Source organism: Nycticebus coucang, chromosome 8 (genome assembly GCF_027406575.1).
Source record: "Nycticebus coucang isolate mNycCou1 chromosome 8, mNycCou1.pri, whole genome shotgun sequence".
Lineage (NCBI taxonomy): Eukaryota > Metazoa > Chordata > Mammalia > Primates > Lorisidae > Nycticebus > Nycticebus coucang.
Genome location: NC_069787.1, coordinates 84,579,421 through 84,638,114, shown reverse-complemented (window position 1 = coordinate 84,638,114; position 58,694 = coordinate 84,579,421). Strand labels below are relative to the sequence as shown.

The 58,694-nt window shown below is 43.5% G+C and overlaps 2 protein-coding genes and 2 non-coding genes across 6 annotated transcripts; all 4 read right to left on the bottom strand.

Annotated features, from left to right (window-relative positions):
- Positions 1-32,569: 32,569 nt before the first annotated feature.
- Positions 32,570-37,876, bottom strand: RPSA (ribosomal protein SA). Of its 2 annotated transcripts, none has more exons than XM_053600344.1 (7): positions 37,827-37,876; positions 36,798-36,963; positions 36,206-36,324; positions 34,100-34,345; positions 33,282-33,410; positions 33,012-33,177; positions 32,570-32,725 (listed from the first exon to the last, which is right to left on the bottom strand). In XM_053600344.1, exons 2-7 carry the CDS (start codon positions 36,928-36,930, stop codon positions 32,631-32,633), a joined length of 888 nt encoding a protein of 295 aa, XP_053456319.1. In that variant the 5' UTR covers positions 36,931-36,963; positions 37,827-37,876; the 3' UTR covers positions 32,570-32,630. The 2 variants fall into 2 exon arrangements, with proteins under 2 accessions (XP_053456319.1, XP_053456320.1); XM_053600345.1 differs by having other exon boundaries at positions 37,515-37,836.
- LOC128592990 (small nucleolar RNA SNORA62/SNORA6 family) lies at positions 33,895-34,044 on the bottom strand. The gene has a single exon (XR_008382183.1). It is a non-coding gene; the product is annotated as a small nucleolar RNA SNORA62/SNORA6 family (small nucleolar RNA).
- LOC128592992 (small nucleolar RNA SNORA62/SNORA6 family) lies at positions 36,396-36,547 on the bottom strand. The gene has a single exon (XR_008382186.1). It is a non-coding gene; the product is annotated as a small nucleolar RNA SNORA62/SNORA6 family (small nucleolar RNA).
- A 4,979-nt stretch (positions 37,877-42,855) lies between the features above and the next one.
- SLC25A38 (solute carrier family 25 member 38) lies at positions 42,856-53,351 on the bottom strand. 2 transcript variants are annotated; one of them, XM_053600366.1, is made up of 7 exons: positions 52,901-53,351; positions 49,080-49,201; positions 48,499-48,583; positions 47,339-47,518; positions 46,910-47,078; positions 44,997-45,163; positions 42,856-44,144 (listed from the first exon to the last, which is right to left on the bottom strand). In XM_053600366.1, exons 1-7 carry the CDS (start codon positions 52,967-52,969, stop codon positions 44,022-44,024), a joined length of 915 nt encoding a protein of 304 aa, XP_053456341.1. In that variant the 5' UTR covers positions 52,970-53,351; the 3' UTR covers positions 42,856-44,021. The 2 variants fall into 2 exon arrangements, with proteins under 2 accessions (XP_053456341.1, XP_053456342.1); XM_053600367.1 differs by lacking the exon at positions 44,997-45,163 and having other exon boundaries at positions 44,056-44,144.
- Positions 53,352-58,694: the final 5,343 nt, after the last annotated feature.

Sequence of the window (58,694 nt, the reverse complement as noted above, 5' to 3'; positions counted from 1 at the left end):
TAATTAAGGGACTGGGTTTTATCCAATTTGCTGTGTTAAAACTCACTCTGTAGGAGCCATACCTCTGCTATTAAACTTCCTGGGCCCAGGCCATGTATTGTATCCCATGTAATACTGCAATCAAAGAAGGAAAGTATGGATTTGGGCAGCAATGTGCAAAGATTTTAGCAAAAGACGAGACCCAGAATAAGCATGTGCCCATGAGATGTCAGCATACTGCAGTAGAAGAACCCTAGTTCTAATTACGGTGACAGTTATTCAGACACAGTGAAGCAGGACCCCCACCATTAATGGAAATAATCTTTGAAAAAAGAAAAGCATCTTTGTTTCAATTCCATCCTTACCAAGCAGCCAAGCATCTTTCATCTTGTGATCTGGTAGTTTGTTAAGAAAGTTCCTTGACAAAATCACCGTCCCAAGTAATCTGTGGCTATTGTGAGTTAATATATTGAAATTAATTATCAGGCTCTGCTTTTAAGAAATGCTTATAATATAGCCAGGCATTGTGGTGGGCGCCTTTAGTCCAAGCTACGTGGGAGACTGAGGCAGTAGAATCGCTTAAGCCCAAGAGTTTGAGGTTGGTGTGAGCTGTGACGCCACAGCACTCTACCCAGGGCAACATAGTGAGACTCGTCTCAAAAAAAAAAGAAAAAAAAGAAATGCTTATGACATAGCCTGGACACAAGTTCTCTATAAATAAAAGCTTCCTTCTCTAATGTGTGCATATTGCCCCTTGATAAAGTAAAATCTTATTTCTGATCCTGTTGATCTGAAGGCTGCAAAGGTAGACAGCACCTGTGGCTGAGAATGGCCTGTTTTTAATATCATCTATTTTTATCCCGAGGTGCTATTAACTCTCTCTCTTTTGTTTGAAGTCTCACAGCTCAGCTGGTGTCCTGATCGGAGGAAGATCTATACCCTGTCCTGCAGTGTGGGAGAGCCAAGGCCTTGCTCGTGAGCTGACATGGCTCCTCAGCACCCTACCTTGTTGACTCCACTGAATACAACATGAATCCTGCAAGATTTCCTTTTGGTACAAAGAATCTCTGACAATTAAAATTGCCCAAGAGTACCATGCCTGGTGAGGACAGTGACTAGTGAATTTTCACTCAAGGCAGATTTGGGCAAGTCCTAAAGAATTCTCCATTGAGTCTCACATGCATAATTACTCATAAAGAGTTTTGTGAAAGAAAAATGTTAAATCATTCCTCATAGAGAATTTACATTTAATTATTTCACCAGACAATAACTTAACCATGACTTTAAGGGAGGTAAAAGCTGGATGCATGATAAACACACAGTGATGATTAATTTTATGTGTCATTTGGCTGGGCCACAGGATGCCTGACAGTTGCTTAAACATTACTTCTGGGCGTATCTGTGAGAGTGTTTCCAGAAGAGTCAGCATTTGAATCAGTAGACTGGGAAAAGCAGAGGGCACTGATAGCATCAGCCAACATTCAGGTACTGAATAAAACAGTAAAGCAGAAAAAAGTTGGATCTGCACTCCATTTGCCTGGCTGCTTAAGCTGGGATGTGGATCTTCTCCCTGATTTTCTGCCCCTGATTTTCCTGCTTTTCAGGTCTCCAGACCCAGCATGGAATCTACCTTAACAGTTCTCCAGTTCTCAGGCCTTTAAACTATACCACCAGCTTTCCTGGGTCTTCAGCTTATAGAGGGCAGATTGTGGGGCTTCTCAATCTCTATAATCACATGAGCTATTAACTTAAAATTAATCTCTTCCTATAGGTAGAGCTAGATAGATGATAGATAGAGAGATAGATAGATGATAGTCAGACCGACAGCCTGTTAATTCTGTTTCTCTAGAGAACTCTGACTAACACAGACACTTTGAAATAATTTAGCAATAATGAGTTTCATACAACACTTGAAGTAAAGAACAATGTCTTTCCACTTAAGAGATACCAGAATATAACCAATCCTTGGTCAAACTAGTACCTTAAACGTTTGTCATAAGCAGCCATTATTCTTAAGGAAGATTCTCAATTCATTCCTAGTAAAATACTGGTGCTGAATGTATCCCTCTTGCAGTGTCTGTTGCGTGATGTCATTCTGTGATGTTGTCCTTTCTCACACAGTGCTATCTGTACTTTCACAGCAACCGTGGCAAATGGAGTAATGATCCAGCTTCAGAGTTGTATTAGAAGTGTCAGAAATGTTGGGAAAGTTAAAAAAGGTTCTATTTCCACATAAGTACCTTCAAGCCACATCTTCTGACTCTCTCTTTGGTGTTCTTTACTCACAGTTTCCTCCACCTGAGCAAACAAGCTGTGATGAGGACCAGAGGAGAGCTCACGTCATGCAGCACTTTAGTCTGTAAAACCGTGGCTCCCACACTCTGCCAAGAAGCCACAGCAAGCTCCCAGGGCTGCTATGGAATATTTAAATTTCAAAAAAATTCTCTGCCCAACACCTGATGAACCACTGGTTTGAGATAGTTCACCATTTTAACAGCATATTATGCTATACATTTCTCAAGACTACTCAGATCTTAAAGTTAATGATTATGAAAACAATAGGAGCTGATACACTTACTCAGAGAAACTGCTGACATCTTTGTTCTCTTCCTCAGCTTACCCTCTGGGCTAAAGAGCAAATAGCCTTCGACAAAAGCTGAGTGGAAGTGACACTCGGGGCCACTGTCAGAACCCCACAAATGAGCAGTGGTCCCCTGTGTTCCCACCTTTGAAAATTCTACTCTGTGTATCTTGTCTCTTTGTCTCTTGGTGTTATTTCTAACTTTATATTTCTTCAATCAGTTGCAGCCAGATCCACAGGTCTTAACAGACCCTGCCCCCAGGACAGGACCCCAGCAATAAATGTTTATTAAGTTATTTAGCCTTAACTACTTCGTAAAAGGAATTATTTTTATTTTTTTGGTATGGCCATGAAGAATTATAAAAACTTCAGAATCAAGACTGTTTAAGAATCTCTGGTATATATCTTATAAAAATGACAGTAGTGTTCCATGACAACAATAAATCTTCACTTTTAACAGAAAGTTATGTGCTGTCTGTGGAACTCCTGAAGCAACTCTAAAGAGCCCTATGTTTTCTCAGACAATTGTCTGAGTGAATTTTTCTAACCCTTGATCCATACACACTAATTTCACCCAATGCATGACAGCAAGAAGGCGGGACAGAACATTTAAAAAGGCAATCAAGATACTTCACCAAAAAATAATAATAAGATAAATAAAAATAAAAAACACCTCACCAAAGAAGATAATGAAGGTGGCAAATCAGCACATTAAAAGATGTTCAACATTTTTAATCATCATGGAAATGAAAAATATAGGATAATGAGATAGCACTACAAACCTGTAAATGGCTTTGTGAAAACTCTGGATACCAAGTGAGGCTGTAGAGCAACCACAGCTCTCAAATGTTGCTGGTGGGCTCCAAAATGGGTATGGACACTTTGGAAAACAGTGTAGCAGTTTCATAAGAAGTTAGACATATACTTCCTATATAAACAAGCAATCCCACTCCTGCACTAACATGAAGAAATGAACTTAACTAATACATGAATATTCATAATGACTTCATCTGTAATTAAACGGAATGTCCTTCAACTGATGTATACATCAACTAAGTCTGGTACATTCATACAGTGGAATACTACAGGGTGTCCCCAAAGTCTCTATACATGGGGAAAATGGGAAATTATAGCTAAACATATCCTTATTTACAAAATATGTATTACAAAATTTTACAAAATATTCTTTACATATTGACCATCTTTTTCTACACCCAAAAGAAGTCTCTCCCACTATGCTAAACACATTCCAAAGTATCTGTTGTTATGTGAGTTTATTAACTTTCCTACGTATACAGACTTCTGGAACTCCCTATACTCTCAAGTAAAAGGGAGCAAACTATTGGTATGTGCAACAACTTGGATGAATCTCAAATGCATTATGTTAACCAAAAGAAGCCAGACATAAAATGCTGCATACTGTATGATTCCATTTTTTATGACATTCTGGTGGGGGTTTTTGGTTTGTTTTTGTTTTTTTAGATAGGATCTCACTCTATTATCCAGGCTAGAGTGCCATGGTGTCATCCTAGCTCACAGCAACCTCAAATTCCTGGGCTCAGAAGATCCTCCTGCCTCAGCCTCCTAAGTAGCTGGGACTACAGGTGCCTGGCACAACACTTGGCTAATTTTTCTAACTTTTGTAGAGACAGGGTCTCATTCTTCCTTAGGCTGGTCTCTAACTCCTGACCTCAAGCAATCCTCACACGTTAGCCTCCCAAAGTGCTCCTACTACAGGCAGCATGCCCAGCCATTGTTTTCAACATTCTGGAAGAAGCAAAACTCAACTGGTGGAGAAAGATCAATAGTTGCCAGGAACAGGGATAGGTGGAGGTTGGGGATGGCTATGAAAGAACACAGGAGCTCTGGGTGATGGAGCTACTGTGTGTCTTGGTGATGGTGATGGTGGGGACCTGCATATGTTTGACAAAACTCATAGAACTAAACAACAGTAAATTTTACTGTACACCTCATACAAATCATATCTCAACAATTTTTAATAAAAAGATCAATTCTAAAATAGAAAAGAAGGGAGAGAAAAAGGAATGTGAAGCAGGCAAGACAAATAGAAAAATGAGCAAAATATATTGTCTTAGTCCAGGGCATCCAGCCTTTTTTCTTTTTGCCACATATTGGAAGAATAAGAGTTGTCTTGGGCCACACATTAAATATACAAACACTAAGGAGCTGATTAGCACCAAAAAAAGTCTGTGGATATCTTTTGTGATATCCAACACCACAGATAAAAAAAAAATGTCTTCACAAAATCAACATGTGGCTCCCAGGACACTGGTTGGACACCCCAGGTCCATTCAGGTTTCCATAACAAAGTACCACAAAGTGGGTGGCTTCCAAACAACAGAAATTTATTTCTCACTGTTTTGGAGGCTGAAAGTCTGAGGTCAGGATGCCACCGTGGCCCCAGGTGAGCAGCCCTCTTACAGCTTACAGACTGCTGACTTCTCCTTGCATCCTTAAAAAAGAGGAAAAAAGAGGGCAAGACAGCCCCTGGGTCCCTTTTATAAGGGCATTAATCCCATTCATGAGGGCTCCACCTTTATGACCTAATCACCCCCCAAAAGTCCTCACCTCCTAATAGTATCACATTGAGGGAGGGGTCAGGATTTCAACATATGAATTTGGAAGAGTGAGGGTGCAAACATTCAGTCCATTGCATATATCAACAATTACAGTACCTATAAATGGATTAAATATAGCAATTAAGGCAAAAATTTCAGATTAGATAATAAAGTAAACTTGTTGATATGCTGCTTCTCCCACTGTTCTTTACTGACCCTTCAGCTTCTTGGAGAGAGGAAGTAGGGATGTGAGAACCTCAGTACAGGACTGCTAGAATTTGCAGGGCCACACCTTCTTATGTCACCACCTTCCCAGAAAATCTGGTGCCAGTCCATCCTCCATTCTCAGCAGCAGCTACCCTCCTCAGCCAGGAGTTGCACAGTGCTGTCACAGTCACAGCCACTAGCACACAGGGGTCTCAAAGGAGACCTCTCCTAGGTTCATACCACTGTCTACGTCAGGACCCCCACAGGGTCATTCTCACTGCCTCAGGCAGCCAGGGTACCTCCTGTGGTCACTGCTGCCCTGCCTCCTTCCAACTCCCTCTGCCAACTTGACCTTGGGCTCACTTCCCAGAATCTGAAAAATGGAGATGCTAATAAGTACTAGTTATTCTTAACCAATTATTCTGAGTCAACTTGTTATTTACAAGGTTAAATAACCTTGTATAAAGAACTTGATACTGTGTATTTTGCACAGTGATTGCCCAATAAACATGAATTTTCCTGCCTCTCCTTTTTTTGATGCCACATTATAAGTTGTGTATTATTTTATGTTTTATAAATATTGGCGGCGCCTGTAGCTCAGTCGGTAAGGCGCTGGCCCCATATACCGAGGGTGGCGGGTTCAAACCTGGCCCCGGCTAAACTGCAATCAAAAAATATATATATATAGCTGGGCGTTGTGGCGGGCGCCTGTAGTCCCAGCTACTTGGGAGGCTGAGGCAAGAGAATCACTTAAGCCCAGGAGTTGGAGGTTGCTGTGAGCCGCGTGACGCCACGGCACTCTACCGAGGGCCATAAAGTGAGACTCTGTCTCTAAAAAAAAAAAAAAAATATATATATATATATATATATAAGGACACTGGTGGGTGAGAAAGGATCCGATACGTGTGACTTTCTACTTCTCACACTGCTGAATCTCACATTGTCCTGGGCTTCAAAATTAACATAGCAGCCCAGGCATGGTGGCTCAGGCCTGTAATCCTAGCACTCTGGAAGGCTAAGGTGGGTGGATTGCCCTGAGCTCACAGGTTCCAGACCAGCCTGAGCCAGAGCGAGACCTCTTCTCTAAAAATAGCACGACATTGTGGCAGGTACTTGTAGTCTCAGCTACTCGGGAGGCTGAGGCAAGAGAATCACTTAAGCCCAAGAGTTTGAGGTTGCTGTGAACTATAATGCCATCGCACTCTACCAAGGGTTAAAAAGTGAAACTCTGTCCAAAAAAAAAAAAATTAACATAGCAGATTCTCTTCAGAAAAGGTCTCTGAAAGCAGGAAAATGTGCATGGTCTTACAATATAAGACAGAGAATGTACATACAAGAATAATTTTTTCCTTTTCAACGTGAAAACTTTAGACAAGTTATCACTTAAAGCACATAACAGTATTCTGGTCAACAACAAACTGAATATATGACAATGGTCCCATAAAATTATAACGGAGCAGAAAAATTCCTTTTGCCTAGTTCCTAGTGACATTGTGGCTATGTAAGGTTATAGTACAGTTACTCAGGAGTTTATGGTGATACTGGTGTAAACAAACCTACTATGCTGTCAGTCCTATAGAGTATAGCACATACAATTATGCAGAGTGCATAATACTTGATAATGATGACAAATAATTATGTTACTGGTTTATGCAATTACTATACCATACTTTTTATCATTATTTTAATGTATTCCATTTACCTACAAAAAGAATTAACTGTAAAGCAGCCTCAGGTTAGTCCTTCAGGAAGTATTCCAGAAGCTATTGTCATAAAAGATGACAGCTCCATGCATGTTATTGCCGCTGAAGACATTCTAGTAGAACAAGATGTGGAGGTGGAAGACAGTGATGTTGATGATCCTAACCCTGTGTGAGCCTAGGCTAATGTGTGTGTTTGTGTCTTAGTTTTTAACAAACATTTTAAAAAGTAAAAAATAAAAATAAAAAAACTAAAGGGTGGCACCCGAGGCTCAAAGAGTAGGGTGCCAGCCCCATGTGCCGGAAGTGGTGGGATCAAGCCCAGCCCTGGCCAAAAGCTGCAAAAAAGAAAAAAAGAAATAAACTAAAATGAAAAAAGCTCATAGAATAAAGATATAAAGAAAGAAAATATTTTTGTGTAAGCTATACAGTGTGTTTGTTTTGAGCTAAGTGGTCTTACGAAAGAGTCAAAAAGTTAAAAAAAAATTAAAAGTTTATAAAGTTACAGTAAGCTAAGGTTAGCTTATCCTTAGAGAAAGAAAAAACAATTTACAAACTTGGTGTAGTCTGTTTATAAAATCTACAGTAGGGCGCAGTAATGCCTTAGGCCTTCACATTCCCTCCCACCACTCACACACTGCATCACCCAGAGCAACTTCCAGTCCTATAAGCCATTAACGGTAAGTGCTATACCCAGGTGTGGCTTTTTTTTTTTTTAATCTTTTATGCCATGTCTTTACTATATCTTTTCTACATTTAGTCACATAAATGCTTACCATTGTGTTACAACTGCCTGTCATATTCAGTCCAGGATATGTTGTACAGGTTTGTAGCCTAGGAGCCGTAACAGGCTACAGCATGTGGCCAAGGCGTGTAGTAGGCTGTACCATCGCCTTATGTAAGTGCGCCATCGTGTTCACACAACCACAGAGTCACCTAACCCCCCATTTCTTAGAAGAGATTCCCATCATTACCAGTGATTCATGATTGCATGTTCTTCATGTATAGTATCTCATCTGCTCCCCACAACCAATGAAAATGAAAAATATTTTCATTATGTCTATTTTACAGATGTTGAAACTGAAACAAAAAGATCATAGGCAACTTTCCCAAAGTCACAAAATACGCAGAAACGCGATCTTGATTCAGAAGTCTGAACCCATCTGTCTCGTATTCACTGCACTATATTGCCCCCTTGTGGCCATAAGGAGTCAGTAGGAACAGCTGAAAGAAATCTCTACCTCAGAGGTGGTGCCACGTAGAGAAAAGAGTACTACTTCTGGGAAATGGGATTTTCCTAGATTTCAGCCCTCCTGTCTCATGGTAACTGGAAACTAAGTGAGATATTAATCAAAGCAACTCCACAAAGGGCGGCAAGCAGCTGTAACTGGGTGACAAGCTTGACAGAGGTGAGCAAAACATCCCAATGGCCTAGGACAGGCGCAGTTTACGTCTGTTTTCCCTGGGTCCTTTTCTGGTTTATCATTTCTTCAAGATTTTCCATTTTGTGACAAAGTATTGTTCTTAACCAGTGATTTAATATAATCCAGGATGGGTCTGGTAGCCATGACCACATGGGCCATGATCCCATCTCCTTGTGCAGTGAAAAGAGCTCTCACTTGGACATACTCCATGGAAGATGATCAGCAGCGCTCTGCAATGCCTCCCTTTTAAGGACAGCATTCAGAACCTTATTAAAAGTACAGAGTATGCTGGGACTTGAGGACCCAGGGATAGTCAATTCCTGTTTGTCTGAGATAATGATAAAAGCAAGCCCAACTGCTGTCCCTGCTAGCAACTTGAGTATGGACAGATGCACAGTAACAAGTACCTTTTGTCATGTGGAATGCAAAGAGCTGGACTGTCAGGTGGTGAGGTAGGTGGAAAATTCGGGAAAGTGCAAGTAAAGAGAAGGAAGCTGAGAGATACCATAGAGAATGCAAAGAGTAGTCTGATTACTTTTGCTACACTGGTTTTATCATCTTTCTTTACAATGTAAATCTACAATGTCTACAGTGGTTTATTCAACTATTTGGTAATGATTTTGCATTTTGCAATAAAGCTTTTGATAGCAATGAGCTCAAATAACAATCAAGGTTGAATTGAAAATATAGTATTGAATCTCAGTTTCTCTAGAAAATTGGTGATGAACTTGGAACTTACACAGAATGCGTGTAAGCATTTATATTCCATATAGGAGCTGTGGTGATTCACTGATTCCCACCCCCTCCCCCCAAAAGATAGAAATCTGCTGAGAAATCCACTTTAAAAATAAGAAGGTATTTTAAGAAGACGGGGCCCAAAGATGGCAGTTCAACTTATGTAGCTAAGAACATGGCATTTACAGATCACTCTGTGAGTGTGAATTTTTGTTCAGATCAAATAATTGTTCTTTTAAATTTTAAAAATGCTCATTTTTTCAATGTTTGGTGATAATTGTCAAATTTTAGAAATGTTTGAGCCTTTGAAAAACGACTTTGTAGGGCGGTGCCTGTGGCTCAAGGGGGTAGGGCACCGGCCCCATATGCCAGAGGTGACAGGCTCAAATCCAGCCTCAGCCAAAAACTGCAAAAAAAAAAGAATTCTTAACCTTTGTGTATGGACTCTTTGGCAGTCTGGTGCAGTCCTTGGGGCCTCTTCTCAAATTGTTTATAAATGCACAGAATAAAACACAAGAATTACAAAGGAAACCAATTATACTGAAATACAATTATCAGAATTATTGTAATAAATTGAAGTAATGTAACAGAGCTTGAGGCTCTGTTTCAAAAAAAAAAAAAAAATTGTGAGTCTCACTCTGTTGCCCTTGGTAGAGTGCTATGGCGTCACAGCTCACAGCAACCTCCAGCTTTTGGGCTTAGGTGATTCTCTTGCCTCAACCTTCTGAGTAGCTGGGACTACAGGTGCCTGCCACAATGCCAGGCTATTTTTTTCTTGCAGTTTGGCTGGGGCTGGGTTTGAACCGCCACCCTTGGCATACGGGGCCAACACCCTAGTCACTGAACCACAGGCGCCACCCTAAAAATATTAATTGTTAAGAGGTTGTTCTTAAAGGTATCTAGGGGCAGTTCCAGGCTAAATAACTCATCATTTAATGCAGAATCAAGTTGGAAAGCTAAAAAAATTCACATGATTATATTGTGATCAGAAGAGACATTTAACATTAGAGAATGTAGATTTTGTTTGTTTGTTTGAGACAACATCTTGCTCTGTCGCCCAGGCTAGGGTGCAGTGGTACCATCTTAGCTCACTGCAACCTCCAACTCCTGGCTCAAGCGATCCTCCTGCCTCATCCTCCATAATAACTGCCCACCACGCCCAGCTAATTTTTTATTTTTTGTAGATATGGTGTCTCACTATTGCCAAGTCTGATTTCAAGTTCTTGGCCTCCCACCTTGGCCTCCTAGGGTGCTAGGATTTGCAGGTATAAGCCACTGTGCCTAGCCGAAAAACCTGTTTTTTTGGTCTATGGTTCTATCAATGACCCATTCATCATTTTATCACCCAGCACAATGTGGAATCCACGTGAGAAATCCCTGCCTCAATGTGGCAAATCATGTTTACACACTTAAAATGGGGTTTGGGGTTGGTTTCTCCTCTTCTGTATGTGGCCCTTATTGCTTTGTTCAGCCTTCTGTTACCCAGTGCAGTAAACTCCCCATTACCCAGAACTCAAGCAATTGGCATGCAAACCAGCCAAAAAAAAAAAACCAGAGTTTAAATTTGGTGTGCTGTGCCATCAGTAAGTTTACACTTGGTGCATCGCCCCTACAGTTCCCATGTGTTCTCTGGAACCATTTTAAGTGTTAACTTGTGTTACATGAAGTTAAAAAATTATGGTAGGGAAGCTAAAAAGTGTATTGACAGCCATTTAACTAAAAGTGTACCATATATTGCATTTACAAAGCTGTTCTATAAGACAGTTAAACTGTGTTCCAGTAAGTAGTTTGTCTTAATTTCCTTTTAATTCATATATTTCAATATTGAAGTCAATTCAGAGCTATGGTATGGTATGGGGTCAGTACTGCTGTATCATGCCGACACCGCGTGCAGGAAACAGACGGTACACAGGTTGAAAGCACAAGCTTGCAAGAGGCGAGGCTCCCCAGAGGTACAGGAGAGCCGACCCACCTAGTAGCCTCTGTCATGGCTTCAGGAACATTTCGAACTACCTCTGCAGCAGCTATTTATTGAACTGTTATCCCACAGGTGTGGGGAGGTCCCCATCTCTTTTCCCCGGGCTCTACTCCCACACTTAGGCACCACAAATGTTCAAGGTCCAACACCTGCTTACCAACAAGCCACCCAGCTTATCTCGTTAGACCACTGGATTGCTTGGGGGCTTGTCTCCAGACTGCAAAACAGCTCCATACCGGCCAGGAGTCGCTCCCAGTGTTTCCCTCAAGAACCCGTGACTGTTCTTATAAGCATTGTACTCAGTCTACTACAGTATGGTATGATATAGTTAGGTCATTTTTTTTTTTTTTTTTTTGAGACAGAGTCTCACTATGCCGCCCTTGGTAGAGTGCTGTGGCTTCACAGCTCACAGCAACTCCAACTCTTGGGCTGAAGCCATTCTATTGCCTCAGCCTCCCAAGTAGCTGGGACTACAGGCGCCTGCCACAATGCCTGGCTATGTGTGTGTGTGTGTGTGTGTGTGTGTGTGTGTGTGTGTGTGTTATTGCAGTTGTCATTGTTGTTTGGCAGGCCTGGGCTGTGCTCAAACCCACCAGCTTTGGTGTATATGGCCAGCACCCTGAGCCACAGGCATGGAGCCGGGGGTTCTGAAGTTTTTTTTTAGTTTTTGGCCAGGACTGGGTTTGAACCCCATCCCTGATATCTATATGTGTATATATTTGTGTGTGTGTGTGTGTGAGATAGAGTTGCTGGAACTACCATAATCCCTGACTGATTTTTCTACTTTTAGTAGAGACAGTGTCATGTTCTTGCTTAGGGTGGTCTCAAACTCCTCAGCTCAAAGAATCCTCCTCTGCCTACCAGAATGCTGGAATTACAGGCGTGAGCCACTGCATCTGGCCCTATCTCAGATTTTAAATAAAAACATTTATGCTCCGTTTTGTGACTTTCAGAATATTATTTAGGATTCTGTACACAGCTGAAAGAATACATTCTGCTTTGTTTTTTGAGCTGGAGGATACCAGAACTCAAGGGGTACTTGAAGCTTCAGGAATAAAATGATGCATTTTCATGCAGGCTCAGTTTTACTCAATATACTATAGAGTAAATCTCACATTTTAAAACAAAAACTAGAGTTTGGGGCCTGGGTGGGGGGGGTTGTTTGTTTTTTGAGACAGAGTCTCATTTTGTCGCCCTCGGTAGAGTGCCGTGGCGTCGTAGCTCACAGCAACCTCCAGCTCTCGGGCTTAAGTGATTCTCTTGCCTCAGCCTCTCAAGTAACTGGGACTACAGGGGTCCACCCCAACGCGTGGCTAATTTTTTTTTTTTTTTTTTGGTTGCAGTTGTCACTGCTATTTTAGCTGGCCATGGCCAGGTTTGAACCCGCCACCCGCTGCCCCTAGAGTTTTTAAAGAAATTCCATTCTTCTTATTTGGGTTGCTGAATTAATGAATAAGATAAAATAAAACCACAGTCAATTGTACTGAGGGATATCTTTAATAGTCAATTCATATTAATGTGTTTTCAGAAGAAGAAACTGCCTTGGTTATAAAGTCCATAATCCAGCATGCAAAACCCAGGGGAAAATTCTAAGTGTCTTTAGTCATGCTAGAAGTGAAGTCTTTGTTATGTTGACCAAAATAAATAATTACAAAATCCAACAGTCTAGAAAGTTGTAGGCTGTCCAAAATACATCTACCTGCATTTAATAGGCATAAAGAGTTACCCATATGATCTATGATGCAGTTAGTTCCAGCTTTCAAGCATGTCAGCATGAATTTCTCATTCTACTTGCTGTGCACATGGCTGATTGGTGTAAATTTGCAATTACCCAAAACACATATCAACACACAGAAGAATGTCTCCATCATACAGGGTTCAGAAAGGGTGTATGGAATATGGGTAAACCATGAGTTGAATGTTACATACAGTCTTCAAAGCTGAGCATTCAACCCCTCCTCCATTTCTTTCCTACAAAATGTGTTGCAAATTATATTGCATTTCCTTATAAATATTTTATGTATTTGAGGCTTTTTCTTGACTTGCTTAGTGTTTTCTGTTTTTTGTTTTTTGTTTTTTTTTTTTTGAGACAGAGTCTCACTTTATCGCCCTTAGAGTGCTATGGCATCATAGCTCACAGCAACCTTAAACTCTTGGGCTCAAGCAATTCTCTTGCCTCAGCCTCCCAAGTAGCTGGGACTACAGGTGCCCACCACAATGCCCAGCTATTTTTAGAGATGTGGTCTTACTCTGGCTCAGGTTGGTCTCAAACCTGTGACGTCAGGCAATCCACCCACCTCGGCCTCCCAGAGTGCTGGGATGACAGGCATGTCACTGTGCCCAGCCTGCTTAGTGTTCTGATTACCTTTCAATTCAAGCCAGTCAGGATATTGCGGAATAAGACAGATGTTTTCTGTAATATTTGTTTTTCTAGAACTTTGAAGATTGGAAATCTCTTTAAGTATTCAGTGCTTAGATATGCTCAGCTGGCTTGTGGTTTAAAGATTTAGATGTTTTAATTCACTCTTTGTATAGCAAGTATAACTTATTGATTATAGTATCTGTCCTTGCAATTCAGTCAGTCATTGCTTTCTAGGAATGTTAGAAAAAACTGTGGCCCAACAGTGCTCTTTATCTCTGGAAAATGATGATGTCTTGGCCTGGATTTGTGCTTTAATTCAGACACTAATTCAGACACTAATTCAAATTAGTTTGCGTGCTCTGAGAATATACTAACTTGACTATAAAGAAAATGTTCTGGATATTGAAAGAGTAAGCCAGGAGCAACCTAGGATTTAAATTTTTTCCACAATATTGCCCAAAATGAACAATTTAAGCATATTATAATTACTAATGAACTGACAGCACATGTAAACAGCTGTGATTATGATTTTTTTCTGAAAATCTTTAAAGCAAATATCTACTGCTTTTTTCTTTTCCTTTTTTTTTTTCTTTCTTTCTTTCTTTTTTTTTTTTTTATTGAAACAGACTCTCACTCTGCTGCCCTGGCTTGAGTGCCACAGCATCATCATAGCTCACAGCAACCTCAAGCTCCTGGGCTTAAGCAATCTTCCTGCCTCAATTTTTCTATTTATAGTGGAGACAGGGTCTTGCTTTTGCTCAGGCTGGTCTCAAACTCATGAGTTGAAGCAATCCACCCACGTAGGCCTCCCAGAGTGCTAAGATTACAGGCCTGAGCCACCACACCCAGCCTGAAATCTATTTTTGAATAATAAAAAAAATAGATTGTTCTCTCCCACTCCCCAAAGAAAATTGTGGTAGCTGCTAATGCAAAAACAACAAAATGCTGCAGAGAAAAAGAGGAAAGGGGCTTGGTGCTTGCCACATACACCGAGGCTGGTGGGTTCGAACCCACCCGGGCTTGCTAAACAATAATGACAACTACAACAAAAAAAATAGCTGGGCATTGTGGCGAGTGCCTATAGTCCCAGCTACTTGGGAGGCTGAAGCAAGAAAATCACTTAAGCCCAAGAGTTTGAGGTTGCTGTGAGCTGTGACACCACCACACTCTACACGGGGCTACAGCTTGAGACTCTATCTCAAAAAAAGGAAAAGTAAAGAAAAGAAAAGAGCAGGACCTCCTAGAGAGGAAACAGAGGAAAATGATGACATTGTCTATTGGTTTCATGGAGAGTTTAGTACTGAGCAAAGGTGGTTTATTATCTGAAATTACTGAATTCTGGCCAGTATTCCCCAGGAATGTGAATAAAAATTGGCTCTTTGTGGATTCCCAGTGCATAGGTTTTGGGTAAATAAACAATTGCATCAATATTTATTGTATTCTTATATAATTCACAAGCTACTGGTCAGACATGGTAGAGTGTGCCTATAGTCCCAGCTACTTGGGAGACCAAGCTGGCAAAGACCAAAGAGAGGTCTGGCCTTTCCCCTAAGCTCTTAGCATGTCCTGCCTAATTAAGAGTGTCATTGTTGGGCAGCGCCTGTGGCTCAAGGAGTAGGGTGCCAGTCCCATATGCCGGAGGTGGTGGGTTCTAAACCCAGACCTGGCCAAAAAACACAAAAAAAAAAAAAAAAGAGTGTCATTGTTTATTTGGGGACCTTGAGCCACACCAGATAGTCTCCCATTAATTTATGATAAGGTCTTTATACCAGGCAGAGTTTGCTCTTTGTCAGGCCTGCCACATGGGCAGTCAACTGTGTTTACTGCTCAGGCCCCAGTAAAATCCCAAGGTAAGCTTCTCTGTTTGGCCATATTCCTACATATTGACTTTTGAGTTTGAATGGGTCGGTGCTATTTTAAGGTACCACACAGTGGGGGAAGCAGTACCAGCACAGAGCTCCGTGACAAGCAGCACTTTCCACATGACACGTGGACCCTGCCTAAGCCCCCCAGAGCAGTAGAGAAGGGGAGAGGTGAAAGGGACAGAAAGGCAGTGCTGGGTCAGTGGGATGTGCCAGTGACGTTTCTGTGTCTCACCTGTGTCCCCTGAGTGGCAAGGCTTGGGGGAAGGACACCAGCCTGAGACAAGAAAAACATTGAAGACACAAATAGTTTACTTTCCAAAACAGTGGGGTAAAGAGGCTTATGGCTTTTTATTTATTTATTTTTTTTTTGTAGAGACAGAGTTTCACTTTATTGCCCTCAGTAGAGGGCGGTGGCGTCACACAGCTCACAGCAACCTCCAACTCCTGGGCTTAGGCGATTCTCCTGCCTCAGCCTCCCGAGTAGCTGGGACTACAGGCGCCCGCCACAATGGCGGGCTATTTTTTTGTTGCAGTTTGGCCGGGGCTGGGTTTGAACCCGCCACCCTCGGTATATGGGGCCGGAGCTCTACCGACTGAGCCACAGGCGCCGCCCGAGCCTTATGCCTTTTTCCTTATCATATGGTTGGTCTTTAAAGAATGATTTTACTGGACGGTCCCTGTGGCTCAAAGGGGTAGAACGCTGGTCCCATATGCCGGAGGTGGCTGGTTCAAACCCAGCCCTGGCCAAAAACTGCAAAAAAAAGAATGATTTTACTTTCAGTTGTGTCACTTTCAATTAAATCAGTTACCTGACACTTGCTTTTGTTCTTTCTTTAATCATAAATCTCAAATTACCTTTAATACCACCCCAGCCCCAGGGCTTTCAAGCCTTCCCCATAGTAGCTGCCACTGGGACGTGTCTTCCCGATCTTACAGTACATGACATTATGTGTGTGTTCCTTAATACAGGCCAAGGGCACCTGGGGTGCGCCTTGAGGGCCGTTAGAAGGAGGCCGGGGGCCCTTGGGAGAGGCCGGGAACCGTTGGGAGACCACGAGTGCACACTGGGCGGGTCCCAGGGACAACCAGGACCAGAAAGTGGGGTCCAAAGAGTGGGTGCTCTTGCAACCCTCACCACTGGCGCCCTGCAACCTGCAGACTTGGCTCCCATCAGGCGCCCCAGAGGTGAGCAGCCTCTTGCCTTTCTGCGTATTCAGCTGTTAGTGGCAGAAGCCTGAGCTGATGGGGGAAAACCCAGGCCTCCGGTCGCAGCCCCGCCCCTCGGTCCTTCTGCGGGCAGCGTGGCGAGGACGCAACTCCGTCTGCCCCCACTGCGCGGAGCAGGTCTGGTCCTCGGAAGAAGAGTCCAGCCTGCACAGGGCTCATAAGCTCGTCTCCAAGTCCCGGGCCGTGACTGCTCAAACCCAGGAGGCCGCCACCAGGGGACCGCGACGTCCGCGGAAGGAGCGCCGGATGGACTGGACTCTGTCGCCTGTCTTACTGTGGCTGTTTCCGGACCTGTTTGAGCACAGGCTCCAGTTTTAGAGATCTTGGAGGACGGGAGCAGGGAAACATTCGATCTCTGAACAGTGCTTTCTCCACTCATCACTCCAGGGGAGCTGGAGGCCAGGTGACCTTTGTCCACCTTCTTCCTGAAGTTGAAGCCTGGATCACCTGTCTCATCCAGCGTCAGGAAATCCCCTTTTATTTTATGGTTGCCTTTTGTCTCCTCGTGCCTCCATGGGGGCAGATTGCTGCCCCTGGATTTGTTCATGCCTTCCTGTATCCGCACTCTTGGGTGAACCCTCCTATCCTGATGCTGAGCTTGGACAGGTGCCTTGCTTGGTCAATGGGACAGTAGTAAAGGTGATGCAAGACGAAAACTGAAGATTGTGTGCTGCTTCTGGAAATTAGGCACCAAACCCCGATTATCTTGATGGGTGACACCCCAGGACCCCTAAAGACCCTGCTGAGAGAGAAGCCATCCAGGCTCATCCAGCTCCCGGCAGACCTGCCACCTGACCCCCCAGACACGTGAGTAAACTCAGCCCAGATTAGCTGAGTCTGGTAGAATCGTGGGCTAAATAAGTTCTGTTGATTTGATGTAGATTGCTACTCAGCAGCATATAACTTACATGCTACTCAAAACATTAGATCTGGGCGGCGCCTGTGGCTCAGTCGGTAGGGCGCCGCCCCATATACCAGCCCCGGCCAAACTGCAACCAAAAAATAGCCGGGCGTTGTGGCGGGCGCCTGTAGTCCCAGCTGCTCGGGAGGCTGAGGCAAGAGAATCGCTTGAGCCCAGGAGTTGGAGATTGCTGTGAGCTGTGTGAGGCCACGGCACTCTACTGAGGGCCATAAAGTGAGACTCTGTCTCTACAAAAAAAAAAAAAAAACACATTAGATCAAAGCTCTTCTTCCTCCCCCCCTTACACCCCTAACTCTCAGTCCTTACCCAGTTACACCAAGACTTGAGGATGCTCAGTAAGGTTTCTAAGCAAGTATATTTTCCATATGAACCCCCTGCATCAGAATTGCCTGGAGAACCTTTTGGAAATAGCCAATAATCTTTGAGAGTGCAGTATGAGAATATTTAATGTGACGGGTACCTCTGTCCACAGGACACTTTTGAACAGTTTTCCTTCCTCAGCCACAGTTATTACAGCGTCCCTACCTGCCCCAATCCCTTAGTGTCACCTAGACATTGTCCTAAAAATATAACCTTGGGGGTTTGGAGGACACCACCACCAGCAGCACTGATGCCCGTTGCGAAGTCCCACTTCCCCATCCCCTCTCCTCCTCAGGTCAGTGCTCTGCTTCAAGCCACTGACAGCCTGAACCTTCTCTTGGGTTTATCCTCATGACCCAAGCATTTCTGAGGCCTGAAAATGGTGCTGGAGGAAAAATTGAGGTGAGGTCTTGGAAATAGTCTTCCCACATTTGACTTTGTATTCAGGCCTTAACTAAAGGGAAATCAATTTTATAGCAATTCCTCCTCTACAGTACTCCTGAGCTCACTTTTCTAAGGAAAAACGGCTCAAGATTCATGTCCTAAAGCAGTGGTTCTCAACCTGTGGGTTGCGACCCACAGGAACTATATTAAAGGGCCATGGCATTAGGAAGGTTGAGAACTACTGTCCTAAAGGGAATAAAATCAGCACCCTATATTTGCAATCTCCCTCCTCCACTAGAGCCTCCCACCACTGCTTTACTTGACATGGACTCTTCCAAGTACTGGTTAAGAGTTAGTATTCAAAAGTCCTTGCCAGCTGCCCAGCTCAGTTCTAACCCCACAGGCTCTGTGCTTATTATGGCTGGAACTCTGAGGACCAAGGGCTGACCTTGATGACTTGGAACAAAGAGATTATGTGAGCCTGAGATGTCCCAAAACATGGATTTTCTCTATGTCAGGCTCAGATCAGTCAGTCTTGTCCACTTTCACCAAGAGCTTTTCTGCCAACACCTTGACAAATGCTGTTGGGCTGTGCCTCTAACCACTAAGATTTAGCCAACAATGAATTAGTACAAGGCAGCTTCTTAAACCATACACTGAAATACACAAGTTACAGGGCGGTGCCTGTGGCTCAGTTGGTAAGGCACTGGCCCCATATACGGAGGATGGCGGGTTCAAACCCGGCCCCGGCTGAACTGCAACCAAAAAAAAAAATAGCTGGGCGTTGTGGCGGGCGCCTGTAGTCCCAGCTACTCGGGAGGCTGAGGCAAGAGAATCGCTTAAGCCCAGGAGTTGGAGGTTGCTGTGAGCTGTGTGACGCCATGGCACTCTACCAAGGGCCATAAAGTAAGACTCTGTCTCTACAAAAAAAAAAAAAAGAAATACACAAGTTACATACAAAAAAGCATAAAAGTAAGCATAGATAAATTATGAAGACCTGATTGTGCTGGTGTGTTGTGGAAGACCAGGGACCACCCTTAAATTGTCCATGGATGGCCCAACGAATGTGTCTGAATGAAAGGAGAAGCCTCCTTCAAGTAGTTCCAAGTTCCTTTTTCCTTTGAATATCCAGTGTCCTCCAAAGCCACTTTGTTTTACTAAAGTCCTCGATCTTACTTGGGCCTTCAGATTTCAAGGCGTTTGAAGGCTCTCTGCTCAGTAATTTTTATAGAATCATCATTTAAGACACCTTTTTTTTAAGTGAAATGTAAACTCTGAGAGTGGTATTACTGTTTCTTGAGAAGGAATAGAAGAAAGGAAGGAAAATGTATGCCTGCCACATGCTGCATGCACCTGTGGTTGGTCATTAAGATGTCATTTGTTCTTGAACAAGATCATACACATTACCATCTTGTGTATGTGTGGGGATGTATAAGAAGTATATGTGGTTTTTGTCTGAGATGATTGCCATTGAGTGCCAGTGAGGTTGTAGATGATTTTCATTAAATTGCCTCAAACTTCTAGAAGCCAGAAGACCAATGGATTTTCTTCAGGTTTTAGCTATCCTGCTTGGGATGGACTGAGGGATATCCTCAAGCATAAAAGCTGCAAAAATATAAGAAACTTTCCTAAGTGGCTTTCTTCTTAGGAGTCAACTCGCCTCTAGAAACCACCTGCCTTTGTTTTCTCCCCACTGTTTTCCAGCCATAGTTTTTTACATTTTCTCCAGAGTTTTCAGTGGTTATCCATAGGAGGCTGTGTCTGATAGGAGCTGCTTGCCCATTGCAAAAACAGTTCCACTCTGTTAGCAAAGTTTTAGGAAATATGGGTAGGTAAAGTTTTGTGACTGACTCCAAATCAAAGACTGTACTTGCACAAAAACATTGCCCTTGAAGTGGTCAATTTGGGAAGTTATATGTGAATTCTAGGAATGCTGCCATTGCTCAAAACATGTTTGGGACCCCTTGCTGGAAATTTCCCTTGGAGCCAGCTCAGCAATTATATAAGAATTTGGCCTCATTCCTACAGAATTTCCATTTTCCACCTCAAATGGTATTAATGCAGTATGGGTGACCCTCTAGTCACCTACGCATGACAAATGCCTTTCCAATTGTCTTCTCTCCAAGTTACAGAGTAAGTTCCTGAAGTTTTCTAGTTCTCTGTCAGATCCCATATTCCTGGATTAATGCAGGGCATATGGTGGGTTTTATTTTTTTTCTTATTTTTATTTTTTTTGGTAGAGACACAGTCTCACTTTATGGCCCTCGGTAGAGTGCCGTGGCCTCACACAGCTCACAGCAACCTCCAACTCCTGGGCTTAAGCGATTCTCTTGTCTCAGCCTTCCGAGTAGCTGGGACTACAGGCGCCCGCCACAACGCCTGGCTATTTTTTTTTTTTTTTTTTTGGGTTGCAGTTTTGGCTGGGGCTAGGCTTGAACCCGCCACCCTCGGCATATGGGGCCGGCGCCTTACCGACTGAGCCACAGGCGCCGCCCCCATATGGTGGGTTTTAGCAAATATTGTTGAATAGTAAAAATACATGATGCAATGGTTTACCTTATTTTTTTCTTTATTTTTGGAGTAAACATGGCAAGCAGTGGCTTTTTATTTGATTATTCTATGCATAGATAATTGCTGGCCAAAGGGAGCAACTTTCCAGTTTGTGGAGTAATGAATGCTTTCTGGCAGGTCAAACCTTGCAGCCTTTTTGTAAATACCATATCAAAGCAGGTTAACAATTGCTCTTTACCACACTGACTTGCAAATAAATACTGAAAAGCAATTTTTAGTGACCAGATTAGCAAAGGTTAATGATTATAATGAATAATGAAAAACTGAAACTGCAGCTCATTGTTAGTTGCTACTAAAAATGCGAGTTAGGAAAATTTAATGTTTTCACATTTTAACATCTTAAAATGTTCTCTGCCATTTGATTGAGTTAACCACAAGAATGGTAGAAACTTTACAGTAAAAATTGTGTAGAATATTAAAAATAGGGGCCAGGCATGGTGGCTCACTGGTAGCTCATCCTAACACTCTGGAAGGCCAAGGCCAGTGGATTGCTCGAGCTGAGGATTTCAAGACCAGCCTGAACAAGAGTGAGACCCCATCCCTACTAAAAAGAGAAAAACTGATGAGTGGAGGGAGGGTAATTGGTAGGACCACACCTACGGTGCATCTTACAAGGGTACATGTGAAACTTACTAAACGTAGAATGGAAATGTCTTAACACAATAACTAAGAAAATGCCAGGAAGGCTATGTTAACCAGTATGATGAAAATATTTCAAATTGTATATAAAACCAGTGCATGGTGTCCCATGATTGCATTAATGTACACAACTATGAATTAATAAAAAATAATAATACAAAAATTGAAAAACTGAGATAAGAGGATCTCTTGAGTCCAAGAGTTTAAGGTTGCTATGAACGATGATGATACTGCTGCACTCTACCTAGGGCAACAGAGTGAGACTGTCTCAAAAAAAAAATTGAGAATAGAGAAATACATGAACTATGAACTATTCTGACTCCACTTAATAGCTTATTACCTTGCTAATGTATACACCAGAGAAATACTGATTGTAAGCAATAAGAAGAAAAGGCAGTTGGCTATATATTGTGCATGTAGTTTCTCTTTCCTGATTACACTGCCTGATAAGTTCATTGCCACAATACAAAGTACTGGTAATAGTGGGCATCCATGTCTTGTTTCTGACTTTAGTGAAAATGCTTCTGGAATTTATCCATTGTATCAGGTATCTATTGCTCAGTAACACACTCTCTTGAAGCTAAGTTGATTAAAACAACAGTAATTTTTTTTGTTCTTGTTCACAGATATATACCTTTTGACCAAAATGATTTGTATCTGTTCCCGTGGTATCGGCTAAGATGGCTCCTACTGGGCTGGGATAATCTACTTTCAATATAGATCACTCACTTGGCTGGCAAGTTAGTGCTATCTGTTGGCTGAGAATTCAGCTGGTCTAGGGCTGGGTACTAGAGACTTGGTTCTTGTCCATGTGGGCCTCTCCTTGGCTACTTGGCTTCCTCATTAAATGATTGCTGAATTCCAAAAGCAAATGTCCCAAGTGACCCAGACAAAAAGGGATGATATTTTTATGCTCTTAGAAATCACATAGCATTATTTCCGTTGTACCTTATTATTTGAGGGCGTTGCAAAGTTCCACCCAGGTGATGAGCAAGAGCACATACATGCCACCCATGGAGTAGTGGCAGTGTTATAAGATGAATGGTGACATGAGAGACATTTATGTTCTAAAGTTGATATTTTAACTTTTCTCACTAACAAAGACCTCAAAACAACTTCTCTTACATATAATCTGTATGCTGTTTGTATATTTTTGATTAATGTTTTTATCCAAAATAGATTAGGTGTTTAGGGCTTAGATATGATACAGTATAATGTTTGCCACCAAGGAATACATCTCTAAAGAACAAAGCTTACCTTTCCTGTTTTTGAACTTTTTACAAATGGAATCAGCTATTAGGAGTAATTTTTTGTTGTGCTTCTTTTGCCCAAAGTTGTGTAAGATTTGTATGTGTCACTATGTGTAGCTGTGCTTTCTGTTCATTTTCATTGTCGCCTGGCACTTTATGATAACAGTTTATCAACTATACTGTGGAAGACAGACCTGGCCCTTTCTAGGTTTGTCAATTAGCATTTTTGTCCAGATATCCTAGTGCAAATGTGCATGAGTTTCTTTGGTGTATACCCTCAAGACTAATAACACAGATGCTTATGTTACTAAATAATGACAAACTGTACCAATATACACTCCTACCAACTAGTTTTGAGAGGGGATACCCAGAGCAAGTAAGGTCTAAGAGGACAGAGGTCTTCTCAAGGAAGCCCCAAGGATATACCTGCAAGATCCTCCCCGTGGTGACTCAGCTCTTGGGAATTTGTAAACTTTATTTCCTGGGACCTGGAGGCTGATGCTTGCTTCCGCTTTTGTGAAAGCCTGAGGTTCCCTAAAAGCCAGAGCCTGGTTCTTCAGCTTGATTCAAACTGACCAATGAGAAAGGTACCCATGGGCTGGAACTTTTTGACTGGGGATAAAAAGGAGAAGATTGAGCCATTTGGGACAGTCTTTTGAATTCTTCTGTACTGAGCCCCCACTCTGAGGGCTGAAATAAAGTCTTTTCTCTTCTTTTTTTTAATTTTTTTTTTTTTTTTTTTTGGTTTTTGGCCAGGGCTGGGTTTGAACCTGCCACCTCTGGCATATGGGACCGGCACCCTACTCCTTGAGCCACAGGCGCTGCCCATTCTCATCTAATCAAGGTGTTTGGGTGTTCTTTTCTCTCTCCATTAGGCTTTGTCTTCCTGAAACAGTCTGATAATTCCTGTTCCAAACCCTTGTTACCTTTCGATTTTGCCAGGTTTTTTCTTGTTTATGGCAAGATTGCAGTGTAAAACAACACCTTTAATCCTACCTTAATCTCACTTTACTGCTGCAGTCCCCAATCCTTGGGTCACTGACTTGTTATGAGCTGGGCACGGAGCTCACCTCTGCGCCAGGGCTTTCCACCCCTAACCCCTGTCACTGCAAAAATTGTCTTCTATGAAATTTATGAACTGGGCCATACAGCAGGAGGTGAGTGGATGTGGGGAAATTAGAGATTGGGAACCCTGAGTCCCCTAAGAGAAAAACATCCAAGAGCAAAGTAGAGCTTAGGAGTTTAACTGAGCAAAAACCAGCAGCTTAGCTTTAGTGTTTCAATTGGTTTTTAATAAAGATAGCTTTGCTGACTAATAACAAGTCTGTGCAGTTCTTGCAGATAACAGGTTTGAGGAAGGAAATAACCATTGCAACTTTCCTGCTTGAAGGTTAAATGGCCCAGGTACATAGGAATTCAAACGGCCATTGCAGGAGCGACATGGCAAGGTCTGAGGAGTAATTGATCGAGCCTGGGAGCTGGCAGCTCTCCCTGTAAAGGGATAAGGCTCCTTTTGCCAATATGGGCATTGGGATCACCTGGTTTGCCCCACAGGGGAACAAGGGGACTGCCATCCCCTTTGGACCCTGATGAGCAAGGCCAACCAAGCAGATGTGGGCACATCCTATTTGCTTTAATTTTCTGTTCCTTGTTTCTCAAAAATGCACAGTCTTGGCAGCACCCGTAGCCCAGTGAGTAGGGTGCTGGCCACATACACTGAGGCTGGAGGGTTTGAACCCTGCCTGGGCCAGCTAAAAGAACAATGACAACTGCAACAACAACAACAAAAAGAAATAGCCAGAAAAAAAAAAAATGAAGAAGAAGAAGAAATAGCTGAGCGTTGCATTGTGGCGGGTGCCTGTACCTGTAGTCCCAGTTACTTGGGAGGCTGAGGCAAAAGAATTGCTTAAGCCCAAGAGTTTGAGGTTGCTGTGAGCTATGACACCAAGACACTCTACCCAGGGTGACAGGTTGAGATTTTGTCTCAAAAAAAAAAAAAAAAAAGAAGAAGAACGCAGACGCTAATTACAGTTAACTATCAATTAAGGAAGAGGAGATAATGGAAGAAAGTACTGTATTCATACAATTGCTAATGCAGCCCACAGGCTGATCTTTGCTCAGTTCTCAGTTGCTCATAGACCTCTCACCTAAAATTGTCATTGAGCGAACTCAATAAAAGCTGAGTGGTCAGAGTAGACAGGGTCTACATTGTGTCTCACCATAGTTAATGAAGGACGCCTTTCAATGAAGAATGTCTTTTCCACGGATGGTGGAACTGGCCCCTACTGCCAAAAAGGTTGTGGACTACTGCCTTACTGCATGCTACCTTTTAAAAATGCAGAAGTGTTTCCTCCTCAGAGAGTCTGCCCTCTCAGATACAATAGCTTAAGGTTGTTGTACAGAAGTGTTCGGCTCCATGTATGGCAGACCAGAGACACAAAGTGTTTGAACCCAAGTCTAGGTTATTTCATTTCTGCTTACAGGCTGGCTAAATCCAGCTAGAGTTCTTGTCTCTAAGCTAGACTGTGCTTAAAGCAACCAAGAAAGAGTCATGCCATCATTCTAGGTCTTTCCTAGCATTTCCCGAATGTGACAGATTTGGTCAAATTTTGGTCAGCCATCCAAAGTACTGCAGAGGCAAAGTAATGCAGGCCAAACCTTTTTCCACCATGTACCATGAGGCAGCAGCTTTTTAGCCCATGCCCAGGTACGAATCAGGTGCTCTGTTACAGTGGAAGAAGGGAAGGTGCACATTGGTGTACACCTGCAATCCTGCCCACAGCTCCTTTCTGCCTTCATTTTCTTTATTCCTTATTATTTTTTAGGGTTGTTTTCTGTTTGTTTGAAGAGTCTTTATAGTGTCCAAATTCTTGAGCAATAAAGCTGGGTTGACGATTCATTTTTCTCTAGTTGTCACTGTTAATGGGGTATAGTCAGGTGTCCTTTTCCTACTTGGCTGCTTTCAAGAACGCTTTTGTTTTTGGTGTTTCTGTGATTCTTCCACAATGTAAATAAGAATGGATTTTTTTTTATGATCCTACTTAGTACACATTAGGAGGTACATTTGTGGGTTCATGAGAATTTCAGAAAATTCTCAGTTATATTTATTTCAGACCAGCTTTCCCCATTCTCTCTTTAAAACTCCAATTAGGTTGTTTGAGTCTCTAATTTTATCATCTATATCTTCTCTTTTTAATTTTCTAACCTCCTAGCTCTGTTCCCCTTCTAAGCAATTTCTTCATATATTTTTCCAGTTCATGAATCCTCACTTTTTAACCAGCTCATTGAGTTTTAAATCATAATGATTGAAGGTGGTGCCTGTGGCTCAAAGGAGTAGGGCACCGGCCCCATATGCTGGAGGTGGTGGGTTCAAATCCAGCCCTGGCCAAAAACTATAAATTGTGATGATTATATTATTTACTTCTAAATTGCAAAAGCATAGAGTATTAATAGAGATTGTTTTAAAAGGCAATTTATTTAACAGAATTTTATCTATATGAAATGATATATAATATATACCAATGCCAAAAAATAATCCTTTGTAAAGGATTTTGAGGTGTAGGGATAACAGCAAAACCTGTCTTTTCCCCCTTTTGTTAGTTTGCTGAAAGATCAACTCACAAATACGGTAGATTAATAAGAGAAAGGTTTATTTCCATATACCATGTGCATGGGAGGAATTACAAGAATGATTACCCAAAGCCTCAGTGATGGTTAGAGACTTTTAAAGATGCCTTTTAGAAAGGGGCAGGGGAGCGGCGCCTGTGGCTCAGTGGGTAGGGCGCCGGCCCCATATATTGAGGGTGGCAGGTTCAAACTCAGCCCCGGCCAAACTGCAACAATAAAAATAGCTGGGCGTTGTGGTGGGTAGCTACTCGGGAGGCAAGAGAATCGCCTAAGCCCAGGAGTTAGAGGTTGCCATGAGCTGTGTGTCACCACGGCACTCTACCGTGGGCAATAAAGTGAAACTCAGTCTCTATCAAAAAAAAAAAAAAAAGAAAAGAAAGGAGGGGGGAAGAGGGTAGAAAGTATATGTGCAGCAAGTGGTTGCTGGGGGGGATGTGTGTAGATGGGTGGAAACAGATTGATTTGTAGATTAACCTGAAAGACAGTTTTGCTTCAAATGACCTTAGGGCCAGGTCTATTAATATGCAATATGAAAGTCAGCAGCCCCGGGCGGCGCCTGTGGCTCAGTGAGTAGGGCGCCGGCCCCATATGCCGAGGGTGGAAGAGTTAGAGGTTGCTGTGAGCCGTGTGATGCCACGGCACTCTGCCTGAGGGCGGTACAGTGAGACTCTGTCTCTACAAAAAAAAAAAAGGAAAGTCAGCAGCCCTTTCTGATTCTAAATCAGAGTTACTCAGGTTTTATAGAGAGGCCAATGCTTTCTTTTCTTTTCTTTTTTTTTTTTTGCAGTTTTTGGCTGGGGCCAGGTTTGAACCCTCCACCTCCTGTATGGGGCCGGTATTCTACTCCTTTGAGCCACAGGCGCCATCCAGCCAATGCTTTCTGATCATGAATGGTCTTTAATTCAAAATATTCTTCATACCAAGGAATCATATTTTAGGATGAAATTTCCTTTGCTCCTTCAGAGGCAAATATCAAACTAGCCCATTCCCATTCATTTCTTCAGGCTTTCAAGCCTATGCAGGATCCTTTTATGGCCTCAAGGGTTGGAGGACTACTTTCCCTTGCTGAAATCTGTAACTTTGTTTGTAAATCATAGATGGAAGACACCCCTTGGAGTGTGAGGGGTTATTGAATGTAAGGAAATGCAGAGGTCAATAGTTGAGGAGGTAATGAAGGGGATATGATGATGGACACTTCTTTGCACCAGTGTGAACTGAGCTAGCCACCCATGGAGAGGAGAGTGTTTCTTGGGACATTTATCTTTCAGTGAGAGTGCAGCAGGACAGGATGCGGGTATAGCTTTTCCCTTGTCCTCATCTCGTTTACAAAATTTCCATAGGGAACAAGACAGAAAACTTTGGTGAGTTTTCCATGGGTAATGAAGTGGAGATGTGCACCACTCACACATGGACTCCAAGAGACCTCATGGCTTCTGGGACAGGCCCCAAATCTTCATGAGAACGGAATCTCTTGATGAGACTCTCCACCAGATGAGGCTGGGAGACTTCTCTCTGGAGGGGTTTCTTAGCTGTTGGATTCTTTCCACTTGTCTCCTGTTTCTATAACCTGATACCTGTGATTCTTACTTTAGACAAAAACTTTCCTTGTTGCCATTGCTTTCACTTCTGTTCTCACAGAAAATAGTTATGTATTAGTTATCTGCCTTTACAATAGAAATGTAACTGCCCAAAGTCACAGGTTTGATCTTCACTCACTGCTCTAGCCCCATTGCTTAGAATAAAGCCTGGTCCAGAATACATACTTAATAAATATTTATTGAATGTTGAGTTCTTATTATTTTACTTGAGATTATTTGCAAAAGTAGCATTAGGTAGAGGCTATTCCTAAGTGAAGCCTGCTGAATTCAGCATCTTTGTCTCTACAAAAAAAAAAAGATGCTGAATTTTTTTTTTTTTGCAGAGACAGAGTCTCACTTTATGGCCCTCAGTAGAGTGCCGTGGCCTCACACAGCTCACAGCAACCTCCAACTCCTGGGCTTAAGCGATTCTCTTGCCTCAGCCTCCCAAGTAGCTGGGACTACAGGCGCCCGCCACAACGCCCGGCTATTTTTTGGTTGCAGTTTGGCCGGGGGCGGGCTTGAACCCACCACCCTCGGCATATGGGGCCGGCGCCTTACCGACTGAGCACGCCGCCCTGAATTCAGCATCTTTAGAAGTGGAACTGATCAGGTGGCATCTGTGGCTCAGTGGGTAGGGTGCCGGCCCCATATACTGAGAGTGGTGGTCCCGGCCCTGGCCAAATTGCAACAAAAAAAATAGCCAGGCATTGGGTTCAAACCCAGCCCTGGCCAAACTGCAACAAAAAAATAGCCAGGCGTTGTGGGGGGCGCCTGTAGTCCCAGCTACTTGGGAGGCTGAGGCAAGAGAATTGCCTAAGCCCAGGACACCACAGCACTCTGTCCTATTAAAGGAATAGAATGTTTTGCATGTAGTTTTGAATTAGGTTTTCATGGAGTTTAGCAAACTCATCTCTGCTTTGTAGAAAAGGTCTAGATTGCTCAGGCTGGGTCCAAAACCAACCTACCAAGACAGTGATGTTTAGTACCGGGTATGGCATCTATTATTTAGAGAATGGAGGGGCGGCGCCTGTGGCTCAAAGGAGTAGGGCACCAGCCCCATATCCCGGAGGCGGTAGGTTCAAACCCAGCCCTGGCCAAAAAAAAAAAGAAAGAAAATGGATTGTTCCTAGCACTCTGGGAGGCTAAGGTGGGTGGATTGCATGAGCTCACAAGTTTGAGACCAGCCTGAGCCAGAGTGAGACCCCATCTCTAAAAACGGCCAAGTGTTGGGTTGGGCGCCTGTAGTACCAGCTACTTGGGAGGCTGAGGCAAGAGAATTGCTTGAGCCCAAGTTTGCGGTTGCTGTGAGTTGTGACATCCTGGCACTCTACCAACAGTGACAAAGTGAGATTCTGTCTCGAAAAAAAAAAAAAAAGAAAGAAAGAAAATGGATTGAGCTACTACAGTAGGATCTCTAATAATAGTCTCTTTAACGGGTACAATTTAAAATGTCTCAATTACCTAGGAATAAATTTACCAAAAGATGTGCAAAACTTCTGTAGGAAAAATTATAAAATTTTATCCAAGGACATAAAAATGAGAAAATAGACATGTTCATAGATTGAAAAACTCAATATTGTAAATAAGTCTGTATTGCTCTAAATTATAGGATCAATGCAATTCCCATTTTATTGTGGTACTGGACAAACCCACTGGAATTGGCTACAAAAGGTATGACAATGTGAATAGTTAAGTAAAAGCGAAGACTGTCTTGGAGGAAAGGAGTAAGATGGGAGGATTGCCCTACCCCACACAGCAGAGTATAGAGTTCCAGTAAATAGGAGATGTGGCACTGGCCCAGGCCCAGGAGAAAAATACAAAGGCCAGGATCAAACTCTGCATGCATGGGCTCAGGACTTTTGAAAGGCAGCAGTTCTGAACAGTGAAGAAAAGACAAAGTGCTAAGGACTGTGGCTGTGTTTCAAAGGATTTTATGTGATTGTGAAACCATTTGACAATCTGGTGAAGTCAGACTCTAAAACCAACAGAAGGGAAAACTTGCACAGGGATTTATCAAAAATGTTCAAAGTGACTATGTTGGTAATAGTGAAAAACTAGAACCCCGATAACCACTGCAGTATACTGATGTGAATGACCCCAAAGGAGATAGCAACAAAGGATGAAAAGCATGGAGATGCTGGGCTATGGCCCAGACCAGACTGTCCCACCAATTTTAAGACCACACCCAAACTGACCTCAGGGAGATCAGTACATTCTCCAAAACACTGTGTGAGCCTGCAGCTTTGAACAAGGAGGGAATTAAACACAAGTTTGGAACAAGAGGGTGCCTCAAATACCCATGGAAGCCTCAGGCTTGCAAAATGGAATTTGCTTCTCCAATTCTAATTAAAGTCCGTCAGATTTACTCATAACTTTTTCTATTCACTCAGGAAATACCTATCTTGACCAGTGTCAGCTTCTGTGATAGACCAATAACAATGGTGACGCTAAGATTAGCCCTGGTATTTGTGAGGTACTAGAAAAATGTCTTTATTCCAGAGTCGTAAAGGTACTAGGAAGGGTAAAAATAGGTTAAACCCTAGAGTTCTGTGTGGGATTTAGTTTCTCTAACTGTAGAAGACAACCTTTTACAAGAGCTGGAATAGTCTCAAGGCATGTGATATTCACAACAATCCACATTTCTTAAGATTGAACTGAACAGGGCAGCGCCTGTGGCTCAGTCGGTAGGGCGCCGGCCCCATATACCGAGGGTGGCGGGTTCAAGCCCGGCCCCGGCCAAACTGTAACCAAAAAATAGCCGGGCGTTGTGGCAGGCACCTGTGGTCCCAGCTGCTCGGGAGGCTGAGGCAAGAGAATCGCTTAGGCCCAGGAGTTGGAGGTTGCTGTGAGCTGTGTGAGGCCACAGCACTCTACCGAGGGCCATAAAGTGAGACTCTGTCTCTACAAAAAAAAAAAAAAAAAAAGATTGAACTGAAAAAAGCAATTCTATTTCTGGGAAAAACCTGCTTCTACCAGGAAGGAGATGGAGAATTGAGGCTCACAGGCCAAATTAAATGCAGTGCCAGGGAGTGAAAGGGAAGAGGGCTTCCAGCTCATTTTAGCAATGGCCTTAAGCCGAGTACAGCAGCAGTCATTAAAACTCAAGGCTGCAAACAATAGCATAAAGTTGCCAGTGGCAGGAAAACACTAAGGGGCAGAGATTATCACTTAGGAGCTGGCTCCCCCACATCAGATGGGAGCCATCAGGCAAGGGAGAAAACAAGTCTGAGGCTCAGCACCCTTAGGTCAGTGAGTAGGGCGCTGACTATATACACTGAGGCTGGTGGGTTCCAGACTGGCCCAGGCCGGCTAAATGACAAAAATAGCCAGGTGTGGCGGGCACCTGTAGTTCCAGCTACTCAGGAGGCTGAGGCAAAAGAATCATTTAAGTCCAAGAGTTAAACTCTTGCTATGACACCACGGCACTATATTGAGGGCAACATAGTGAGACTGTTTCAAAAAAAAAAAAAAAAAAGGCTAATTTGACTAGTTATTGCAAACTCTAATAGCTTGAGCAAACTGGCTCTGCAGCCATGGAGCAGCTGTTTTATCTCCCAAGACTGGGGTGACTGGAGACCTGGGCCAGAATCCATTAGCAACTGGTAACATAGGAGACCAGGACCTAATTTTCAGGGAAACAGGTTGTGAAAAGGGCCCAGGACAAGCTAAACCAGCCACATACGAAGTGGGTCTGTAAAAAATCTTGCCTAACACCAACACTGCCTATCCCCTAGAGTTAAGATTCTAGGAAAAAAAGATATCATTTGTGCAACTATTGTGGGAATACCACAAAGCAGAAGCCAGAGCCAAGAGGCCAAAGTAAGGCCTCTAGGTTGGAGATACTGGAGACTAGGGGCAGGTAGGTTTATACAGGACCCAGGTATAACTAATGCTGGAGATGTCAGCTGTTACTAGATCAAGTTACACCTTGACTTAAGTTTTCCACAATGTATTTCAAAGTGTCAGGAGTGACAAGGTTTTTCTACCCCTTGTTCCTTGGACACCCTCCTCCATCCCAGAAAATGAATTTAGTCTGAAACTGAGCTCTGCAGAATTTACCAACAAAAATGGTAATAAAACAGTTGAGATTATCAGAGACTTTGGAAAAATATTCCTGGGGTTACCTCTTAGGTACATGCAAACAGTTAGACCTATTTTTAGGACACAGATACTCTGTTTTATTTTTTGAGACAGTCTATGCTGCCCTCAGTAGAGGGCCATGGTATCACAGCTCACAGCAATCTCAAACTCTCTGGGCTTAAGCTAGTCTCTTGCCTCAGCTTCCCAAGTAGCTGGGACTACAGGCACCCGCCACAATGCCTGGCTATTTTTGTTGTTGTTGTTGTAGTCATCATCATTGTTTTAGCTAGCCCGGGCCAGGTCGAACCCACCAGCCTCAGTATATGTGGCTGGTGCCCTACCCACTGAGCTATGGGAGCAGCCCAGGACACAGATATTCTTATACAGTAAGAAATCACAGGAAAACTGAGTGAGAAAAATAACATACTTATCTCCAATGTGTTTTATAAGACATGTAAAGTGACCCCAGGTACTCTGACCTGGAATAAAAAAATTATCTGAAGTGGACACAAATTTTAAAAACTGATGTTTATTTTCCTCCTTTATTTCCATCTTGTTTAAGAGCTTGTGGAAGAACAGCTTAAGACCACTCAGTGGTTGTTCCTACCCATTCAGTGGCCTGAGCAGTGGGAGCTGCAGACCAGTCTTCAGTGGCAGGCTGGGCACTCCAGTCTTCTGTTAAGAAAATACCAAAATGCCATCAGCTGTGCTCTCAAAGTACCTTCCTCACCCCACACCAGCCCCAACAGCAATCTGTTAGATACACATTGCATTCTATCAGATACTAAGACCAAGGCCAGCACATTCTAAAGGGACCTGATCCAACTTGCTAAGTTACCTGCAGCTGTAGTATATTGAAATGAAAACTTTTTACTGCTAGTGTTAACAGCCACAGAGACCATTAAAGTTAGAACAGAGAAGTTCCCAAGCACCAACCTGACACACTTGTATGGATACATACCAGTGGGGAACTGCTGAATAGGCACAGAGGGCACTTGCACGCCTTCTGACCAGTCTGCCACCTCTGGTTGCGTAGCAGTAAACTCAGGAGCTGGAGCAGTCCATTCACCCTGAAATTCCTCCTTGGTCACAGCTTTCTCAGCAGCAGCCTGCTCTTCCTTTTCAATCTGGTTATTTAAAACAAAACAAAACATCAAGATCATAGGGACTAGTTTTGCTTCCTAGAAGAACAGACCAAGGCCATGTGACCATAAGCTTTGTGCAAGTTTACCTCTTCAGGATCTCTGTAGAAATAGAGATCTGGCATGACCTCCCACGGATGTTCACGGGAGATGGTGCCACGCATGCGGAGAACTTCCCGGGCCAGCATCCACCACATCAAACCTACTGAGTGAGCTCCCTGCAAGAATGCCAAACTATTAAAAAGTGATACTTGATTAACCCCGAACAGCAAACACCTCCTTGTTTTCCGTCATGTGCTCCAAGGCCCAAAAAAAGAGCTATAACAAAAACCATTCTATAAATCAGGGGTTCATGACTTTGCACATTGGAACCAAGATTTAAAAAAAACCTATTGTCAATCCAACATGACAACTAAATAATCATACTATGCAACTAAATGATACCTGGGAGCAGCGCCAAACACTGTAATTGAAAATCAGTCTTTGGACAATTTTTATGTGTACAACCAGGGTTTTGAGGCCAGTTACAAACGAACCAATTTGAACCACACAACCCACCTTTTAACAATCTCATAGCAGGATTCAGGTTATTCTGAAAACAGAAAAGCCAAGTAATGCCCGATAAAGAGAAAGGGAGGAGAAAACAGACCATTTTCAAATGTTTTCATCAACGTTCTCAATGTTGTTACGCATTAACATTATACTTGTAGCAAGGATTACTATCAAACCCCACTCATTGGGCCAGAGACCCTTGTGGTGTTAGCGAAAAACTTGCCTCTCATGTAGCACACTACCTACACTTGTGAGTTCACCGGCCAGTGGCCTAAACTCCAAGCTCTAACAATGTGCACAGGAATATCTATTTTTCCTAGAGACTCATTTGGAAACTAAATCATAAACTCATTACCTTGTTGTTGCAAGGGATGGCGATGTCCACATAACGCAGAGGAGAATCTGTGTTACACAGAGCAATGGTAGGCAGGTTAACATAAGATGCCTCTGTGAGAGGTTGGTGGTCAGCCCTGGGATCAGTAACCACTAGAAGACGAGGCTCCCGGAAGGCTGCCTGTATCTGGTTAGTGAAGGTTCCGGGAGTGAAGCGGCCAGCAATAGGAGTGGCTCCAGTAGCAGCAGCAAACTTCAGCACAGCTCGCTTTGAAGTTATTAAATTCGGAGTTAGCAGTACCCCAGAGATGGTTTCTTTATTCTTTTTTTTTTGAGACCAAGTCTCCCTATGTCACCCTGGGTAGAGTCCTGTGGCGTCACAGCTCACAGCAACCTCAAACTCAAACTTAATCATTGGCCTTAAATGATTCTCTTGCCTCAGCCTCCCAAGTAGCTGGGACTACAGGTGCCCACCACAATGCCTGGCTATTTTTTGTTGCTGTTACAGTTGTCACTGTTGTTTAGTAGGCAGGCCCGGGCCTACTTTGAACCCGCCAGCCCTGGTATATGCGGCCAGACCCTAACCATTGAGCTATGGGCGCCAAGCCTCCAGAGATGGTTTCATAGGAACTCTCCACATGCTAACATCCAGTTCTATAAATCATACAAAGCAGCCTATCTAGCCAGAACCTTCAAATACCCTTTCCTAAAAAATAAAAGCATTAAAGTAACACTTAGAGAATTAACTCCATGTCCCTTAGGTTAAATGAAAAGTACTTGTACGCCCCTGCCTGGAATGAACTCCCACACCCAATTCCTTCCTCAGGCATCTGATGCATTGGCACCCTCATTCCAGAGGCTCCAAAACCACACTGTTTGCTTTCAAGTATCAAGTTGGTCATTCTATGAGTAAATCGAGCCAAGTTACTCATTTAACTTTAAGTTCCTCACAGGCCTATAAGAATTAAATGAACACTCCTAACAGAACAGTGCCTGACACCCAATAAGCACTTCTGGCCTCTAGTCAAATTTAATCACAACCACACTATATAAAGCAAGTACACACCCAGTTTTCCTTACGGTCCTCCTCCTTGCATCCCTTCAAAATGTAAAACTGTTTTTCTACTGTATCTCAAGCACCTAGCAACACTGCTTGGACCAATCTAGATGCTCTGTACATTGCTGTATCAAGCATGAGCTATCACTCAATTATACAACAATAATTAAAACCACAAATCATCCCCCACAAAGACGGTCAAGAGAAGCCATCCTACTGTCAACACCAAAAAAGAAAAGCAGTCTTGGGTGGTGCCTGTGGCTCAGTCGGTAAGGCACCGGCCCCATATACTGAGGGTGGCGGGTTCAAACCCGGCCGCAGCTGAACTGCAACCAAAAAATAGCCGGGCATTGTGGCGGGCGCCTGTAGTCCCAGCTACTCGGGAGGCTGAGGCAAGAGAATCGCTTAGGCCCAGGAGTTGGAGGTTGCTGTGAGCTGTGTGATGCCATGGCACTCTACCGAGGGCCATAAAGTGAGACTCTGTCTCTACAAAGAAAGAAAAGCAGTCTTACGTAATTTTTTAATTTGTAAAAATTCAAATCATGGGATAAACGAAAACTTTGTTAGAACTTGACACCACTGCAGTCTAGCCCCGGCAAGACAAAGAGATCCTGTCTCAAAGAAAAAAATTTGGAAAGTCACTATTAGTTTTCCCAAAAGAAAAATATAAAGAACTGTCAAGACATAACTGAGGCAAAAGATGAAAGTTTTACCTTACTAGTAACTTTTAAAAAATACTAATTAAGGTATTTTCACTCAAATTGCAAAAATAAAAACTTGCATGAGACTTGGATGAGCCAAAAACTAGTACTCTAAAATATTTCACTTTAACATAAAAAAGTGTGATGAGCCACTTTAATAGGGTCATCTCCAGATACTGAAGGGAATGATACAAAATAAAATGAAAATATGAAGTTCAACACTGTTGGATGCAAATACATATACTGAAAAGGCTGAATATTGGCAATTCCTGAACAGTGGAATTATGGGCTATTTTTACACTTTTTTTCCCATATATCCCCAAATGTTTGTAAGCTTTATTTCTGTAAAACCAAGCACTGTTCCACAAACCTGGCCAGTATTCCTGGAGGATATGACACTGACATCGGCAGGGTTTTCAATGGCAACAATGGCCCGAGCTGCCAACAGAAGTTTTTCCCAGGTCCTCTTCAGATTTATGATGTAGATACCTAGATAAGGGCAGAAAGATTTAACATTTGACCTAGTTAACGCAAATGAATAGTCTTCTAAAATGTTGAGCGTATGTGGCAGAGAGTACTATCAAACTCCAGTCATAGAGGCAAGCTCTACTGGTGTTAGCGAAAATCCTGCCTTTAATGTAGCACACTTCCGACACTCAAGAGGTTCACTGGCCAAGGCTGGCCTTCACCCTGAGCTTTAATAGTGTGCAGCCCCTACTCAATTGGCAAAGTCCACTTTTCCTTTCCCTTGCCCTAGGCCCTGGGGCTCTCTACAAGTTCTTACTTCCTGGACTCTTGTCACTCCTATCATCTGCAACGATGCCAGATTCATTCTAAAACTTCTTTACAGCATGCCACTCCTGGCTTAAACCCTTCAGTGGCTCAATCTCTAAGCTAAACAAGTACCTTAGCTAATGTCTGTACTTACAACTAAGATTACAAAAGTTAAAGCAATGACTGACCATCACTTTTCCTTTTGTAGATGTACTGTTCCATTTGGAAGTCAAGATTGGTGCCACCTAAGTGGGTTCCTGCTGCAAGGAATTTGAGGACATCCTCCTCCTTCATTTGCAGGACATCAAGGGCTCCGGACATTGTGAAAATTTCCCTTTAAGTTACGATGGGAATCTGCAAAAGTTTGTTATTTTCATTCCAGTTGTTAAGTAGAAATAGATACATTCTAACTATAAGTCGAGTCCACTTCATATTTAAAAGCAACTGAAGACTATACCTTCTATCGTCTCAGCCATAGCTTAGCAAGGTAGTAAAAAATAAGACACAATAGAACGTTAACAGACACAGGCCCCACGTTAGAGAATTGAAACAAATCTCGTGGAGGAAAAAATGGTGTAGGCGAAAAACCCAGCGTAATGCAACCAGACAAAAACAGCAAAATGAAATCCAACACAGTTCAAGGCACAGCAGAGTTGTTAATGGATGAGCAAAAGTTAATTAGATGACAAATGAGCGGCCAGAGGAGCCATGTTTGCGGACGCGCGAATTTAAAAGTAGGGCAGATACGAACATTTCCAAGCAGACTGTAGACAGACACTTTGGAATAACTTCGCCGTGCTGTCACTAATAGTCCCCCTTAAAAACCCTAAAACCGCAATTGCAGTTAACCGCGAACGGGAAAACCGAACCCGTCCAAGTCAATCGGCGCCTCAGCCTCAACTCACCGCCGAGCCGGTGTCCGAAAGGAGCACGGCAGGGTGCTCTAGCCAGCTTTCGACGTACCCCCAGCCCGGGCTGACCGGAAGCCCAGCCTGGGGCCTCAACTCGAGCGCGACGTCCGCCCGCCCCCAGAGAAGTGCGGGAACCTGCAGGCCCGAACACAGCCACGTGCGGACCGGCGGCCTGAGGCGGAGCGCACCAAACCAAGACACATCTGGTCCGACCTGCTTTTATCCCCAGTCTCCGCACCCCTCAAGAGCGCAGGAAGCTCATCCTGGTGATCTAAGAGAACGCCGAGGACCACAAACAGGACTCACCCAGAACAACGCCGTATGGGCCCTCCCCGAGCGGCGCCGAAAAGACAGTCGGCCGGAAATGACGTCCTTATATACTCAGCCTTTGGCGGAAGAAGGGCGGAGCTAAAGGGAGCGCTGCAGGAGGAGCTCTTTCCGGAAGGCGGGCTTACCGCTGCCGCCTGGGGCTTTTGAGTAGCGGACGGGGACTGCCTTGTCCGAGCTGGGGAGGCGCTAACTCTCACGGTAATTCCTATCCAGAACCCGAGCCTGAAGCTAGCCAGCTACTTGGGGGAGCCCTTATTGAGCTGTTTTGTACCCGTGAACTTGAGCGACTCCCCTCACCTAAGCTGCAGTTTCCTTACCTGTAACGTAGGAAGGTTTTTTTGTTGTTTTTTTTTAATGAGACAGAAGTCTCAAGCTGTCGCCCTGGGTAGAGTACCATGGCGTCACAACTCATGGTAACCTCCAACTCGGGTTCAAGAGATCCTTTTAACCTCAGTTTTTCTATTTGGCCTACAACTATTTTTTAGTGGAGACGGGGCGGGGGGTAGGGTCACGCTTTTGTTCAGGTTGGTCTCGAACTCGTGAGCTCAAGCAACCTACCTGCCTCGGCCTCTCAAGAGTGTAAGGATTACAAGCGTGAGCCTCCGCGCCGGGTCATGTAGGAAATTTTGTTCAACGCAACAAGCCTAGATGTTCAGGAAACCAAAGCTGAATAATTGATTTTCTTAAACCTTTGAATTCTGGTGTTTGATGTGTAATTCTTTTTTTATAAAGTATTAAAATGTCTCATTGGTTTTGAAAATGTGGACATCTTTGAGCCTTTTACTTGCATCCTGTAGGATTTCCAAACACAAGGGCTCATCTGGGCTGGATGGCAGGTGAAATATCAACAGCTCATATTTCCTGGGAGAGGTTCAGAGTTACAGCATGTGATGAATCTGGGATTTCAATGCATGAACTAAATACTAGGCAGGATATGCCAAGTGATAAAAGTTGCAGGCCAAATATATTTGGCAGACAGAAGGGACCTGTGAAATACAGTGCCCCAAAAGCCTACAGTCCCTAGCACAGCTTTGTATTTGAAAGAAAAAAGTCTAAGCCCAGTTTTTTGTTTTCTTTTTTTTTTTTAAGTATTAACCCCAGAACCCAAGTTTGCAAAAGGAAGGATCTGAGATTTTTTTTTTTTGAGACAGAGTCTCTCATATGTCACCCTCAGCAGAGTACTATGGTGTCACAGCTCACAGCAACCTCAAACTATTGGGCTTAAGTGATTCTCTTGCCTCAGCCTCCCAAGTAGCTGGGACTACAGGTGCCCACCACAACGCTTGCCTATCTTTTGGTTGTATTGTAGTTGTCATTGTTTAGCTGGCCAGAACTGGGTTCGAACCCATCAGCCTCGGTATATGTGGCTGGCACTGTAACCACTACACTATGGGTGCACAGCCTTGAGATTTTTGTTTATCAAAAGTGAGCATGGATCATTATCCCTAATTATTAGAGATGCAAATCAAAGAAACTTTGAGATAGCACCTAACCCCAGTGAGAATGGCCCACATCACAAGGTCCCAAAGCAACAGTTGTTGGGGTGGGCATGGAGAGAAGGGAGCACTCTGCCCCGTTGATGGGACTGCAAACTAGAACAGGCTCTATGAAAAGAAATATGGAGATTCTTAAAAGAACTAAAAGTAGCCTTACCATTTGGCCCTGCAATTGCACTAGTAGGCATTTGCCCTCTCCCCACCCACCCAAAAAAGACATTTTACCACAGGGACATTTGCACTAGAATGTTCATAGCCCCTCAGTTCGCAATAGCAAAGACGAAGAAACAGCCCAAGTTTCCCTCAACATATGAAAGTACATTAAAATTTGGTAGGGCTTTTCTGTTACTGTGCCCTTGTCAGTTGATTTTCGCTGGATTTTCAGAGTGAAGGGAAGTTTTCCCTTGGTGCCTACAAGCACAACATAAAGGGGGAGAGCAGATGCTGTCCTGGTTTACAAAGATTTAAGAAACCAAATGCCATGTGTGGCTCTTATTTGGATTTTAATTAAACTAATTGCAAAAAAAAAAATTGTTGAAACAATCAGGAAAATGTGTATATGAGTAATGTAAAATATCTTAATTTTTTCCATGTGGGGTAATGACATTGCATAAGAAAAGATCCATAAGGGCAGCGCCTGTGGCTCAGTGAGAGGGCACCGGCCACGTATACCGAGGGTGGTGGGTTTGAACCCGGCCCCGGCCAAACTGCAACAAAAAAACAGCTGGGCGTCGTGGCGGGCGCCTATAGTCCCAGCTACTCAGGAGGTTGAGGCAAGAGAATCGCCTGAGCCCAAGAGCTGGAGGTTGCTGTGAGCTGTGATGTCACATCATTCTACCGAGGGCAATAAAGTGAGACTCTGTTTCTTAAAAAAAAAAAGTTTTAGAGATGTACATTGTAATAGGGAAGGGTGAAATGGTATGAGGTCTGGGATCTGCTTCATAAAAGAAAATTAGGTGGGGGTTTGGCAGAAAGGTGGGGGAGATAAGTCTGGTGAAATCTTGGCCAACTGTTCCATCTGAGTGATGGGAATAAAGGACCAGTCTACCATTTGCTCTACTATTGTGGTGGTTTGAAATATTTCATAGTACATTTTTAGGCAGTGGAGTGCAGCTTAAAACCTTTGTTTCTGTCTTTTTTTGGCTCTTGCACTACACTGCCTTATCTTTAGTTACCAGATGACTGTTTTTCTCCCACAAACTCCATGTCTAATTTGTTCTTAAGCCAGGAAAAATTTATATATGTATAAATATATATTTTTTAAAAAGCAAGCAAGCAGTGGACAGCATTTCCAAAGCTAGCTAGAGTTCACTGGCCATGTCCTTTCTGAGCTTTAATACTGAGACGGTGAAAGAAGAAAAAATAAGGTCGTGGGCCTGGACTAGTTCCAGGGCTATTTGCCACTGGAATCAAGGTTCACCAAGGCAAATTTTCATTTTTACCTTATAGAGAAAATTAATTTTTCCCTAAATTTATGTTTATTCTCCCATCCCCTCAGAAAAAAACAACAAATGAAGATCATGTAAAGGAGGAACTCAAGGAGCTCTAGTGGCCAAAATTGACCTGTGAAATATAAAGAGACCAAACCCTCCTTGGGGAGTAGCCCACACCTTCCGGTCTCATCTGTGTCCCTCTTCTCCCAGAGGCCCTTCTGGCATTAGGCATGCTGGGCTCCCAGATAAGGGTCAGTGGAGTCTGAGGAGGACCTAGATAGGACGTGGAACACCCTGTCTCACAAATCCTTTGGCAGCACTCACACCACCCCCACTGCCTTCCCTTCTCTCCTTTCAGTGCTCCCCTCCTTCTCGCAGGGGAAGCACAAGGTGTTAGAACATGCAGGTCACAGCACAGGTGGCTCAAGTGTCACTAAGAGATTACCCAAATTATTACTTTGAATAGGGCAATTTATCCTATAAACTTAAAACTTGCAAATCATTAAGTAAACATAATATGTACATATGAGTTGAATTATGTCCCTCCAAAAGATAAATTGGATTCATAATCCCTAATATCTGCAAATGTGAACTTATTTGCAAATAGGGTCTTTGCAGATGAAAGCAAGTTAAAATGAGGCCATATTGAGTTAGGGTAAGTCCTAAACCAATGGCTGGTGACTTTTTTTGGAGACAGAATCTCACTTTGTTGCCCCCAGTAGAGTACCATGGCATCACAGTTCACAGCAACCTCAGACTCTTGGGCTCAAGTGATTCTCTTGTCTCAGCCTCCCAAGTAGCTGAGACTACAAGCTCCCGCTACAATAGGCAGGTATTTTTTAGGGACAGGGTCTCACTCTGTCTCAGGCTGGTCTTGAACCTGTAAGCTAAGGCAATCCATCTGTGTCAGCTCACCCAAAATGCTAGGATTACAGCCATGAGCCACCATGCCTGACAATGGCTGGTGACTTTAAGAAAGACATGGACACATAGGGGAAAAGGCACTGTGAAGACAGGCAGAAATTGGAGGGATGCATCTACAAAGGAATAGTGCCAGCAACCACTCACAGGTGGAACAGGCAAAGAATGATTATCCCTAGAGGTTTCAGAGAAAGTGTTCCACACTGAGAATTACTATCCTCATGAGGCTAATACAATGTAACATTTCAGAAACATTTAACTCTCACCACTGCCCTAAGAGGTAGGAAATAGTACTATCTCCATTTCCTAGGCAGAATCTCAGGATCATATCTACGTAAATGAAGAGCAGACTTTTAACCTGGGCCACCTGGATTAAAGCCTATGTTTTTAAGCACTATACCAAATATCTCCTTCTGCTCTCTGGATAGTTTGGCTCCTTCCTAAATTTTTTTTTTTTTTTGTAGAGACAGTCTCACTTTATGGCCCTCAGTAGAGTGCCGTGGCCTCACACAGCTCACAGCAACCTCCAACTCCTGGGCTTAGGCGATTCTCTTGCCTCAGCCCCCCGAGTAGCTGGGACTACAGGCACCAGCCACAAAGCCCGGCTATTTTTTTGGTTGCAGTTTGGCCAGGGCTGGGTTTGAACCCGCCACCCTCGGCACATGGGGCCAGCGCCCCACCCACTGAGCCACAGGCGCCACCCCGGCTCCTTCCTAAATTTAAAAGAAATAAAAAACTTGAATACCCAACTAGAATGGCTATAAAAAATAAAACAAAAAGTAACAAGTGCTGACAACGATGAGCAATTGGAACCCTAGTAAAGTGTGGTTGGGAATGTAAAATGGTGCAGCCACTGTGGAATAGTTTGAGTTCCCCAAAGTGTTAAACATAGAATTACCACATGATCCAGCAATTTCACTACTACATACACAAGAGAAATAAAAACATCTGTCCATAGCCTGGCGTGTTCTGGGATCCTGTCGTCCGAGCTACTTGGGAGGCGGAAGCAAGAGAATCGCTTAAGCCCAAGAGGTTTCTGTAAGCTGTGACACCACGGCACTCCAGTAAGGGTGACACAGTGAGACTCTGTCTCAAAAAAAAAAAAAAAAAAATATGTCCACATAAGCCCTTGCACATGAATATTTATTGTAGCACTATATGTAATAACCTCAAAGTAGAAACAATCATATTTTTCAACTCATGAATGGATAGAGTATATGCACATGACAGAATATTGTTTGGCCATAAAAAATAACTTTAAGTATTATACACGTCACTTTATGGATGAACCTCAAAGTACAAAGTAAAAACAGCCTGACACAGAGATGACATTCTATATATTTCCACTTATATGAAGTATCCAGAAAAGGCAAATTTACAAAGAAAGTAGATCTGTGGTGAGCTGGGCTGAGAGTAAGGATTAATTATAAATGGACATAAGATTTTATTGTAATCAGTTTACTGCAATCAAACTGATTTACAGTGTTGGCTGCAAACCATTCAGTAAACTTACTAAAAATTACTCTATACTTGAAATAGGTGAATTGTTATCATATGTAAAATAAGACTGTTTAAAAAAAATTAGGTTTTAGAGACCTAATATAGGTCTGGAGCCAGCCATCCTAGAACTATTTTGTTATTTTAGAACATAGAGATGACACTATTTAGGTTTTCCCAACAATTTTCAACAGTAAAATACTTTATTTATTTAAACTTTAGTTGCAAAAAAAAAAAAAGTCAGGATAACTTAGAGGTTGAACACTAACAGAGACCAAGACCAAACATTTTATTTAGACTTTTAAAAGCCTCTGAGAACCTGACTAGGAACCAGTTAATTAAATAAGGGCATCTTTTCTCCCTCATCCTAAATACCACCTCAGAGTTTTTAGCCTAGTGACAGTAACTCCTTCCTCAGATCCAGTCTTCCCTGGTTGGAGCTTTTCAGCCTACAAGTTCTCCGGCTTTGTGATTCCTTGCCCAAGAATGTCCCCAAGGAGGCACAAGGTGTACATGGGGGTTTGAACTGGAGCCACCCGACAGCCCTCTCCCTAGAAATGCCTTTGCAAGTAGCTTCACAAGGTATGCTAAGCTTTCTCCTAACTCATCAGTGTGCTGTATGTATTGGTGACTCTTCTTTTGGGAGATTCTGAAGGCTTGAGTCAGGAGCATCTATTTTCTCCTTGAATGGGGCAAAGGCAATGACATTTCTGCCTGGCTTTCCAGACAGGGCTACAATCTTACTCCAGGATAGTGAGGAGCAGCAGCCCTTGGCAGAAACCAAGCAGGGCAATAGATTCCACCCTTTCCCAATTGTTTCTTGGTCAGGACTTCAGGCCCATCTTGGCCATCATCTCTTCATACACTGTCCATGCCATTGCTGCCATCAGAGTTCTGCGGAGGGCCCGGGGGACACCACCTTGGAAGAAGCCACGAAGTCCATAGTCCTATCATGAAAATAAATGTCAAAATTTAGAAGCAAAGCAATAATACAATTAATTATCCACTTGGCACCAGAGTGAAGGTCTCTGTTACCCCATCTTTGAGCCTTAGTTTCTAAACTTTATGCCAAACATTATGAATAATGGGTCCAAGGAGAAAATCAATGAACTTAGGAAAAGGTGCCTCCTTGCATTTGCCTATCGGGAGGCAGTATTTTTTTATGATTCACTGTACGCTCTTGGTGGCCCCATCTTTATGAGAATTAAAAACAAAAAACCTTTTCCCTCCTTCATAATCTTGATTGGTTTTATAACCTCACATATACTGAAGAATATATTATTAATGTTTTAAAACTTTATAATTTTAGGTATAGAGAAAGAACTTTTTATCTTCAATAATACCATTTCTGTCAATCTGTATTAGCACAAACTACTAGAAAACAAAACAATGTGTGTTTTTTCCCCCAACTACATAGTATTTTGTCCTCGATCCTTAATTAGAGATTAGGTGCTAGCCAGTTGGTCTGTAGTATAGTCTGGCAATCTTAATATTTAACGAACATCACGAGTGCTCCAAATATAAGTGTTCCCTCAAAACCATAGGTTTTGTGGTGTTCAACTTTGACAACACATTAGAATCACTGGAGAAAATTAAAAAAAAAAAAAAAAAAATACTGGGCTTCACACCCCAGAGACTCTGATATAAGTAGCCTAGATTTTGACCTGGGACTGGAGACTTTTAAAACATTTTTAAATCTCCAAATCACTAGGTGATTCTAATGTGAGTGAAGGAGGAGAACTAGCGCTCTAGAGATAAAAATCCTAAAGCACAAGAAACGTACTTATTCTAAGTCTTACTTTGAAAATAAATGCCACTGCTTGGCCAATCCACTGAAATTTCACTGGGGAGAGCTGCATATGAGTTTTGATAACATCTGCAGGTTGTGTTACCAGTGAGGCCAGAATACCAGCAAATATCCCACAGCTGAAATTTACCATGGGAATAAAGGTTGCATCCAACTGGTCTGAAAATAAAACAAAGGTAACATGCAGTCAAACATCTCGCATTCACTAGAAAAGGTCAATGCAAGTTGTCACTAATTCTTCCCAAAAGCTAAACAGGTCTGGATTCAAACAAGGTTATGAATTAAAAATTACAGGCTGGGTATGGTGGCTCACTCCTGTAATCCTAGTACTTGGAAAGGCCAAAGTGGGTAGATTGCCTGAGCTCAGGATTTCGAGACCAGCCCGCGCAAGAGCAAGACCCTGTCTCTAAAAAATAGCTGGGCTTTGTGGCAGGTGCCTGTAGTCCCAGCTATTTGAGAAGCTGAAGCAAGAGGATCCCTTGAGCCTAAGAGTTTGGGGTTGCTGTGAGCTATGATGCCATAACACCCTACCAACGGCAACAAAGTAAGACTCTGTCTTAAAAAAAAGAAAAAAATTATAAAGGTGTAACTAATAAATGTAGAGGGAATGATGGCATTAAAAAGCACCTTTTGTACAACCGCCATCACAAAAACTGACTCAGACATGAATCATTAACCTATGTAAAAACATGTGGATGAAATAAACAGGATATTTATATAGATTCAAAGCTATCTTCCCACAAAGATACATGGTTGAGTTTTCAGGGGAGGCACCTGGCAGACAGTACCTTATGTAAGTGATAAAATGTTGTTAGCACTCAGAGTGGGTCAAACCACTGTCATGGGCCTCCAGATATAAGGCAGTGAGCATGTAATATCACTGATGTGGTCCTCTTGCTAAAAATGTGGAATAAATCTATCATGAAGAAACAGCAGATAAACTCACACTGAGGTATATAACTGGCTTATATGCTTTAAAAAAAAACAAAAATTGCTACAAAGTTTATTATTGGGACAATTAGAGAAATCAGAATAAGGACTATAGATTAAAGAACTATATCTTTGTTAAATTTCCTATATTTGATAAGGCTGTGACCTGCAGAATTATTTACTGCAGAGGCAGTAAATCTCACAAAGCTCTCCAACTGCAGCTGGTCACCATAGTCATGATGGTGGGCACTCTAGCTTTCCCAATTAAGTAAGCTTTATAGCAGTTCCTTGCTCCTTATTAAATGCAGGCTCATCCTGTGGGATGTGTTTCCAGCAACACCTTGTTCTGCTTGGGTGGATGTTTACCACCCATTGATTTGCCTGTGTCTAGCTCAACATAAATAAGCTTGCTGGTGGGGTGGGCGGGCCTGCCCGCATGCCTGAGGTTTGGCAATGTCATCTCCACTCAAATAGAGGGCTGAAAACCATATTAACTGGGAACACAGCAAACTCCTAACCCGTTAGCATTTCCCAAACCTGTCTGACAAGAATCACATCTCATGCTTCCTGAAAAATATAGACTTCTAGATTGTACACTGAAGTCTGTCATGGAGGGGATGAGATCCACCAATCTTAAAGATCAAATGTGAGAAAGATGGTTGCAAGACCTCTGTAAAACATGCTTTATTTCCCTTCCACCCACCCTATCCCACCACCAAATTACAGTAGCCTAAGTACTCTTTGCCTTACTAGCATGTCAGTGCTAAAGGGCAGGGACCAAGTCTGTCACATCCACCTTTGTATCCCAGCACTCAGGCAAGGTCCTGACACAATCCTGGTACAGCTCAATTCCTAAACTTTGCCAGGAGTCTGGAGCTGCTAAGCAAAACAAATAGTCTCAAATTCCAGAGAAAATGGGGAGGATCTGATACCTCAGGGATAGCTCTCTCCCACTACACCCTCCTTCATGCGTACCGTGAGGCACTATGTTTTTGGTTTGGTTGTAAAACATCAGGTAGATTCCTGAAAAAGGCGCATCACGAAGGAGAGTTGCTGTCAAGCCGCTGAAGAGACCCCGGTGCCCCTCGTTTCGATAGATGCTTCTCAGGGCGTTGTAGATACTATCATAGCCATACTTCCCACTCTGCAAAGGGAGCACAGTACCAGTAACTGGCATGGAGGCCTTGTGTTTGGCGCGGAATCAAGCAAACTGCAGGTGATTTGGTATCACCAGTGCATCGTGGGCTCTAGTTCACATATGGCTTGGCCTGCTTACAAACAGGTTCTCTGATCATACCTGACTCTATGTTAGATTATAAGTTGGAAGTGGACATCAGTGGTTACTACCCAAGAGCCCAGTGGCTCTGTTTAACCACCCTGAGGCCTTAAAGCAGGCAAACTCACCTCATAACGTGTCTTGATCACAGTGATAGGCGACATGCAGACTCCTGCAACAGAGCGAGAGCCCACCCCAAGTATGACTGACTCCAGAGCAGTGGGGGGATGGCCTCGCAAGAAATACTGCTTTGAAGAGTAGAGAGTGCCAAAGTAGATTCCAACACCAGGGACACATCTCACAATGGACTGCAGAAAAATCAAAGGGAGAAAATAAATCAAAGACCCAACAGCCTAAAATATCGTCTAGCTGGGTTTTCCCAAAAGACCCCAAGATAATTTACATGCAAGTACTTTGTTTAAGGTGTAGAGGGAACACCAACAGGAGATTAAGGGAAGTGAAATGGGAGGGAATGCAGTTAACTATTGACTGCCTAAAAACCAGTTACTGCTGTGGGCAACTTTTTTTTCTTTCTTTCTTTTTTTTTTTGCATTTTTTTGGCCATGGCTGGGTTTGAACCCGCCTCCTCTGGTATATGGAGCCAGCGCCCTACTCCTTGAGCCATAGGCGCCTGCTGTAGGTAACATAATCCCTTTGGGGAACTCTGGGAATCAGTATAGAACACACTCAGTTATACCTCCTCCTAAGGGATTGGTCTTTAAATATCAACTCTCATCTTTCAGTGGTTGTATAGTGGGGTGGGCATTAATTCCTTGGCACTTCCAGCAAAGAAATAAATGCAAGTGTATTGGTCTCAGCCCACTATCACTGAAGTGGTACAGGCAGGGAGATCCTGACAGGTGAGTGCCAGCTGCGCCCACTACAGAGACCGTGTCTCACTACAAATCTTGTGTAAGCCATACAGAGTGATTCTGGGTCCTTGAGTGCAGCTTTTTTAGTGAATCCAAGTTTTATAGAACAAATCCTTTAACAAAGAATTGAAAATAAAACAAATCCTTTTAATAAAAGGAATTTATTCTGTGAGGTTTGAATTTGGTGGAAAGGTTGTACTTGGGGATCTGGAGGGTCACAAGTGGCCTCAAGGCCGCAGTTTCCTTATCCCTGCAAGTCCTCAGACAGAAGTTAGTGACAGTACAAGATGGGCAGGAAGGACCATGTAGGGACACCCATCCTTCTGACTCTCTCAATCCTTAAAAGCTAGTAAGGTGGATGACAAATAGTTGGTTATCAAAGGAGTAAATGCAAGAGAACCCAGTAGGCAGCTTACAGGAGACATCCCTTTCCAAAGGCCCAAAAGACTCTCTGTGCGAACCACCTTCACAAGTAGAGCCAGCATCCCGACTCTTCTAGACCTGAAGGCAGACAAAAAGGAGACAAGGAAGAAAAAAACCACTTAGACCACTTCATTGTAAAAGAATCCCCCCACACAGACTTGTTTGTATAGAGTCTTTTCTAGAACACTTAAGAATCTCTACAACGTGTCTCAGAACTACTCTGACTTCCTACGTGTCCACAGTTCGGCACACATGTGTTTATTTGTCCATTTAAACTGCAAGCAATGGGATAACTTCCTATTTTACATACATCTTGTGTACTTGCCACAGTGCAGAGCTCAGCACAGGGCACAAAACAGATAGTCAATATTGGTGTTATTCCCAGAAAACCACCCACTACTCATACCAGGCAATACAGTTACAACATTACAAGCTAGCACATAATATGCAAATGCCACCAAAACAAATTCCAGGGAACTGTTCAGGAAAGGATCCCATTTAATAAACAAGAAATGTCAAATGTGAGAAGGTGTTGAAACAAGTTCCTGAATAAAATGTGAGCAGCAGGCCTTACCCATGGTCTGAGGGCTGGAGAGTCTGCAGGCGTGTTTTGAGGAGATCCAGAGGTTGGAATAAGAGGGTAGAGCAGGTCCCACTGATGGAGCCACATAGGAAAGCCTTGATTACTGGATGTAACTACAGGATAAGAAAATATTGTGTCATCAGCTCTGCCTGAGCAAGCCTCACCTTTCTTTAACTGTGAAAAGGCACTTTTAATTAACAGCAAACAGTAGCCCTAAAACATCACAATGATATAAAGTTTCTCATTATACACACCACATAACTACTTACCAGAACTAAAAATGTTTATAATCTGTGGCATTTGTTTCACAGAGAAGAGAGATCATTCTAAGTTTCAAGCAAGGAGAAAGTTACAAATGTAACTCCTCTCAAGACTGTTGGGGGCAAGCTAAATAAATTCAGATAATCAAATACTAGAGCTTACAACCATGTTGCAAATGCTGCTGAATATCAAAGGGTGGTCTGATAAAACAATAGGTAAAATCAGGCATATTTCAACAGATCTGTTTTGGCATCAACCCCCTCTCCTCCAGAGGTACTGTGCTCTCATGCTAACGAATATTCCCACGAGTTCTGTTTCCCTTCCAGACTTCCTGGCATCAATGAGCCCTGCTTCCCTGCACACTGGGCCTGTCTCCCACTGGCATGCTCTCTTCTGCTGGGATACATGCTTCAGAGCCTCTGTCTTGCCAGACCAACGTTACACCATCTCCACTCACTCTGGGCCAGGCACTCCTCAGCCCCCCCTCCCCCAGTCTGCCATCAGCTAATCTCTATTAATTTAGTCTCTGAGGGCTCACAAGGCCCTGCACCTCCCAGGACCCCTTTCCCATCCCTGTTCTTATCTTACTTGGCCTCCCTGGTGCATTTCGTATTTCTGAGCACCTCTCCTCCTGGTCTCTGGTTTCTCTCTCCTCCTCTCTCTTCTGATTGCCCTTCAAGTCCCTTTTCCTCCTCCTGCCCCTCAGATGGGGCTACTTTTCTTATCTCTTCTCATTGCAGCCTCACCCCGCCAGTCTCTCTCTCTCTCTCACATACACACACAACACTGTAACGCCCACATCTCCTCCTTCTACACATACCTGCAGCCTCTCTCTGGAGCTTCATACCACACAGCCACTAATTCAGACATCTCACAGCCACCTCAGATGACATTTCTCTAAACCAGAACTTGGCTCTATCCCTCACTTCCAAACTGCTCCTCCTCTACAGTGCCTTATCCCAGTAAATGTCTACTATTTATCCACCCAGTCATCCAAGCCAGAAACCATTCCTGATGGCCTCTCCACACTTGCTCCAGGCTCGAGAGCCCCTAAATAGCTCTCGAATCAACCCTGGCTCAGAGCCCTGCCATCTCTTGCCTTAGCGACTGCCACCAGCTCTTCACTTGTCACCACACCTCTTTGACTCCTCTAAGCCACTCTACCATGCAGCCAGAGTCATCTTATACAACTGCAAATCTGACCACATTGCTTCCTGGTACACAACTTTTCAATGACAGACAATTTTTCGTACAATTTGAAGTTATCAATCAATTTAAAAAAGAAAACAATAAATAATAAATGGAATGAAAATCAAGTAGTAACAAATGTATTAGAAACTAAAAAGTATCACATAAATTTGTCATTACTAATCATTAAATTAAATTTTCTTTTCTTTTTTTGAGACAGAGCCTCAAGCTGTCACCCTGGGTAGCGTGCCGTGGCATCACAGCTCACAGCAACCTCCAACTCCTCGGCTCCCAAGTAGCTGGGACTACAGGTGCCCGCCATGACGCCCAGCTATTTTTTGGTTGTAGTTGTCAGTCATTGTTGTTTGGCAGGCCCTGGCTGGATTCGAACCTGCCACCTCTGGTGTATGTGGCTGGCGCCTTAGCTGCTTGAGCTACAGGCACCAAGCCTAAATTTTGTTTTTAAAACCAACCAAGTCAATACCCTTTAATGGCTCCATATTCCTCTGGGGATAAAGTTCAAACTGATGGCTTGCAAGGCCCTTCACAAATCATGCAGCTCCTGCTTATCTCTCTTGCCCATGCTCTCACCCTCCCACTAACACATCTTGGCCATGACAGAGGACACTGCCTTTCTCTCACTTCTTAAAACTCTGATGTGTTGTTACTTTGCCCTGGCTCCTCTGATGCTCCTTAAGTCCTCCACATTCAGGCTCAGTGCCCCCTGCCCTTTATGACTGAGAGTCTAGGACAAGACCTGTCACAACTCCTGCCTGTATTAGTCATGGTGATAACTCAAGAACTGACCTGGGAACCTGGTGCACAATGTGTATAACAGCTCTTGTAAGCTGTCATGTTACCTGTTCCTAGCTCTTCCTCTCACAGAATCCCATAGGATAAGGGTCAGTGGGAACCTTACCCCATCCTTGGACAGGTGACTCTTCTCCGCTCCCTCCAGCTCTTTGCTTCAGCAAAGTTATCTGAATAACCTGTACTTGCAGCTTCTAAGCAGTTCTCCTAGGTACTTCTCTAATCCTCACAAGTATTGTGTAGAATTTAAGGCTTCAGTCCTTCACCTACCCTCAACCCTGACTGCAGGAAATATCTTAAAGTCTTCAGTTTCACAGCACACAGCAATTGGACATTATAGGTGCAACAAATATTTCTTGACTAAATGAATAGAGCCCATAACTTTTGTAACTTTGTAATTTTCCAGTTCTATTAGCACAGAGCAGATGCTATACATAGCAATACAGATTAAGCTTTAACAGGCAAAAACAAAACAAACAAACAAAAAGCCCATCAGGTAATATTGAATGGGCTCAAAATTTTGTCAGTGCACACATTCTTTGAGTTTTTAAAAACTAGCTCAAAGATATTCAAGGCAAATTAAGATTAATAATCCAGTTTTGTTTTGTCTTGTTTTATGGGGGAGAAAGAAGAGGAAAACCAAGAAATAACAGACACAAACAAAAAGGAAATAAGTAGCATTCATAAGTTTGCAAATTGGTTCCACAAGCAATTTCTACTCTCCTTAAAAAAAAAAAATCCCCCCCCCCCAAAAAATCCTAAATCCAATTCACACCTGGAGGTGAGAGCCACAAGTCTCAGAAAAAGAAAAAGGTAAGTAGGTTTTCAATTTAGACCTCAGTCCTAAGAAAAAGTTCTTACACAGCCGTCGTCGCCCACCTACCCAAATTGAAAGCAGACTTCAAAGTGAAAGCAGAGGTCTGAAGCGGCCCAGGGCCCTCAGAGGCTGAGGCCGGCTGCAGGCCCACGTGCACCCACCAGCAGCAGGAGCAGCGCCAGCCCAGCCCCTACCTTGACCGACTGCGACCAGCGGCCCGACTAGGACAACCAAGCCAGACACTGGAGGGGCGTGGCGCTGCCCGGTGCACGACCGTCACGAGCCAGCTCCGACACCTAAGGCTCTTAGGTTCGGTGCTATTACCCGGCCCTGTGATGGTCCAAACGTCTGCGTAGTTGCCCTCCCACTTGTCACCACAGGCATCCTACCTCACGCAACATCCGGCAGCCACGCACCTTGCAGGGGCCCCGCGCACACTCCCCTGACACGCCCCCCGTCCCCGCCCAGACCCCAGCAATTCCGCGGCCCTCTACCCAGACATCAACCCAGTTTGCTCGTCCAAGGGTCCTGGTGCCCCTCTTCTTTACTTGCAGCCTCCCCACCCCTTTTTAATTCCCTAAACTCTCCATCTTTCCCGCCACGTCTCCAACCCTGTACGCTCCTGGGGCAATGACAGGTACCCCAAGGGTTCCTAAAGCTTAGCAACCTCCCAAATTTCCCTTCCCAAGTCAGCAGTCCCGGAACCCCTATCTTCCCTTTCCCGCAGTTTATTCACCATAAGCGTTTCCACCGTGTCTCCGACATCTTGCTGTGGTAGCAGCGCCGGGCGTGACTTCTGGATCATTGGAGAGGAGGCCCGCGAGCGCTCTGGGCCCAGGGTGCCTTCACTGGGAGCTCAGGCTCGGCCCTGCCGACCTTGAGGGGAGAAGGCCAGGAGACTGAGCAGCCAGGCGAGCGTTTTAGGCCGGGGTCTGGCTGACGTCTGCGCCCGTAAGCATCCAGTTGCCGGGGACGAGACCTGCGCGTCTTGGGGCTGCGCACCCACGGCCGGCGCGTGGCTACGGGGGCCGAACGGTCCTGCCGAGAAACTATTCGCCGTTCTTCACCCGCCTCTCAGACTCCGCAGCTCGGCACTCCTGCCCATTCTGCCTCGCCGCAGACCTCAGCACCGGAGAAGATTAGGATCTGTGCGACCAGGGAGTGTTAGAAGCCGGAGGGACCTTTTGCTTCCGGGGTGGGACTCTGCGCAGGAACCTGGTGTGCGCTCCAGGTGCCACCTGGTGAAAACTCCTGGAACTGCAGGGTACGCGTTCCCTGCGCCCCAGCCTTGATGGGGTGTGTTCAGAAACTTTGCTTGTGGGTGGACTTATTTACAGTAGACACCTGCTCTGGGAATATGGTAGCTACAGCTGACTGTAGCTGCTGAGCACTTGAAATATAGCTACTGTGGCGGTAGAACTGTTTTAAATTTTATTTTATTTTAATTTATGTGAAAAACTGAAGCAGTGTAGAATGTTTTCTCATTACACACTTTTTTTTGGGGAAGGCGAGAAGAGGTCTCCCTCTGTCACCCAGGCTGGAGTGCAGTGGCCGAACTATAGCTCATCGCAGCTTCAAATTCCTAGGCTCAAGCGATCCTCGGGCCTCAGCCTCCTTAGTAACTGGGACTACAGGTGTGTGCCACCACGCCTGACACGACTACATCATTTGACAGAACCACATTTCCCTTTAAACCAGAAAATTTAGGGTAGGAATTGATATGTACTGCATGGGTAAACCACACAGTGAATGTCTAAGACCTGTAAGGTAAACTATCTTATTAATAATGTTTAAATATGTTGAAATGATATTAAGGACATATTCAGGTTAGATGAAATAGATTATTAAAATTAATTTCACCTGCTGCTTTTTACTTTCTATTGTGACTATTAGGACAGTGTGGCTCACATATTTCTATTGGATAATCCTGGTCTTTATGGTAAAAATTCTGGCTTATGGCTCATCCGGACTCTGTCGAACGGCTTTTGTGTTTCCCTTCTTCACGTTGTGCATGTCTGGCTGGGCCATGGAGAAGTATTCCTGACACACCTGTTGCAAATGCAGGCACATGCTTTCAGTGTTCCTGGCAATCTGCAGAATAAAGCTTGAACTTTTCATATTGTCAGTGGAAAAGAACACAAACTCTGTAAATAATTTAAAGAGGTTTATTTTTAGCCACCTGTGTGACCATGGCCCTGGGAGCCACGCCCCAGAAGTCTTGAGTTAGCCAGTCTTGCTGTTCTTGGATTACAGTTTGGTTTTATAAATTTCAGGGGGAGAGGACTCACACGTAAATTTGAAAATCAATACATAGAAGGCATACATTTATGGATTATAGGTGGGCTTAAAGATTCTTTGATTTATAATTGGTTACAGATATGAAGCTTGTCTAAAGGCTTGGACTGTTTGAAGTTAGGACAAGGAAGTCTGTTTATCAGAGATAAGCCACTGGATTGATATTAAATAAATGGATGCCCTGCAGGTGTGGTTTAAGCTTTGCCTGGCATAGCCTTAGGCCTATTAATGAGTTACAAAAGACATCCCCAAGAGGGGAGGGGAGAATGATGAGGCTGGTCTGACCTCCCTTCTCCTGGCCAGCAACTCAGCTTTAGGGACTTCTGGGGCCCCCTTAGCCAGGAAGGGATCTCTTCAGTCAGCTGGGGGGTTAAAGTTTTATTTTAGTTCACAATAAGCAACCTTCACTATTTTCTACCATCCATTCTTCACTCAGAAACTCTTTGTCAGAAACAGACATTGATTTAGGCAGCAAGGTAATATATATTTAAGGCTTCATTCATGTGCTGTTGAGGTTCCAGGAGGGAGCCCATTTATTTTCTGAGGGTATTAAGAAAAGAATAAACACTTTTAAAGTTACAGTCTTGTTTGACAGTTGTTTTGCTCCTCCTTGTTCTAAGCTACAAGGCTCATTTTCTTTGTGCAATGTTGATGACTGTGCTGGCACTTCTTTTAAAAGAAAGACCTAATTTTCCCCACCCCCACAGAGCAAGAATTTCAGTGTGTGGGAAACCCTAGGCTAGCATATTTCAAAGGCTGCTCTTGGCTCCTCTGGGGGTGGAAGCAGAGGTGGGACCCAGAGTGACAGTCTGGTGTCCACTGCTTCACCGTCACACACATGCCTGTGCTGCTTGGCTCTGAGCTCAGAAGAAGTGGTCTTTCAAGGGTGGAAGCTGCAGAGTTTCCATTATCTGGATCTGTACCATCATTGACAACCCTGGAACCCACAGTCCCTTCTCTTCCTGCAACCCTCCCTTCAATGTTTGTGAGGATGCAGAGATATAAAATGATTGTGTGAAAGGAGTATTACTGTAAGCAAATGAGTGGGGGGTTTGGAGCAATACTTAAAGGTAGGGTTGTAGGAGTGAATTAAAGAAAAGGAAAATTGCTTATGAAACTGGCACTCAGAAAAAAAATAAAAAAGAAAAGAAAAATATCTGGTGTGAGAGGTTTAGGGGTAGAGTAGGGGTGAGGGTCCACAAGAAAGAGAGGAGGCCAGCCCAGGGATTAAGGAAAGGCTTTATTAGAAAAGAGCAGAGTAGAATCTGACCAGGAGTCAGCTCCCTGCTCACAGTTTCAAGAGACTTTTATTAGTGTAGTTGAATTTGGGAGGGGATTATGAGAAGTGAAGGAAGTCATTTTTTTTCTGCAAAGTTAGTGATCATTGTGTCAGGGATGGTCTTGGAATTACTCCTTTCCATAGAGGTGTTAATCTTCTTATCAGGGCCTTATCTCTAGTGTCAGCCAGGTAGGAGATTGCTTATTCTGATGTTTCCCAGGAACACTAGCTTTAAGACATTTCAAGAGTACAGGGAGGATGTTGCTGTAACCAGGCCATTTGGTCTTCAACCTGCTTTCTATCACTAGCTGTCCTCCCATGATGGCTATCAACTTATTAAGGTCATGAGGATTCTCTTCCACATGGTGAAAACATTCTATGACTTTAATCCAAAACAAAGTCATTAGCATCATGCACAGCTTCTCTGATTTATCTGCTGTCAGGGAAAGATGATTTGGCTGCTGTCACCTAACTCCACCCAATTATATGTTGAGACCCCCAAAGACCCAAGGTCACCCTTATTTTCAGGGTTAGATGATGGAATGACTTTATGCTTTTCCATCCCAGGAATTGTATCCAGGAAGAAATATATTAATTTGTATACATGACTTCCTCTAAAAACTTTATTCGCAGAAAGTTTTGACATCTGGAGGAATTTCACTGTCCGAGAAGAAAAGATAAAGGCACACACGAAGAGCTGGAGGTGGACGGCAGGAAGAGAGAGTCTGCTCGGATGGGGGCTCCAGTTTCCTATCTCTCTACCCACCAGAGCAGTAGATGAGTCTTTCAGTGCCTCGCCATCTGTGTCACTTCATTTGCAAGAAGATGGCTAGAATGACAGAGAACACACAGGTGAATCACCCCCCTCCCTCATGCTTCCAGAAAAACCAACTCAGGGAGAGCTTTCTGAATACCTGGAAGACAAAGCTACTTCTGAAGTATCTAAATTCTCTCTTCTATTGATGCCAAAGCAATGAGCCCACCCTCTGCCTTTTGGAATCAGTAGGGGATGGAGAAGAGAGATACTGTGCACACTCTGCTGCTCCCCCTCCTCATCTCGCCAAGGCCCCAGCCCACCTTTATAAGCCTCTCTCTCTATGGTTAGTGGCCTCTCAGAGAGGTCTCATGGGTATCTTACAACAGTCTCCATCCTATAATCAATGAAGACTCCTCTCCATTTGAACATTCACTTCTACCCCAACCACATTCTTCTGAAAGAGAAGCTTTAAGAATCTTCAGCAGTGGGGGAAGCCATTCTGTGTGTCCAATCATAAAGACAGGCACAAGCAGCAGGAAAAAGAATTCTAACAGCTTTACCAGAAGCTTCAGCAAAGAGGATGGTCCTGTCGCTGTTCTGGACTTCACAAGAAAGAAACACCTTTCTTCCTTCTGTGCCAGTGATTCTTGCCTCTAGCCTCACCACGGAGCCAAGGATGACTGGGCTGCGAGAGAGCAATGAGTTACAGTGGCTTGCCAGCTGGTCTCCCGGGGAGGGGGTGACTCTGTGTGTGGGGGGATGGCCTGTACCCCTGCTGGAGGGGGCTCCTCAGCTTCTACCATTAAGAGCCAGTTGTCAGGAAGCAATGGAAGAAAGATGAGCTAGGAAGCAAGCTGCAGCAGTGTGGTATGTATGTCATGGAGGAATTTCACGTGCCCAGCCATAAATCACTCCATCAACATTTTGACAAATCAGTTCCCCATCTTCTGGAGAAACCAAATACCTCTTATTTTCCTGTTGTCTTCCCAATGAGGAAACATATGAGCTTATAAACATAAGCACATATTTTCTGGGAGTTCTCCCAGGTTCAGACTGGGAGAACTCCTGGAAAACAGTTCTCCCAGGTTCTGACAGGTCTGAATTGCCCATGGTGGGTGGACAGAATCCACGTGCATTGTTCAATATCAAGTAGCTCTAGCCACACGTGAGAAGTTTTCTTCATCTTTGGCAGAATGGCTCTAGCTATTCATCAGTGAGCATCCTTTGTGTGATGGTCAATTTCATGTATCCACTTGGCTAGGCTAGAGTACCCAGCTTTGCAATTAAACACTAATCTAGGTGTTGCCATGAAGGTATTTTGTAGATGTGGTTAACATCTGTAATAAATTAAAGGAGATTATCTTTGATAATCTGGGTGGACCTCGTCCAAAAGGTTGAAAGCCCTTAAGGACAAAACTGAGTCTTTCCCAAGGAAGAAGAAATTTTGCCTTAAGAGTGCAGCATCAGCTCCTGCCCAAGACTTTCTGGCTCAACAGTCTGCCCTATGGAAATATATATGTAAAATGATCCCTGGCCGATAAACCTTGTTTCCCTTCCTAGGAAGGGAATCCTGAATCCTGCTCTTCTCTGCATGTCCTCAGGAGACCACTGAGACAGAGTAGTGTTGTATGAAGCAAGTAGACTTTGGAATCAAGCAGTGATTCCTGCATTTGTCACCTGCTAGCTGTGTATTCCCATCCTCCTTCTTATCTGTCAACTTGGAGATGATATTAACTACTTCCCAAGATTTTTGTAAAGATAAAATGAAATAATGTGTATAGAAATGTTCTAATAAATGACTAGTAAAATATAAGGGATTATTGTTATAGCCAGGCAATGACCTTTATGTAATTATTTGTGAACTGAGTTAATATGTGTATATAGGCACCTTGGTCAGCTTTCTCTAAACCAGAGGTGGCCAAAAATAGCTCATCATTATCTTATGTAGGATATTTTTATTTTTGAACACATAAACCATCTTTAAGCTTGTTACTGTGGTCTCAGCCTCCCAAGTAGCTGGGACTACAGACACCCACCACTACACCTGGCTATTTTTAAGAGATAAGGTCTCACTATGGCTTAGGCTGGTCTTGAACCTGTGAGTTCAGGCAATCCACCAGCCTCAGCCTCCCAGAGTGCTAGGATTACAGGCGTGAGCCACCGTGCCCAGCCAGAAACTCCTCTTTGCAATCCGGATGA

What these genes read in the sequence shown, in the direction of transcription:
- RPSA (XM_053600344.1), bottom strand. Translation starts at nt 36,930, where the DNA reads ATGTCCGGAGCCCTTGATGTCCTGCAAATGAAGGAGGAGGATGTCCTC. An exon ending in CCATCCCTTGCAACAACAAG is followed by an intron (nt 33,411 to 34,099) that starts GTAATGAGTTTA and finishes GCATTCTTGCAG; the next exon opens with GGAGCTCACTCAGTAGGTTT. An exon ending in TATTCAGCAGTTCCCCACTG is followed by an intron (nt 32,726 to 33,011) that starts GTATGTATCCAT and finishes TTTTCTTAACAG; the next exon opens with AAGACTGGAGTGCCCAGCCT.
- SLC25A38 (XM_053600366.1), bottom strand. Translation starts at nt 52,969, where the DNA reads ATGATCCAGAAGTCACGCCCGGCGCTGCTACCACAGCAAGATGTCGGA. An exon ending in TTTGGAAAGGGATGTCTCCT is followed by an intron (nt 47,519 to 48,498) that starts GTAAGCTGCCTA and finishes ATTTTTCTGCAG; the next exon opens with TCCATTGTGAGATGTGTCCC. An exon ending in CAGTGGCATTTATTTTCAAA is followed by an intron (nt 44,145 to 44,996) that starts GTAAGACTTAGA and finishes TTTTCATGATAG; the next exon opens with GACTATGGACTTCGTGGCTT.